Raw genomic sequence first — 72,089 nt, forward strand, 5'->3', positions numbered from 1 at the left:
CCCGCCTATCGCCCCGCCCACTTTTACTTTTCGGCCCACTATAGCCCTCATGTAAGGTACTTTCGGCCCTCTGTCAAAATCAGTTGTGCACCCCTGATCTAGGGTTTCCCCTCTATCCAGGTGTAGTAAATTCTAGTTGCTGGCCCTGGCCTCCCCTCCTGATGGAGATACCACATCAACAAAGACCACCTCTCCGACCCTTCCTCCTTCCTGAGCTTTGTGCACAATGCCCACCCTCCCATAACTGACCCCTTCCGGTGCATAACCTCCACTCTAGCAGCTAACTTCATGAACCCCTTCCTATAACCCACATCGGGTCACCACATACAACCCTTTCCCCGTTCATCGATATTCTGACCCCACCCCACCCCCCCTTCCCCACTCCTAAACCCCCAACCATCGTTCCACCTCTAACTCCAAGATCTGAGGAGCACTCTGGCATGCCAAACACCCCTCGCCTCAATCGTTCATCCCTCACACTTCAACCCACCTGAACATATCAACATCCATTTTCCCCAAGATTCTATTGAGAACAATCCCACACTCCCTGTACATGCACCCCACGCAAACATGCAAGCCAGAGGAACTCTCTGGCACGCCAAACATCACAAGTCCCCCACCACTACCGAGCCATCCCTGCGCCCACACAGACTAATCCCCCACCCCCCTCAACCCTCTCTCCCATTGCCAATTCCCCCTCTGACACCCGCACTACCACACATCCACCCATGTAGAGCTGAGTCTCTACAACTTCACCCCTCTGCCAACATGCCTCCCATCCACGCTCCCACTTCAGTCCCGCACACCTACCTCAAACCCAGCGTCCCCCTGACATACTCTGCACAGCCTGCCCCTCCATTTTCACCCACGATACCCTCACCCTTCCTCCCATGCTGCCCTCTACCCCCATGCTGCCCTCTTCCCCTTTCAGCACCTACTCGACCCCTGCCCACAGACCGCTGCTTCATACCCTTTTCCCCTCGCTGAAAGTAGCACATCTTCCCCCTTTCTGGAACAGTTGTTTCATCCCCTTATCTGACCTTCCTACCCTCTCACATTCCTCTGGCACCCAAACCCGCAAAACACTGAAAGAGTGACCGTCCTCCCTCGACGCTCCATACCTCACAACTTCTCGATCAGTCCAACTTCCCATCCTTTCCCACCCCTACCGCTAGACACTCCCCTACCCACCTCCCCGTCTACACCCCCTTCCTCTCGACTTCTCACCCAGTACACCTAAAGCCCCAGCGCCCCCAGACTCTAACCACAAACAACTCGCCTAACCCCTCACACCTCAAGTGCACTACTCACCACCCTCCCACAGCCCCCTGATCCTCCCCACTGCGTTTCACACACACCTACCATCGCCAGCCTACTCTTCCCGATCCCCATCGACCCAATCAACTCACCCAACCCTCAAAGTGCACATGCATCCAGACCCCCTACTACATCCTCCTCCCACCCCTTGGTCAGACTCAACCACCCAGACTAATCCTTCCACACCCCCATCTCACCGGACACCCATGTCCACCGAGCACTCCCAACGATGAGCATCATGAAAATCACCTCCCCTCATGAAGTCTCATGCATCCTTTTCAATGCCCGCTCCGTAGCAAGAAACGGGCACAGCATCTTTGACCTCCTATCCTCTGACAATCCTGACCTCATTTTTATCACCGAAACCTGGTTCTTCAATGTTGCACCAGTCGTGCACAAGGCCTTCCCACTGGCTACTCTCTTGTCGCCCACAAAGAGACCTTCCAGAGGTGGCGGAGTGGCAATCCTCTACAAACCTAATTTCTGTCTCACTTGTCGAAACCCAGACCTGCAATGCTGCATGTGAATCCATTCTAGTAAAACTCTTGCTACCTTCAACAATCGCCCACAGCGTCCTACTAATTTAGACACCATACCATTTACCTGAATGGTAGTAACTACCATTCAGGTAAATCACCCTACCGTCATGTTATTGGGAGATTTCAATATCTGGATCCATATGCCCAACAATCCCATGACCCAACCTCTGGTCGACAGTCTCGATGCACCCTTGATGCGATCTTCAGCTCATATGACCTTGTCTCTATATCCAGTCCCAAACTGCTTTTCTGGACAGACCACTCTGCCATCCCTTTCTCTATCCACGCCAGCCCCTCCTCCCACAGCTACTCGTGCCCCCACTTTTGATCACAAATGTTGGAACAAAGTCAAGGTACTTCCTGACCAAACGAAAGCTCTGCTACCCTGTGCCCCATGGACACTAACCTGTCGTAGACCCTTAACCATTGAATCCTTTGACTCCTGGCTTAAATAATCACAAATTCCTCACCCCCCTCATGCCTCACAGCCTCACACAAAGGACTGTCTCCCAAATGGTTCACACTCCACCTGAAGACTTTAAAAAATCAAAATAACTCTTGCGCGCAAATGCTGAGCATCTAAAACGGATCCAGCAGATTTATGTCCGCCCTCCACCACCGGAATTAAAAATCTGAGATCCAAAAGGCCTATTACAATAAACTAGTTCTAAACTGTGATGGCAGCAGCAAAGCACTCCACAAGATCATCTCCGAATTTGTGAAACCTACTTGCACGTCTGCCCGAACCACATCCACGCAAATGCTCTGCGACTCCCTCTCGCTACATTTCTACAACACCGCACTTGGCAGGATGGTAACCCTTCACACCAAACTTTCCACCCTCATCCCCTGGCCAACACCTACCCCTCCTGATCCCGTTGCCCCAACGACCACTATGCCAACCTTCAACTCTTTCCAACCCATCTCAAGAGACGATTTCCTAGATCTATCAGGCAGCAGCCCTTTCTGACTCCCCTCCCCACCCCTGCCCCGCCTCTCTTCTGAAAGAGGTATTCTCCTCTACTTACGAAGGAGAACATGCACAATCCATACTAAACGACTCCCTCACCTGTGGCACCTCTCCAGACCCCTTTAAAATGGCGCATGTCAAACCGCTTCTAAAAAAGGTATCCGTGGACCCCGTTAACCCGAAGAATTACAGGCCGATCTCCAACACCAGATTTCTCGTGAAACTCATTGACCGGACTGCTTACTCCCAACTCTTTAGTACAATCCAAAAAACTACTTGACCCCGCACAATTGAGCTTCAGACACTGCGCCATGGAACAGAAACCGCTCTGATCTGGGATGATCTCCAGGTTGCGGCAGACTGAGGCTTGCACAGCGCTGATTCTCCTTGACCTGTCGGCAGCCTTTTACACAGTTGACCGTTCAATCCTCCTTGACAGCCTCCACTCTCTAGGAATCGTGGCTTGGCAATCGATTTTAAATTGCTTGAGGCCTTCCTCAGCAACAGGAAACAAATCGCCTTCCTCTCCCCTTTTGTCTCAACGGCTCGTGCTGTGAACACTGGAGTACCACCTAGGCACCTGCCTCTTTGCTCTCCTCTTCAACCTCTATCTGACCTCTCTACCAGGAATCACCTGCACGCGCAACCTCTCCTGTTAAAACTATGTCAACGATGTCCAGATTATTTTAATAATTCCCAAAACCAGCACCAATCCACGTCCTGACCTTGAAGCATGTCTCAATGATATTGACCAATGGATGACAAGAAACCACCACCTTCTGAACCCAGATAAAACTGAAATCATGGTGTGCGGCAATACTACCCTTCTCCCGCAACCTGTCCCATGACCCCCCCCCCCTCCTGTGGTCCCTCTGCCCCCCATCCAAAATGGTCAAAAACCTTGGCTGCACTATGGACGCCTAACTCTCTCCTGTCAGATCAATAATCTATCAAAATCCTCTCACTACCACCTCAAACTCATTAGATGAATTTTCCCTCCCCTATCCCAACAGACTAGCCGCTGTTGTCTATTGTTATGAAGAGAATGGACTATGCCAACTCCTTATACCTGGGAGCACCAGCATACCAATTTAACAAATCCAAAGAGCCCAAAACACAGCTGCCAAATTCCTTCTCACCCTGGGACACAGACCACATCTCCCCCCGCTCTCCGAACCCTCCACTGGCTCCCTGTTGTATTTCCCACTGAGCAGTGCACAAGACCGGCCCAATGTACCTACAAGAGAAGATAAAACCCTACCTCCCATCATGCACCCTAAGATCAAGCACTGCCCTCTTACTAGTGATTCCAAACTCCAATTCAGTCTGGATTTGAGAATCTGCCTTCTCAACCTTGGCTCCGACTCTGAGGAACTCGCTCTCCTCACACATTCGACACACCCAAGACTACATGGCCTTCTGCAAAGCTCCAAAAACCTGGCTCTTTCCATGATCCCGATTATGACCATCCAGGACCACTTGCACCTTGCAACCTGCGGACAAATGTTCAAGGAGGCTCCAATGAATGACACCACTGAAAGTGACTAATAAGTCACACTGAACACCGCTATCATGAAATGCGTAAATGAAATCCGGAACAGTGGGCTCGTAAGAATAAATCCTCTACTCAAGACAGTGACTCTCGGATCACTATGCTCACTCTCTACTCTACACCAACACACAATAGAGTGCCGCTACACCCCACGATCAACTTCGGCCTAGCTGCTCACATACGAACAATACTCCATGAACACTTCACCCTCCTGCTAGAACGCAGCTATACGCCACAAAAAATCTGCCTAGCTGCACACGTGTCCTACACATGCCTAACGCCGCCAGAATCCAATCTGAGACCAACCTCCAGACTGCACACATTCGACCACCACACCTAATATTAGGATGCAGCTACCATCAGGCAATCGTACCAGCTGCTCATATACTGAGTGCACCCATGCACCCTATGATACCCTACTCTCTCGACTGACCTGGACTACGGTCCCCGAGGGCAATCAACCCACAAGCGCTTTGAGGTCATACCATTGATGTATAGAGCGCTATATAAATGCCAAATAACATAACCTGTGCCTAAGCTAGTGCATTCCCATGTTACCTGGCTGGGTCCTTTTTGACCCCCTCTGTTCATAAAAATTAAGGTTTTAGTTAGTTTGTTTCCAATGCTAGATGGGTCACATGACTACCCCTGGTCCATCTGTAGATTTGAGACGGTACCCGTCTTTGACTACTGGGTGTGTTAACCACAGCTGTTGGCTGTAGTCAGAGTTCTTACAGCCCATGACCTCAGCACCGCCATCATCCCTCCACCTTTTCCCCTCCTTCTCACCACTCTACCACCAAGAATTCCTCAAGCTACTTTCACTCAGCAGGGCCTCATGCTCCCCTGTACAACCCTGCTACCCCGCGCCCCTGCCAAAGAATCTTGACGGGCACCTGTGCCCGCAACCTCGCAAGAGCCTTCAACTACTCATTTACTTCTGGTACCTTCCCAGTGGAATTTAAGACTTCTTATATCAAACCTCTCCTAAAAAAGACCTGCCTTGACCCTCTTGGCCTAACCAAGTACAGACCCATCTCGAACAATAGCTATATAGCTAAATTAGCTGACCGAGCAGCATACTCTCTACTATGCCTCTTCACGGAATCAAACAAGACCCTTGACTCCGCTCAATCTGGCTTCAGACCATTACGAAGAATTGAATTCTGCCTAGTCTCCATCTGGGACCATCTTAAATGACAGACTCGGATGGCTGCGCCACCCTAATCCTACTCTACCTCTCAGCAGCATTTGACACCATTGATTAATCCATCCTTCAAGACTGCATACCATCAGCATCGGATACAGCTCTGAACTGGATATCCTCATTCCTCTCTAACAGCTCTCAAGTAGTATGCATGCCACTGTCCGCGGCCCTCATCGCATTTGCCCGTGGAATACTGCAAGGTACCATTCATTACCATCTTTCTGAGCCAGATGGCAGCACTCATTCGATCCTATGGTTTTTCATGCTGCAAGCAGATGGCACGCACCTCTTCAAAATCCCTAATAGCCCCTCCTCTGGCTCCACCGACCTTGCAACCTGTCTGAGATTGAATGCTGGATTACGGCCAATCACCTCCTACTCAGTCCAGGCAAGTCAAAGGTCCTGCTATGTGGGAAAACCTCCCTCAACCCTGCCCCTGGCTGCTCTCCCTATGCCCACCTCCCACTTCCTCCACCACAGTAAAGTCTTGGGTGCATTATGGACGCTGTCACATTGCCTCTGTGGTAAAATGCTGTTACTTACACCTCCATCGCCACCTTTTTCCTTTCCTTGCCACAGTCACTGCAATTTTTGCCGTCATCCTTTCCTGTCAAAACTGTTAACTCCTTATATCTAGAAGGCCCCTGCATCACTGCTAAGAAAACTCGTACAAAACACGGCTGCAAGGCTCCTCCTAGCCCTAGGCCCCAGAGAACACATCTCTCTCGCCATGTGTCCTTCACTGGCTTCCCATCGGGCAGCGATCCTTCAAGTTGTTGTGCATCACCAATCGAGCCTTTTACAGCAAAGCACCAATATACCTACAGCATAAATTCACCCGCTACAGGCCGAACCGAAACATCGGATCAGGCTCAGCACTTCTACCCCTCATTCCAGTTACAAAATTGACCTGTATCTCAGTATAAGCACCCACAATCTGCAACTCCCCAGTAGCCACCCCACCCACAACTCCCTCCCAGAAGCCACCCACTGCATAGACCACCTTGCCTTCAGGAAGGGACTCAAAACTTGGCTCTTCCCCTTAGCAGCTTTGCACACTTAGTCCAGATCTCATGCCAAACTCTACTTCTACCCCTCCCCAGCCTCCTTGGCAGGGAATCTGAGGTACAAGGGGCCTCAGTTAGGTGGAACTTAGCACTCTCACTCATGCCTCTGTGATACATGCCACGTGACTAAAACATAGGATTCAGTCCCACTTCACACAACCTTTGTGTGCTTCGGTCCATAGAATACAGCAGAGTCCCATGAAAAACTTGGTCCAGCAATATCACATAGCTGCCCACCCCTTGCTTTTGAGATATGCGCCTTAGACTAATACCTTGCTCCTATACCTACAGGACTCTGGCGTGTTGCAAACCATAGACTACAGCTGAGTCTCCTGAGAAATGTGGCTGGTCGCATAGTTTTTGACACATTGCCACTGACATGACACACATCCTCTCGCCTTTGCAATATGGGGTGCTTTTAGAGACAGCTACTCGATTTGGCAATAATGCATGCATGCATGCATGCCACTTTTTTTTTATAGTTCAATAGACTGTGGTCTTTCATCTGCCATAGTGCTTTGAGGCCATACCAGTAGGTGCTATACAAATATCACATAACAGAACATGCATATGGCAGTCTGGGACGGTTCTATGTGATAATCCTGCATATTGAAGGCAGTACATAAAAAGATTAATTTAAGCCAGATTTTGTGCAGCCTTCAAATGCGTGATTTTGGCATTTCAAGGGTAGGTGGAGAAATTGTCCCTCCCTGAAATCCCAGCCCACCTATACCCCTGCCTACCCCAACCTTCCCATGGATGCTAGATGTCTTTTTTCATATCATTAAATGAGACCCTTCAAACTCCCCTCCATTGCCTGCCAAAATCATTCTTCCTGTACCCCCAGACACAGACTGAAGTGCGGAGCTTGCATTGCCTTATCTAATGCAAGCCATGGAATGTTAGTTGGTGATGGAACCCTGGGCTCCTTCAGAGTTCAACAGACAGCAGTGTGGGGATTCGGGATGGAAGCTAAAACTAGCAGGTTGCCTCTACCTATGCTCTCCCTTTACATCTAGCTTGTTACCTGAAATTACAATAAAGCTTACTTACCTTTTGTATCTGCTGGCTCCGGTTTGCTCCGTACGTCTACGATTCCAGGGTCCAGACACTACAAATTGACGAGGTTCTGAAGAATCCACTGTAGAGCACTTGGAAAGCTGAAAATCTACTTGACAGATTGGCAGGGAGTGAGCTGATGCATTGAAGGGCCACTGGATGAGAGCTGAAATGTAGTGCTGCTGGAGGTTCTTGTGCTAAGGGACAGAACCAATGCAAGTTTGACTCTACTGCTGGCCAGTAAAGATGTTGCAGCAGTTCCCAGTTGCCGGATGAAAAGCACAGAGTGAGTATGGAGCCAGTACTTGGGATGAGATTGAGACAGCAGTGGCACATGAGCAAGGGTGATGGTTGGTGCCCTCATCGTGAAGAGGATGAGATGTGGGCCGGATGTACCAGGGCTCTGGAGCATATGACCGTACCGCCTGGCAGGTATGCAGCGCTTAATGAAGGACTACAACGCACGGATGTGTTGTTTTATTGTTATATTATCCACATAAAGATGCTTGCATTCTGAAGTGTGAACGTTCTGTGCTACGTATCCTGACATTCCAGTCTGAGCTCGAGTGTTGGAGATCAGACGGTTGATGAGTTTTATCCCTGCAGCTGTGTCTGCTGCCTGCTCCCGTTAACTTTAAATAAATCCCTCTACATCTATATCTCAGCGTACCCTTTATTTAACTCTGGCGACGAGGCTCATACGCAGAGAGGGAAGCAATCCGGACTCACCCGCGGTTGCCCTACTTTGCTCCACGGGATGGTGCCGCCACCTGCATTGCTGCATTCCCGGCCCTGGAAGTGAGCGCGGAGCAACTGGAGTGCTCGGAGCGCTCACATAAGGCTCCGTGAGGCAGCAGACCCTGCAGCCCCCCCACCCGGTGACAGGATAGGAGGGGGTGCTGCACGGCTGGGAGGAGCCAGCTTTTAGACGTTTGGGCTCGCACGCCCCATCAATTGAAAGGAAACTGACACACGCGCACGTCTGGGGCTCGTGCATGCAGCCAGTCAGAGCGAGCCCCTGCACATCAGCACGCAACATGTGGGCTGGCCCAGCAGGGACAACGCTATGAAGCGCAACCCAACGCTTTCCTTTCTCTCCAGTGTGGTTACTAAGCAACCACATAAACATAGTCCAACGCTGCATCTGAGTGAGCTCACTCTCGGAATCTTCATTGTGAAGTCACAAAGCGTTCAGCGGCCAGAACGTTCTTTCATTATTCTACAGGCTAAAAGTGCTACACTGAGTCATAAAGCGACCTGCAGCTTTTACATTCCACTAAATTGCTCAGATTATGTACTGAATGGATTATTGTAATGTTCTTCTGAGAGAATATAGAAGTCCCACTACTGCAAATTGGACCCATTGTTTCAAACAGTGAAATAATATAAACATGGTTGTAGCAATTCCCCCACCTGCACCTTTTCTCAACGATCCATGCCGCCCCCCCAGTGAGATGGGACAGATGGATACACATGTTAGAAAACTACATTAGTAGCCATAGGGGGAGACAGCTATAGTGCAGCCAGAAGAAAGGCACTGCTTCTCCACATTTTGGGTCCCGAAGGCAGCATCGTATTTGATGGACTCACACCAGGAGCTGAAGAAGGGGCAGGTGATGTTGATGAATACCTTGTAGCCATCAAAGATTGAAGAGCACTTTGAACCCAAAAAAAGTGACGTTCGAGAGACAGATTTCTTTCAATGCGTCCAAGACAGCTCTGAATCCGTAGAATCATATGTAGCATCTTTAAGGACCTTAAGCCACACATGTGACTTTGGTGATTTGATAGATTCCCTCATAAGAGACCAGCTGGTAAGATGTACCAATAGTCTCAGGGTCCAGGAAAAGTTACTAGCAAAAGATGTGACTTTGGAACAAGCTATAGAACTTACCCGCAGTATCGAACAAACCTCTAATACATGAGGGAAATGAAAATAGACAAGCAAGTTGCACAAGGTGTTACACAAGGTGTGTGTGCAAAGAGTGTGAGAGAGCAGATAAAGGAAGGTGGTCAGGGAAATTCCACTTAGTCCTGTTCAGGTTCGCAGAGAACCATGGAAAAAACTTGCTGTAGACATAATGGGTCCCATACAAGGACTAGGTGATGAGTTCAAAGTTTTGGTGTTGTTGGTAGACTATCACTCCAATTGGCTGGAATGGAGAGCTTTAAGGGAGGCCACGACTAATGAAATGATTGCATTCTTTGAAGATATTTTTTACAGAGAAGGATTTCCCACTGAGATAGTCACTGACAATGGGGTGCAGTTCTGCTCAGACAAGATGAAGGGGTTCCTAGGGCGATTCGGTATTCAGCATTTACGTACTGCATTATATTACCCAAGGGCAAATTGTTTAGTAGAGAGAGCGAACAGGTTTATTACAGGGGGAATACAGTTGGCGCTTTGTTCTGGTCTAGAGTGGACTGAGGTGTTAAAGTTTTGGAGCTACCGCACAACACCTCATTCCTTCACTAAGATTTCACCTTTTGTGTCCTTGAAGGGCCGCCAACCAGCCACAAAATTGTGTTCAGGATGGTTGTAGGTTGCTGGGTGTGTTGAAGTAAATAGAGAGGAAGTGATGAAATTAATTTCTGACGCCCAAGAGGAATATATACAAAGATTCGATTTCACCTTCAAAGTTAAAAATGTGGAGTATGAAGTGGGGGATTTGCTATTAATAAAAAATCCCTGTTTTGGATTTAAATGTTTGGAAAGTAGATTTCTAGGCCCCAAAAGAATTGTGGCAATGCGTAGAAGTGTGGTGATACTTGAGGGTGGTGAGTGCTGGTCTAAAGCGAAATTGGTTAAGAGCTCGACAACCCTTGGTAATGAAGAGTTTGGGTTGAATAAAGAGGATGCTGAAGTGAATGAAGATTTGAGTCTGGAGTTACCGCAACCAAGTAAAGGTGTTCAGTCAAGACCCCAGTGTAGTCATCCAAAGGGAGGATAAGGAGGACACCTAACCGCTTTAAAGATTTCTGGCTTGAATAATCTCGTTCATGATTCATTGTATATAAGGAGGGAGATGTTATGTTTATGCACATAAAGATGGTTGCATTCTGAAGTGTTAACATTCTGTGCTACATATCTTGTTGACATTCCAGTCTGAGCTCTAGAGTGTTGGAGCTCAGACGGTTGATAAGTTTTATCCCTGCAGCTGTGTCTGCTGCCTGCTTCCCTCAACTTTAAATAAATCCCTCTACATCTATATCTCAGCGTACAAACATCACAAGTCCCCCACCACTACCGAGCCATCCCTGCGCCCACACAGACTAATCCCCCACCCCCCTCAACCCTCTCTCCCATTGCCAATTCCCCCTCTGACACCCACACTACCACACATCCACCCATGTAGAGCTGAGTCTCTCCAACTTCACCCCTCTGCCAACATGCCTCCCATCCACGCCCCCACTTCAGTCCCGCACACCTACCTCAAACCCAGCGTCCCCCTGACATACTCTGCACAGGGTTGCTGTCCTACTCCATGGCAACTGGCCACGCCTTTTCGAGGTTGTGTGGTCTTGTTATAGTGAATATCACCTACTCTAAGGTGACAAAAGGCCCTTATTTTGCAGATCCAGTCATGCGTCAAGGGCATGTGCTCAGTCTGCCATCGTTGAGCAACGAGTAGCACCCCCACTGAGCATGACAGATGGTGTCTGGCAGTGTCGCTTTTGTACGTGCCCTTGCGTTTGTCTGAAGTGTCCGGCAGTATTGAAATGACAGACTACGGAGTAAGTTAACGCGTTATTTATTTAATATAACATCTACATATAAACATTAGGGAGGAGGGAGGTCGCACGTCCTTCAATCCAGCTGGTAGCCGTTACTCTTCCAACAGCCCGCCGCATTCCATCTCGCCCCGTCATCTCGATGACACGCTCCCAGCTTCTCATGCTGCTTCTCGTGCCTCTCATTCTACTCGTGCTCTATGCCGTAGAATGGATATTACACATCTCCCTTCCTTTATATACAACAATAAAAAAACACTGAAATTGTTGACAATAGCTTATATGCAACGTATGTACAACTTCACACAAAGTCCTCCATTCTTCTGGGTTTCCGAATTGTTCTCCCACTTCTGGATCTGCATGACAGCTCACTGATGCGACTGGGCAAGGAAATTACATCAGCTTTGTTGGATCTCACCACACACACCTTCTTAATACCACATACAACATCCTGATTTTTTTCATTTCTTATTTCTCTTTGATCCACATTCTTTCTTTCCTTTTGCTTCATCATTGTACTACTGTTACCACCATTGGAATCTTTATTGTCACCACATATCCATACTCTCTCCACATTCCAGATCCTGCCATCCTCAGTTCTGACAGAATGTTTACTTGCTTCCAACACTCTGATGGGTTTGGACCATTTACAGGGACCTTCTCTGAGTACTGGGGGTAAATTAATTCTTACCATTTTTCCTACCACAGTACTTTTATCATACTTGCCCCTAGGTCTTTTCTCATCATAAACTCCTTTGTTTCTCAATTGTGTATTTCTTATATTTTCACAAACCACCCCAAAATCTTTGTTGACTCTATTGTTCTCACTGCTTAACCACATAGGTGCTAATTTGGTGTGCGCCTTTCTACCCCTACTTAACTCAAACGGGGAAATACCTGTAGTCGAATGGGGAGTGAATCGATGTGCAACGATTCTCTCCTTAACTGCTCTTTCCCAATCCATGCCATTAGACCATGCCAATCTAATGGTCTGTTTTAACACTTTGTTAAAGCGCTCCACAGTACCATTTGCCTGGGGATGATAAATGGCACTCCTTTTATGTACTATAGAATATTTTTCGCAAAATTCTTTCATTTCTTTAGACCTAAATTGAGTACCATTATCTGTCAAAATGCTACTCGGGTAACCTTCCCTTTCACATATTTCTGATAAGAATTTGATCACTATATTACTTGTGATTTTTGTTGCAATAAGTACCTCAACCCACCTAGTGAGAAGATCAATTATTACTAAACAATATTTTTGTACACCAGCACTGCATACTGGGCCTAACACATCCATTCCCACATCCTTCCATGCCTTATCCGGTATTTCAGTTACCACCATAGTTTGTTTTACTCCCACACAACCTTTATCATTATTGTTGCAAAGGATACAATCCCTAATGTGTCTCTCAATTTGCAGGTCACATCCTGGCCACCAGTAGTCATTTCTTATTCGTCGTTTGGTTTTCACCATCCCTTGATGTCCCTCATGACCTAATTCCATGACTCTTCTTCTCAGGCCGATAGGCGGGATTATCTTGTCTCCTCTCATAACTATGTCTCCGTGTATATGTAATTCCTCAGCAATAGGCCAGTATTCTGAAAGATTAGCTTTCTCAAACAACGCCTTGTTCCATGAAGTTTGGCTGCATATCAAACCTTTAAGATTGTTCATATCACTGTCACTTTTTATGGCATCACCCCATTCCATCTTTGAAATAGAAGTGGACTCAATATTGAGAACATTTTCATTATCATCATCCTCATCTGTAATTTCTGATGTACTAGTCAAACGTGACAAACAATCAGCTGTAATGTTTTTTGCACCTGGTACATATTTTACCACACAATTATATTCCTGAAGTAGTATCACCCATCTTCTTATCCTGTTGGATACTTTGTCCAATCCTTTGGACATAATAACCTGAACCAACGGTTTGTGATCAGTCCGAAATTCCACTTCACGTCCCCAAATAAAGCTTCTGAACTTTTCTGCCGACCACTTAATTGCCAAAGCTTCTTTCTCTATTGCTGCATACGATTTTTCAGCACCCCTAAGAATTCTTGAAGCAAATGCAATTACCATCTCACGTCCTTCATGTTCCTGAGTAACTACAGCTCCTAATCCAACATTGCTGGCATCTGTGGTGATTATGACTTTCTTATCACTAATGAAATTTTTTAACGCTGGAGCCTTATCAATTGCATTTTTGATAAATTCAAATTCTTCCTCACATTCATTGTCCCAAACAAAATTCTTCTTCTTATTGGCTTCACGCAAAGGAACCGTATGTACAGCAAAATCGCGAACAAACTTGGAATAGTATTCCGCCATACCTAAAAATGTGCGTACTTCATCTTTGTTACTTGGTCTGGGCATTTTCTTGATTGCATTGACCAGTTGTTCTTTTGGAGATATTCCTTCGGCTGATATCTTATGCCCTAGATATTCAATTTCAGCACGATCAATTTTGCATTTTTCTTTACTTAATGTCATTCCTGCTGCAAACAGTTTATCATACACAAAATTCAACCTTTCATCATGAAGTTTTTTATTATTAGCATAAATCAAAATATCATCTTGGAAACATACTACTCCAGGCACTCCTTCAAATAGCTTATGCATAATCTTCTGAAAGACAGATGCTGCCGACACGAGACCAAACGGCATCCTCCTAAATTGGTATAATCCATCTGGTGTAATAAATGCTGTAAGATGCTTCGATTTCTCATGTAACTTGACTTGATGATATGCCGACGTAAGATCAAGAGTGGAGAAATGACTTGAAGGTCCAATGGTAGATATAAGTTCTTGAATATTAGGCAGGGGATGCCTATCTGGTATGATACATTTATTGAGTTCTCTCAGATCAATACAGATTCGTAACTTTCCCGATTTCTTCCTGAGAACTACCAATGGTGACACCCATTCGCTAGCGTTTATGCTTTCAATTATGCCTTGACTTTCCATGAGCTTAATCTCTCTCCTGACTTCATCTCTCATGGAAATAGGAATGTTCCTTAACTTCTGTACAACCGGCGTATGATTGGATTTAATTTTTATCTCATGCACATATCCCTGAAGACATCCGATTCCTTCACGAAACACTTTTGTCATGACATCTTTCGAAGTATGTTTATTCATTACAGTATTATTTGTTCGCTTGTTGAATTCATCCTGAACCACATACACAGGTTCTTCAGCAATAGAATCAATTTTCACCTTTAATTTGCTTTGATGTGTCCAGCTTAATAAGGAAGTTTGACCTGAGTCAGTGATGTAGATCTTCCCATTGGCTCTTCTTCCTTTAAATTTCAAATTTCCCCAAAACCATCCTATGGTATCAATTTTTACACCTCCATATGCCCTGGGTTTAATATCTGTCTCATGTAGATATTCATGTTTTTTTTTATCCCATAGCTGTTTTGGTACTAATGTATACTTCGCTCCTGTATCAATCATCATGTCAATATCAACGCCATCAATATTAACCTTGGCCTTCGGGCTGTCTAATACTTTTTCATCTTCATCATCCATGACCACCAAGACACATTCTTCCTCTTCATCTTGATCACTACGGTCACTACTTGAATTTCCACCAATCCAGTTGGTAGACACACTACGAAATCTGCAACACTTGGAATAATGTCCCTTTCCTTTACAACTACTGCATATGATCTTCAATGCGGGGCATTCAGGATCATCTGCCCAATGATTTGCACTGTCGCATCTGTAACATCTGCCATGACTTTTTTTTCTTGAGTTCATTTTGAAATTTTCTTTCCTACTAAAGTTGCTTGGATTGTTTTTCTGGTTACCTTTGTTTTTCCCTTTGTCTTGTGATGATTGATGCGACCTATTGTACTCTTTCTTTTTTATCCTGGAGTTGGTCACCATAGCTATGGATTCCTTTTCATCAACATTCTCATATGTTAATTTTGCATGTTTAAGACTGCCTGCTTCTATTTTGACGGATTTCATCTTGTTCTCAAGTTCTTTCACACATTCCTCAGTGTGCTCCACTTCTTTCGCTACCCTAAGTACCACATCTAATGAAGGATCATTTTCTGACCATAATTTCTCTCTTACTTTAGTACTTCTGCATTCCAACATAAATTGGTCTCTTAGCCTTTCATCTAATTGTTCATTGAAGTTACAAGTTTTGGCAAGTTTACGCAAATCAGTCACATATTTTTCAACACTTTCTCCCTCCTCCTGTGTTCTTTTACCAAACTTGTACCTCTCTAGAATAATACTCACTTTTTTTTCATAGTGTTTATTTATTTTTTTTACTGTGCGTTCATACTCATTAATATTCACATCTTCCTCAGCAGTAAGTTCTGGTAACGATTCATATTTTTCTTGACCAGCAGGTCCTAAACAATGCAACAATAATGATTTTCTCTTGTCAACACTGCAATTTGGTCCACACACTACACTTGCATAGTGTTCAAAAGATCGTATCCATCTTTTCCACGGAATGATGGGTTCATCTGTATCAGGCATAAACAATGCTGGAGGAGGCACACTGCTAAATGCCATAACAGTCTACTGTTTATGATGTTTAATCTCTTATAAATGGTGTGGATTGATATATTGTTATTATTCTTTAAAAAATTGTGACATAAGTATTACTTTGAAATTCGTGTTGTTTCCTTACATTAATACGTGTATTGAGTAAGATTAACACTCCACTCATGACAAGTTCAACCAGCCTGCATCATTTTCCTTTCATAATGCCGTTTGGTTTATGCAGGCACAATGATGCGTATGTCCCTTTAAGACTTTAGTCATTCACACGCATGCGTGTGGAAATCCAGGAAGTAATTGGACGTAACGAACTGTACTTAACGGAGAGAACCTGAAGTCACGGCAGCCCACGCCCATGAATATATACTGTATATATCTTATCTATCGACGTTACCGTTTGACAATTCGGGCCGCTGCGACGCTCGGGCAAGAGCGGAGCGGCCTATGATGTCAGCTGTATAGTGAAGCACAGCATCCTCGTCGCCATCTGAAGTGTCCGGCAGTATTGAAATGACAGACTACGGAGTAAGTTAACGCGTTATTTATTTAATATAACATCTACATATAAACATTAGGGAGGAGGGAGGTCGCACGTCCTTCAATCCAGCTGGTAGCCGTTACTCTTCCAACAGCCCGCCGCATTCCATCTCGCCCCGTCATCTCGATGACACGCTCCCAGCTTCTCATGCTGCTTCTCGTGCCTCTCATTCTACTCGTGCTCTATGCCGTAGAATGGATATTACACGTTTGTAGTTCAGATGTCTCTGGCAGCTGGTGGGGGTTGTGGCTGCTCCTGCTTTCGACAGGCACTTACAGGCCCTGACTTTTGACCAGGGCCGTTCCTGAACCTTGCCGGCCTCGCCAAGCTCTAAAGTTTATACTGTGATGGTCTCAAATAGCAGGTAACTAATTGACACCGTTTTTATATGGTGCAATGCGCCACCTATAAGCCGTATTGCATTAGAGAACAGCTAGTGGGGAAATGGCATATGAGGGGGGGACAAAACGCTTGTAGGTGCATTTGTTTATTTACCCACCGATTGACAGCCCCTGGCCATGCTAATTTCTATGGCCATTCCTTGCTGCCCCTCTCCACCCCAAAAACATCCTCCTGGGATGTCTTTGAGCTAGCTTTGTCAAGACTTTGTGCTCAGTGACAGCCAGTGTTTTTTTTTTTTTTTTTTTTTAAGCAGTCTTCTGAGAAGAGGGAGTTAATTGGAGCCGTGAACTTGCTACTGGTGTAATAATGTCTTAACCAGGTCTGCCTTCGGCCACTCGATTAAGCACCAAGTGTCCTTCACTTAACTGGTGGCAAAGTCAACAGTTTTGATTTCCATATAGGTATTAGGCATTTCTGCTATTATATGCTCAGTTACTCGCACCATTTTGCAGCTGCTACCATCAATGTCCAGTCAATACCACTACCTCAGTGACTGGCAAAAGCTTTTTCCATGCCCACACAAAATCCAAAACTGTATGCTTGTTTACAGGAGGTTTCTGCCTATGAGGTTACAGGCTTGCTCAGAATTAAAGTTTTCTATGTAAATGATAGTTTGATGCATGAGGCTACAGAACTGTCTCAATACTAGTTGCTTCCCAAGTCCATGGGAAAGAGCACTTAAGTATATGAACTGTTATTTGGAATTTAGTTTAATTTGTGTTCTTGACCTACGTGCTTTTTTTAAATTGGATTTACTTTAGTAGAATAACCCACATTGTTTGAGAAATCCTCTCAGTAATTTACATTAAAAATATACCCGATTTTGTTTCCTAATTACATTTTATTTCGCTTTCAGACAAAAGAGAAAAATTTAATGAGCACACTTCATATGCTGCACGATAAATTGGCCAAAATTGCAGGTAAAAGCATGTTCTGCCTTTGCAAAATCAAACTGTATCACTGGCCCGACTTAGACTAGACTTTCTTTCTGTACCATTGAATAAAATGTTAAATTGGAGGAGCAATTTGAAATTGTGGAAATGTTTTGCTTATGCTAAAAAATGGCATGTAAGAGCACCCTGCCTTTGAACTAAGGATGACTTTATTGCTGGAGTGTGGTGCAGCTATCCGGTTTAGCAGTCGCTACACAGGTTTGGGGTGGAGGGAGAAAATGTTAGTTCCCCCTGTCAAGGCAGTTTAGATGGAAGATTTTCTTCAGTTTACTTTTAAGTTGTGTGGCATCTGCAGGTCTTGGATAGTGTTAGTTGCTAGTAGGGTTGGTGCCCATTGTTCCCTACTTTGATCCGTCCTTGTGAAAGCAGGGAGCGGGATCCTTTGCGGCTTGCTATGCTGCTGGTTCCACTGGGCCACGTGGAGAGTACAGTTAGTACCAAGTACCAAGACAGAGCTTTGCCAGCAGAAGGGCCCTTGTCATGTGCAGGATCTGTCCTACAGTTGGTACCTTTCTTCCTTGTGCAAAGCAGTGATGACCCGGACTGAATTGGTGGGAACATCGCTTCATACTTCACATGCTTTCTCTCATATGTAGAATTAACTGTAGCCCTCACTCTTGGGCATGCAGGCATTTCCATGCACCAACTGTTGGACTTGCTTCTGGGTTTACACTTTGGTATCCGCTAAGTAAGGCCACCCATGCGTACAGCAAGATTCCTCACATTAGAGTTGTATGAAAAGTCTGCCACTAATCTGTGGAGCCACACAATCTGCTTGCACAGTGAATCTGAAGGATTTGCAGCTCACCTTTCAGATAAGCACAGGTGGGTGGCATTTCTCAGCTTTGTCTCCTGGTTCTATTCAGATAAATCTTAGGGTTTCGTTCCTGTTACTAGTTCCTGCCTTGTGTAGTCTGATAAGTGCAAACTAATGGACCGCTTGAGCAACGTAGTTTCCTCCTTTTGTTGTCTTATGGTCGGGCTGGATTGATTATGATTGGTTATTTATAACGCGCTTAATACCTGGTGGTTTCAAGCGTGGACCCGAGGATTGAACCTGTGTTGCTCCTCGTCTTGCTTCCAAGATGAGCGCGTTGCCCCTGAGCTAGCCTCCTGAGATGGCAAGGGTCTTCTTTTATAGACCTGCAGGAACGCTTCCTCTTGCTCAAGGGGTTCCTTTGTGGTCACCTAGCAAAACCTTGCTTCCATTTATTCTCTGACAAAGCCCAAGGCTCCTTCACAGGTCTATGCCCCATTCTTAGTTTGTTGAAGGCCTCATGGTGATGTAGGGCTGGGCGATATGGATCCCAAGTCCTATCTCGATATTTTTGGGCTGAATGGCGATATACAATATGTATCTCGATATTGTTAGTGGGTTAAAGGCTCTGTTGTAAGCCACCAACTACATGTATGATGTCGTAAACTACTTACTCCTGCGTCCCGTTCCCTTTTCTCTATACTTATGGGATATCCCTCCGTCCTGTGGGACGGGACCGGAGCACTTTGTAAAAGCATCCAAAAATTTCAAAAAATGTTTAGTCCTTCCCCTTTCTACACGGGGTCCGGCACGCAGCCGTAACCCCGCCCATCGGCTCCGCCCCACACATCGCCCATCAGTCCTTTTCTCTGCTCGTTCGGGACTGAACGCGCTTGCATCCTCAGAAGATCTTCTGCCCTTTTTTCCTCCTCTCTGGCTCTCGCTAGCGATCATGTACTAGTCTGTCGTTCAAACTAGACTTTCCAGATTGTTTGTGTCACCGATGCTTCGCAAGGGCAGATCCCCATCCTCTTTGTCTAGTGTTTGGGTCCGGTCCGGATCACCGTTGGGACTCCTGTTTTTATTGCGACTCCCTTTCGGTCTGGGCACTTGAACGTCAGTTGGAGCGGTGGGAGGAGGTGTTTCGACATACTCCTTCGCATTTTCAGGCGTTTATTGCCGAAAAGAAGAAACGCCCGGTAAGTTCTTTACTTTTCAGAGCACCCCGGCCGGGAGATACCTTTCCGGTCTCTTCCCCAGCCTGGAGGAGCGTTGATCGCTCTGTCACTGGGGATTGCCCCAAGGTGCCTTCTGGGCCTAATAATTGTACCAGAGTTTTCTCCGAGGGTCTCCGTAAGGGGCCTGTGGATACCGGAGCATGCTCAGAGGCCCCTCCTGTGGGGGCTGCCTGTAGACCCTGTTCTGCTGAGTCGTGGGGTACCGGAGCTCGCTCTGAGGCCTTATCAGCTTCCCTCAAAAGTACTGGGGTGTGCCGTGAGGCCTCGGCTGGGCTTTGTATTATCGAACGGATGTTCGAGGCCCACGCTAGTAATGCTGTTACCGGACCTGGGTCCGAGGTCCCTCGTGCAGAGGCTAAAGCGACCAACATTTCTGAGAGGCCTGCCAAGGCCTTATCGGTGAAAGTTGTTTCTCACCATTTCCGCTCTTGTGGCGACGCCAGAACTGTTGAGGGGGTAAGGGGTGAAAGTTCTTCCTTTACTGGCAGTGCTGAGGTCCTTCCTGTGGAGGCTAGTTTGGCCACGGGTATGTCGCAGAAACATTCCAGGCCACATAGTACCGGCTCAGCCAAGGTTCCTTATGTAAAGGCTAAATTTAAGACCCCTGACCCACCGATGGGGACCCCTGCCTCACTTCCAAACGTGTCGCAGTTCCCCTTGGGTGATGGCAAAATGGCAGCCGTTCCCACCACGGCCACGGCAGCCATTTTGGGCGCTCAACCTACAACTACGCCATCGGCCTCGGGTGTAGGAGTTGGTTCTGCGAGTAAACATGAAATTCCTTGTACGCATCCGTTTCATCCAGTTTACGATTGGAACGCCCGGATGCCCCTTCGGCACAATGTCTCGTTGCCTGTGGGTTCGGCACCTTTGATTTTTGTGGACACTTCGGGGATGGGCTTGTGTGGCAACCCTCCCCTCTGCGTCCCTGGAATTATCCTCCTCATGAGAGGCCTTCTCTGGCAGTTCCAAAACCGTCTCCAGAGGACGCCTTATTCGGAAAATTTCAGACTCGTGCGTACCGACCCCATGAGTGAGTATTTCAAGGGTCTTTTTAAGGAGATATGCTCGCCTGCGCCTCAGGCTCCACCCCTTCAACCAGTGGTTCCGCCCTTGCCCCCATTGTCCCCCGTGGACAAGACAATGCCTGACACGGTTCAGCAGGATCCTGACCTGTCGGATGATGGGCAGGACAGCGAAGACCAGCCCCGCTCTATTAGAGCTTTTCACGACCAGGTACTGGACATGATGTGCCTATTGGATGTTCGAGTGCCTGAAGCACCCACTCCGCAGGAGGGTGTGCTTTCGGGGGCGTTCACCTTGTCTCCTTCGGAGCATACCGGCCTGTTCTTGCAGAAGGACGTTTTGGCCGAGGTCCGCAGGGTCTAGGAAAAGCCACACTCTGGACGTTTCGTCAGTAAGAAAATTGATGCATGTTACAGGCTGCATTCTTCGGAAGAGGTGGCCCTGTCATCTTGTCTGCCCCCCCCTCCTCCACAGTGGTGGCCGCAGCCACTTTGCAGTCCAGGCCTGCAGCTTCCTCTTCTATGACGGCGACTCAGGTTCTGGGGAGAAAGGACAAACTCCTGGACTCCCTTGGTAGGAGGAGTTTCGCTAGCTCAGCCTTGCAGCTCCGGCAGGCCAATGCGGAACTGGTGGTAGCGGGGCTGAACATGAAGATGTGGAAAGGTCTGTCAGAGTTCGAGGAGTTCATTCCGGTCGAGAAGCTGGAACACTTTAAGGCGGGTTTATCTGATGCCAGAGTCTTGGCTCAGGATCTGCTTGAGGCTGCGGCTCATCACGTCGACACGGGGCCTTATGCTGGGTGTTGACACCTCTCGACAGGCGTGGTTGCATGCCACCAAGTTCTCGAAGGAGGTACAGGACAAGGCGTTGGATCTGCCGTTTTACGGCAATGAGCTTTTTCATTCCACAACAGATGTGGAGCTCACCAAAACGAAGGACAGCACCCAGACAGCTAAGTCCTTGTCACTCCTGGTTAAAACCCCTTTCAGGACCCAGAGACCGCTGTCGCAGAGCCGGCCCTCCTCTGGTTTCAAGGGCTTACTAGACCGGAAATCCCACACAGTGGATACTCCTTCGGGTAATAACTGCCGGAGGCTGCAACGGACTCAGTTTTCTCCTGCTCCTCAGCCGCCTCCAGGTTCAGGTGGTAACACCACTGAAAAGCCTGCCAAATGAAGGTTTTCCTCGCACGAGACCCCGGCGGGAGGACACATTGCGTCTCATTGGGAGGCGTGGCAGACCATCACCGAGGATAGGTGGTTCTTGTCAGTCGCTCGGGCGGGCTTCCGCTTACCCCTAACCTCTACCCCACCCTTCAACCCCTCTTTCCAGCAGTCGGGATCGCCCTCCCTAAAAGCCGAGGTACAGAAACTGCAGGACCTCAGAGCTGTGGAACCCGTTCCTTGGGGAGCGAGGGGAGGGCTTCTACTCCCGGCTGTTTACGGTGCCCAAACCCAACCAGGCTGGCCTGTGCACCATCCTAGACCTTTCCCAGTTCAATTGTTTCCTAACCCAAGAGAAATTCAAGATGATCACGCCTGGCCAGATACGGTCTTCCCTGCAGATGGCTCAGCATGGTGGATCTTCAGGATGCCTACATGCATATCCTGATCTGTTGTCCACACAGGCGATATCTCAGTTTCTCTGTGGGAGAGGAGCATTTCCAGTTTCGAGTGCTTCCTTTTGCCCTAAACTCGGCACTGCATGTCTTTACGAAGATGTTGGTGATCGCGGCCTATCTTCGTCTGCAGGGTATCCATGTATATCCGTATTTGGACGACTGGCTCTTGCGCAGCCCTTGTCCGCTGAAAGCTGCCTGCAATCTTCGGTCTCTTCTCCAGCTCCTGTTCCACCTCTGGCTGTCAGTGAACTGGCGGAAATGTTCCATGACGGTCTCTCAGGACTTGATCTTCCTGGGTTTTCACTGGAACACGATCGACTGCAGTATGTACCTGACCGGGGACAGCATGGCGGATCTGTTGGCCACGGTTCAGATGTTTGCACAGTATGAGATCATGTCGGCCTGGTGGTTGCAGAGGCTTCTGGGCCTCATGGCCTTGTGCGTTTTGGCGCTTCCTCTTGCTCGCCTCAAGATGAGATGGACTCAGATGGCTCTTGGAGTTCCTGGCTTCAGGCTGTGGATCCAGACTCCAAGTTGATAACGATTCCAGCTTCCATGAGAGCGGACCTGGAGTGGTGGTCGTCTCTCAGCAACCTGTCGGTGGGGGTGGGGTTTCAGGTCCCAGCTCCTACGGTAACGGTCACAACGGACTCCTCCCTTCTGGGGTGGGACGTTGGATCTTCGTCAGGTCTCGATTTTTGGTCGCCTCAGGACAAGCTCCTCCACATAAATCATATGGAGCTCCTGGAGATCTTCCTAGCGCTCAAGGCGTTCAGACCGATCATAGCCAACAAGGTAGTCTGGGTTCGCACGGACAATGCGGTGTCGATGTTTTACATCAACAAGCAAGGGGGCGCCAAGTCTCCCCCGCTCGTGGAACTGTCCATCCAGATTTGGGAGTGGGCGGTTCAGCATGGTGCTTGGCTACTTGCAGTACACATTCTGGGCCAGCTGAATTTCACAGCAGATGCCCTCAGTCAGCGGACGATAGTCAGCTACGAGTGGGAACTGAAGGCGGAGGTCCTGTTACGCTCACCTGGTATCCACAGGGACGCCACCCAGCTGCGGGGACTCTGGTGCCCTTCTCAGCCGCTCCCTGGTATAATCAGCGGGGAAGTTCTGCCTGGAAAACAGGTGGGCAATGTTCAAGACTGGGCAACTGGGTTAAGAGCCTCCCAACACCCTGTATGCCCGCATCCCCTCCCCGGACCTTTCCTCACCTTGTTATGGATTTTGGCGTGCTCTCCGTCCTGCCTTCTTGGCAGGGGCGCGTTGTCCATTGTGGGCGAGTGCGATCTAGTTAATTCACTGATGCTGCCCTTTAGTCTTTCAGGTAGGTCTTATTACTGTTATATTGTAAGCCTTTCTTGGATTCAATAATGTCTTTTCTCTCTGCGCGGAAGTTCGCCGTGGAACGTTGGCTGAATTTGGACTCACCGGCAGGTGATGGTGTTTCGAGTGAACTTTGATGCGGTAAGTAGGCGCTATGCACAGCGCTATGATGCCTTGCCTTTGCTAACCTGTTGTCTTTTTTTGTTCCGGTAGGTTGTGGTGCTCACCCTGACCAAGAAGTCCCAAGGCGGTGCTGGTCGATGGGCGACGTGAGGTAAACTGCCGGCACAATTGTAAATGTCTAATGTCCTGTTTCTCTCGTTTCGCAGATCCGACGGTCCGGGAGGCTCGCTGTTCCTTGGATGCTGTTTGCAGGAGCAGAGGGCAGCTAGCGGCGGAATCACAGGTAAGCTGCTGCTAATGTCCCTTTTTGTTTCTTCAGGTGCTGTTCTTCCGAGGTTCGCAGATGCTGCTGAACACGATGAGCGTCGCGTTGCAGGATTGCAAAGTAACGCGAAGCGTGCTCCAAGTCGGGTGTGGTTTTAAATAGCATCAAGAAAGTAGTCCAGGTAAAATAGTCCCTAGGCTACCACACCCAAAACACTATACCGCATAGCTAGGTTTCAAGGAGCTAAGCCATGTGGATGCCTCCATGTTGACTGGCATTGAAATAAAAAAGTTCCCAAGCACAAGTCTTCATTAAGTATGAGCCTGGCGCCAAGAGGGCCTAGGCAAAGGATGCCTAAGCTTGTTGGGGGCCCGAGCCGAGACCCCTCCTGGCCCAGAGGCCTGCCGGGGGGGGTTTCAGGAAGTGGGTCGTGACAGGTCCTCTCATGGATTTTCCTGCGCTGGGGCACTCCAGAAGTGGACCTCTTCGCTATGGCGGCAAACAAGAAGCTTCCTCTGTATGCCTCCAGAAACGGACTGGGAGCCTCCTCTCTGGGGGATGCTCTCGAAATTCCATGGCACAACATGAGGACTTATGCCTTTCCGCCTCTGCCTCTAGTTCATCGGACGATTTGCAAATTGAAGAACTCTGTGAACTGTTCTCTGCTGCTCATTGCCCCGTGGTGGCCGGCCAGGTTTTGGTTCTCAGAACTTCAACACCTGTCAGTGTATCTGCCGATCAAGTTATCGGTAACCCCCGATCTTCACCAGGGGGGATCAACTGTGGCACCCCTCCCCACAATCGCTCAGCTTGGCGGTGTGGTGCCTGAGTTCAGGTCTTTATAACATCTTGGCCTGTCCGCGGATAACATGCGCATTATCCAGGCAGCCAGAAAACCTTCGACTAGGTCCCAGTACAAAAGCAAATGGCTTAGGTTCTGTCATTGGTGTTTAGACAAGCAGATGGACCCAAGGCGGGCTACAGTTGACAAGGTACTGTCCTTTGTATCCCACCTAGCAGTCGGTAGTTCATGTTCTGTCATGTAGAACTTATCTTTCGACGGTTTCCGCCTACCTATCTACGGACCAATGTTCTTAATCTCTGTCTAATCCAGTGATTAAGAGACATTTTGCAGTCTTGATGTGCCTTTATCCTCAGATTCGCAGTCCGCACCCGGCGTGGGATCTAAATGTGGTCCTGACGGCGTTGTGCCATAAGCCTTTCGAAGCAATGGCCACGGTGGACCTCAAGCACCTATCGTGGAAGGTGTCCATTTTGGTGGCGGTCACTTCAGCAAGGCGCGTGACTGAACTCCAAGCTTTGTTGGTGGAACATCCCTTCTTGGCTTTTCACAAGGATAAAGTGGTCCTACGGACAAACCTCGCTTTGTTGCCGAAGGTGGTTTCTGAGTTCCATCTAAACCAGTCTATTTCCTTGCCGGTCTTTTACCCGAACCCCGCTTCAGAGGCGGAAAGGGTTCTACACTGTCTGGATGTTAAAAGGGCTCTTAAATTCTATCTTGACAGAACTTCCGAACTTAGGAGCTCTTCTCAACTATTCGTCACCTTTTGGTAATATAATCCATAAGGTAAGCAGGCCTCTAAGGCGACAATCTCCCGATGGATTGCAGCCTGCATTACGGAGTATTACACCCTTCAAGTGTTGAAGCCTCCTAAAGGTATTCATGCACACCTGGTGCGGGGGAAGGCAGCCGCAGTTGCCTTTCAGAAATGTCCCCTGGGAGACCATCGCAAAGGCAGCTACTTGGGCCTCCCCATTGGCTTTTTGTAAACATTGTCTAGACCTGAGTTCAAGAGCTGATGCCCAGTTTGGTCAGGCTGTGCTGAAGAACCTGTTTCAGTAAGGGTTTTTTTCCATCCACCCATAGTTCCTGTAAGGAGTGTTTGTGAATCTCCCATAAGTATGGAGGAAAGGGGACGGGACGTAGGAGTATAACCAGGTTACTCACCGTAGTGACCACCTTACTCCTAGTCCATAGTCACCTTTCCTCCATACGCCCGCCTGCCGTCCTCTCTAATAAGGTTCCTGTGTTATTGATAATAGGTCTCTGATCTGGCGATAGAAAAGGACTGATGGGTGATGCACAGGGCGAAGCCGAGATGGGCGGGGTTACGGCCGCATGCCAGGTTCTGCGTAGAAAGAGGAAGGACTAAAACATTTTTTGATTTGATGCTTTTACAAAGCGCTCTGGTCCCGTCCCACAGGACGGAGGGATGTCCTATAAGTATGGAGGAACGGGGACTATGGACTACGAGTAAGGTGGTCACTACGGTGAGTAACCTGGTTATTATAAGACATTGATGAAAATAAAGTGCAAATACAGAGTTCCTCTTCCTATCTGAGAATACACAGCTGTGTAAACATCAAAATGTGAACACAAAAATTGTGTTTCTGAGGCTTGTGCATCTGCTTGGAATCACATGCTATGCATAGGCCGACATCTAGTGGTAGTCGGAGTATTGCATTTTCTAAAGAAGGTCGTCTGAGCGTGTTTGTAATACTATCCCTTCTGTGTTTTGTACTGTACCCATGGTCCTTCATGCGTAGATATCCCTCGGGCCGTTTCTTTCCGTCCTACAAGTCTGTCGCTATTTGCAGTGTTTCCTGGCTTAATCCATTACCTAAAGTTATAAATGTAAGCTATTGGTTTGCATCTTTTCATGATCGTTTCGACCTACCTTTAGCGGCTTTCAACCTGGCTTCTCGACTGTTGTCTGCATCCTACAACAGGGCTACAGGTGGTGGTCATATATACTTTTACTTAGAAAATGTATTTTCCTTTCCCTCTCCTTTACATTTCTCATGCTGCCTTGTACGTCAATAATGGAAAATACACCCTTTAAATGTTGCCCGTCCTGCAATCGTATATACCCTTGGAAGGAAGGACACACACTGTGTGCAATCATTGACGCTCAAGAGATCATTCTGAAAAACACTGTAAGGCCTGAAAATGTTTTAAATTAAACATTAAGACTGGCGTACAAAATGTTGGGCAGCCCGCGCCATGCAGGCCGAAGTGTCAATTGATGCCCCAACAGGTACCAAAAAGTTTGAGGAAGAACAAGGCAGCTACAGCGCACGTAGTGACGCTGAAACCGACATGGGTTCTGCCAAATCCAAGTGCTAGTCATTGTCTCTGATAAGCTGGCCAGCAATCTTGTGATGGAGACCAGACTCAGCGATAAAGGCACATGCTCGCATCGCACTAAGCACACAGCCCTTAGCAGTACGTCGACTAAATCGTCTGACAAACACAGACAGTTTTTTAAAAAAGCAGTAATTCCCTTTCTAGCTCTGTCCTTTGTCACCTGGGCTCTCGCCTGCGCGATCACTGAATGACAAACTTTCAAAAATAAGGCTGAGCAAAGTAGCTACAGTGCACCCCGCCTAAAAAAAAAAATATTCCTTTTGCGTGCCATGAAACTAGCGCTGAAGCTTAAACTCTCGTTGCATGTCCACGGTACATTGAAACTTGAATACGCTTTAAAACAAGTTTCAAAAACAATTTTAAAGCCTATTTCCACACCCTTTGATACCACGTTGAAAGATTCCCATTATACACTTTCAACGTCCTCTTTATCAAGCTTTACATCGGCGAAAAGATCCAACAGATCCTTTTCAATTTCAGAATGTTCTTAACTCGCAAGTGGATAGGGAAAAATTAGAGCAAACATGAAAAAAAGTTTGTTTTGTAAATATTGATGGGCTTCCTGGCCAATTTTCAAATCCAGGGTGAAAACCTTCTGCTAAAACCGAGGTTACTCACTACACCCCAATGAGATGTGATCTATTCAATCTACCCCTCCTGATTTAGAAGGGGGTTCAGATGATCTCTACATCATTGGTGACCATCAACAGGGTGACCATCATAAGATGAATTTACTCAGGATCAATGTTATGACCTGGGCATTTACAGCTTACCTTCACCCGAAGACCAAGATCAGCCCAAAGTCAGTGTCAAAATTTATACTGTTACTACAATCGTTACAAAGACTCATTCAGCCCACTTTACTAACCCCCTCTCCAAATAGGGCAGTAAACGTGAGAATAGAGAAAACATTTAAACGTGCGCCTACAGATCCACTCTGTTAGAGGACACCTTAAACCAGATTCCTTCATGGTTAAAACCATGAGGAAAAGAGCAGGTACCCCGCTAGCATCTGCAGAGGCACCTCCCGGAATAGAAAGCAAGAAACAATATACCCTAGTTAGGAAGGTGCTACATCAGCAGCATATCGAACACGCATTGCAAACAATACCACCTTTATAAGCTTATAACTGCCACCTATGGGGCACTGTCCTCCCAACAGCTCGATACAGTGCCGGAGAATTTAAAACCCAGATCCAAAAATCTGTCTCTGGGTAAGCAAGTTGCCAACTGCATCCTTAAGAACAATTTAGATGCAGCAGATAATGCTGATTGCATTATTGCGCAAGGAACTCTTTTAAAACGCCATTCTTGGCTACACCATGCGGGGGTTCAAACTAGAAACACAGGTTACTTTTTATTGAACATGCCAATTGAGCCAAATGTTCTCTTCAGCAAGGCAGTAGACAATGCACTTAATAGTGCAAAGGAAGAGCATGTGACCCTGAAGAGTCTAGGTCAAATATCAACTAAAACCTACATACAACAGAGGTTATTTAATGCACGCTGCTCTTTTAGCGGGCAGGCGTTCTCACGCTCACCTCAAACCGGATACAGTCAGGGACAGTCCTAGTCTTGGTTTACATCTTAAGGCCAATCCACCCCTAATCAGTCCAACTTTCCAAGGCCCTATAAAAACTTGAGGCAGGGTTATTTCTGCCACTGCTAGATGCTGCTCCGCGTCTAAGCAATGACATTCCCTTCAAGGGTCCCTCCCATGTCTCACCAGTAGGAGGTTGTATTTCTCAATTTTCCCACTAATGGGAGGGAATTACATTGGATCAGTGGGTGTTGTCCACAGTGGCAAAGGGTTACTCAATTGAGTTTCTAGAGAAACCTCATCCACCAAGACGAAGCAGAATGACTCCACAACTCAGCAAATTCTGCAAGAAGAAATCAAAGCTCTCCTTCAAAAAGACGCAATAGAGCTGGTTCTAGCTCACGAAGTAAACTAGGGTAGCTATTCAGTGTATTTCCTAGTACCAAAGATTTAACTATGCGGCCTGTGTTAGACCTGACTCCAGTCAACACATGTGAAACCGCAAATGTTTCATATGACAACACTCCCAAGAAGTAATACACCTATTAAAATGGGGGATTACATGGCAACATTAGACTGATTGGCATGCACACATTTCAAGCGCATTGAAATACTTGCGCTTCCAACTAGGGAATATTCACTATCATTTCAAGTTGCTCCCGTTCGCCATTTTTCGCCGAGCTGGGACCTTTATTGATTACTTTGTGACCAATTCAACTCTGGGCGTGTCCTGGAATACACCATGGGCCGTTCTCAAAGTGGTCCATGGGGACCAAATTCATATCTAGGGCGTCATCATTTGTAAGGCGAGGTCATGAACCTTGTTGAAATCCACAAATCATCCAAATCCCTGAAAGCCCTTAGAATACCTATGGCACCAAGAGCAAGGTTGGAGGCGAGGCACAACTGGCTTACTGCACTGCCCATCAATTCTGGCGACAAAATCGAGATACTATGTGCAGGGCAATAAAGCCAACCGGCTGTTGACCTCTAAGTTGAAAGGCCTCAAAACTAGAACAAGTATTTCCCGCCTTCTCGACGCATCCAAGTTGTGACCATTCAGTGAAGTGGAGAAATACCAGATTGCCTCTTGACTGGAGCCCTGCTGAAAAGTTAGGTGCAGAAACATTACATTAGGAGGGCCCACATCAACCGAAGCAGATGAGGACTCTTTGGACCAACCATTCCCTAAAGAGGAGGTTGATATGACTGTCTTCACCCCGCCAACAATACTCCCGACATTGATGGCTTCACTGCTTTATTCTACAGGCAATTCTAAAGCTAGCTAATCACCCCCCTTGACTAATCTATTCAATACATTTCTAGCTCACAAGGCAATATCCTAATCTGGCAGAGTCTTGACTGTCTTGCTCCTGAAACCTAGGAAGCCAGATTCAGACTGATTCCCAGCAACCTTCTGAACGCTCACAGTAAAATATATGGGCCCATTTTTGGCTTACTGGCTCTCAAGTCCTCCCCTCCCTTGTTAATCCTGACCAGTCCGACTTTACAGATCAACCCAGGACAATATTAGAAGATTGCTTGATCCCATCGACACAGGTAAACACAGTAAGCAAAATGTCTCCCTAGTTGCGCTGGATACCGGTAAAGCATTCGACGGAATGCATTTGTTGCTTCCTTTTAGGAGACCCTCCCAACCCTTGGTCCCAACTTCAGGATCTGGATCTGTTGCATCCCCATTCACAAAAATTTGTGTTCTGATAAAAAAAAAACACACTGCCAGACGGGCACGAGCCGGGATGCTCCTTTATCTCCCTCATGGCCCTAGCCTCCTCCTACCCACATTCTGTTACTGCTCATAGTGGAACCATTGGCATGCACTTTTGGGGCGAACATGCATGAAATGTGACAAATCTGATCGAGTCTTCACCGGTTCCCTGGGAAGAACCTCCCCGCATGTGGCCAGGAAAGGGCAAAAGCTACTTGATTAAGACCTTGCGGGTGGCTATCTGCAGGAGGACCACAGAGTGGAGAGCACTCTCGAGGAAATGGGAGCGACGTAACAGAAGAGACCTTGTATACCTCCCTATCTCTCATGGATAATGACATCCATTTACTTCCATCTAATCTGTGTATGACATACTGTGATATGGAACATCCTAGTGAACGTAACCAAATCCCCCATACATCACCTTATGAGAAGACTGGGACGAGGAGGGATAGAGTAATGAAGATTACTATGACCGCAAAGAACAGTATGGGTACTTTGTTGGGAACATGTGACCACTTCCGTGAGATTCAAAACCAGCAGTGGAAAACCAAGATGGAGAGAAGTAATTCCTGACGCCGGTCGGATGTGAGAACGAAGCAGGTGGTCTTGCCGAGTCGCAGTGATCCTGGAGATGCCATCTGCAGCAAGCCCAATGGAGGTGCCTTCCCACTGCAGCGCAGTGGCCGGAGAAGACTGCTGGAAGGAGGCGGATGCAGACGGGAGGCCTGGGAGCAGACGCCATGGCAGTCCGATCGGACAGCAGCCAGAACCGGTGGATGCAAAAGAAGACCATCGTCAAAGAAAGCCGATGAGCCCGCACAGAACGGTTGGGAAGCCGGGGCACTTTGTCCAGTCTACTGCATACTTGATGGAAGCTGGGGAAGCTCGAACTGGCATATTGGAACCCTAGGGATTGTTTGTAAAGGTCCAAGACCTGTATGGAAAAGACTGAGAACCATTGTATGATTGGAAAGCAAGTTGTAGCTGAAGCCAGTATATTTGGGAATGTGGATAGAAGTACATATTATAATTTGGAAAGGCCTGGCAAGGAAGTGTACCGGGCACGGAAAATACGGGTCTGGGACTCGCACCCATTTGTGAACTGTGCAAGAAGAAGATATTGAAACTGCAATTCAGAGGAAGGGAAAGTCCCTGAAAATACTGAACTGTGAAGAGTCCTGGAAGGAAATTATCAACTGTGTATGAAGGAAAATAAAGGGGAGACATACCCCTTTAAAAGTAGAGCATATTGTGCACATTGGAAGTGTAATCCAGGGGGAAGGGTAAAACCCCTGAAGATCTTAACGTTCTTTTGTATGGAATTGGTGGAACGTTCTTGCAGGAGAGTATACCAAGTGAAGAGTGGAAACTAATGGTGAACAGCATAAATTCAATGGAACTGAGAAAGTGATGGGAATCAGGAGGACAAAGCTTCTCCTGAAGTGGATGGAACTTCTGAAGAATGTATTTACACCTTTTGGAACATTACTTTGAACTGCTGGCGAAAAGCTGCATGTGGCAGCTAAAGACACTGCCCTTTTCACATTACGTTTAGCATGTGAGGGTCAGGTAAGTGTTTTGGACACAGGACAGAATACTCCTTTTACTTTGGACATTCTGACAGTAACCTTAGTTTTGTTGAGGCAGGGAAACCCTTCATAGAGCCAAGGAAAGAGGTCTTCATCCAACCCCCCCTTTTTGTTTAAAAATAAATATATAGCAACCAAATGAATGCCTTTTTGTGTCTGACTCTTATTGACGCCTCACACCAAGGAGTCTTACTGGGGGAAAATTCAACTTGGCTAATCTGAACTACCCACACACCCTCCATACAGAATACAATAATTGGCTTCATTTGGGGGCAAATGCACAAGCCTCATGCAAGTTTTAAATTGTGATCTGCAGGATTCGGCGGCCTAGGGGGGTCCCAAATGTCTGGAGAGTTCTCCTGGCATCCCAATTAGTGCTAATATACAGATGGAGCAAGGAATTCACCATCTGAATGGCAACACCTACAGCAAGCCTGCATCCATTCTACCTTATTTTCACTCCTTTTGATGGGCAGGCAGAAAAAGTTGCTGGAGGCCATCTACTTAAATAGAGAATGTCATCCCTGTCCGACTGGGATATGGCGCACAAGCTCTGTGGCATCAAACCAGACCTGATCTCAACAGCAATCTGGACTTCACAGCAGGGTAAGACTGAGGCCTTACACTATTGATTCAGGGGTGACCTATGGCAACTTAGATTTTTACGCCAGTGGTCGCCCATACTCGTTTGAGGATTTCAAAGCAACGTTTTCCTTACCAGAAGGGTAGAGGCTATACTATTGCTAGATAAGGCCTGGATTTCAGACCCCAAAAGCTGTTTGGCTGGTGCTAGGCAACCCACTGCATTAGTTGCTGCTCTGTGACCCAACAGGTAAAAGTAATCTCTCCTAGAGCTCAACTTTTGGATAGGACCAACCTAGATAAAACAATTGTCATACATGATAGCTTGTGGGGAAAAGGGACTCCAACACGAATCCACCTGGACTCCTGCTCTTGAATTTCGGTGAGGGCACAAAAAAGCTCTTAAAGGAAAATTCCTACAATGTGGTGATGCCTTGGTATTATCACCCTAACTGCTCTATAAAATCTCTCCTGGGTGCTGCCCGATTTATTTGCATTTATAGAGCGCACAACTTCCCTCGGGCATCGCAGCGCTATTCAAGAAGGCTTACTTGGTTACATAAGTACTTGTGAAGACATCCATCCATACATGTTACATATCCCCATGTAGCAGGGTGCGGCTTATTTAGTTACATAATGCTTGTAAAAACATACGGTTTGCGTATTCTCTTGCAGTTCAGCAGCAGCATACAAATGCAAGGTCTAGATAGGTGGCACAGACATGTTGCCATCCCCTTCTTGTAGGGTGGCAGCAGTATGCAAATGCAGTGGTCAGGTGGCACAGACATGTTGCCCAGCCCCCATGTTGCAGGACAGTAGCAGTGTGTTGATGCGTTGAGACATTTTTAGACGGCTGTGGCTGGAGAGGGATGGGAAGGTGAACTGGTGCAGCATACGGGTGACTAAGGGGGTGGGGGAATACAACCTAGGCATATTTATTTATTTGTATAGCGCACTAACATCCCATGGGCATCAAGGCGCTTTTAAATAAGATTCTTAGTTCCAAGAGATTGTCATACATAGTTGCATAAGATTGTCTTAGTTACAGTAATTATCATAGTTGCATCATGATACTTGGCTTTTGGTTACAGTGAGCATGAAGCAGTTCAAGTGAGGGTACAGAGAGTCAGACTACAGTGCCATATTAAACATGATCTTTAGATGAACAACATGGTTGGATTTAGCTTACTAAAGGATAAATGAGATTCAACATTTCTAACTTGGGAGGGTAAGGCGTTCCAGTGAGTCGCTGCCAAAATTGGGGAAACTAGAGCCTCCTGCACGCACTGTGTGTTTTGGGAATGCAGATGCTATTGGTATAGGCCATTCTTGTCGCTCTAGAAGGAACCGGCTTAACAATTCTGTCGAGTACATCAGTGCCCGGCGGTGGTTGATACATCTATAAGAGAAAGAGCCTTGAAAACGATTTCCTCTTTAATGGGGATTTCATATGGGCGACCAAGGTGGTCAGGGGGGACGGCAGCAAGCATACGGGCGACAGAGGGGAGAAAGGGGGGCACACACTGCTACGTCATGGAACAGGGACTGGCTGTAGCTAAATATTACAGTGCATTTCTATCAGTACAGTAAATTGAGATTATTGTATTTTTTTTTTGTGCAAAGAGAATAAATTGAAGTACTGGGCATTTATGGGGCGTCAGTAATTTTATTATTGAAGGCAGTTTGTGAGTAACCATGGTTACGATCAGCTGGCTACTCATGTTGAAAGTTTAGAGAGGCTAGTCTTACATTATGGAGTACCTGTGGCATGGTAGCAGACTCTGGAGAATGGTCGAAGGTATGGCATCACAGGCACCGGCATCCCGGTAAAACAGGACCCTTCCTCACGGCCCTTCTAACACCCGGCGTCGCCTCCCGGCTACGTTGGTTTTGGGGATTCGTTACACCATGCAGCCAATCGGCAGGCTGCATGGTGTGGAGCCTCTCCAGGCAGGTCCGTAGGGCCAGGCAAGATGGAAAAGCTGGCAGCCATATTCGGCAAGATTGTTGAGCCACTGGGAGCATTGGAGAAGTTGTGGCCTGGTAAGCACACTGGAACACAAGTGGTGGTCATGCCCCGCATTCTCAATTCTTTTGAAAGCAGAGCCTTTCAATGTTGAGGGGAATCACTGGGCAGAGGCTCCAAATGAACCCACTCTGTCCTATTAGGAGGCCTAACAAGGGGCATATATTGTTCCTCATCACACTTCTCTGCGCAGCCTGTATGACCCCTGCCTAATCATGAAAATCGACTGACGGGCCCATTATCGACCTGTGGTGGCCAAAGATATGGGGAACCTGGGCATCAGAAATTTATGTCCAACCTCAACAATTCCCTCCTGAAACTTTGTGGGTGGTGTATTGTTTGGATACATTAGATTACAGTCCCCCTCAACCCGCCCTCTGCTTTGGATCACCTTTTGCTTGAACTTCTCAGCTAAAGCAAAATGTGGGATATGGGTGGTAGGGTGGTGGGGTATTCGGGGGGGGTGGGACATGAAGGAAGGAGGAAAATAAGCTTATACCTGCCCTCAAGTGTAGTTGTCTTACCCGACTTCCTGCTCCTCATGTTCTGAGATTGCAGTGTAACAAGTGTAGCTGTACCTGTTTTTAAATGAAACCGTGCTCAAATGTCCATACTTTCGGAAGTGTACCCTTTTTCTCTTGCCCTTTTCCATTTTACCGATGCCTCTCCTTTTAAGCCATGTGAAAAATAAAGTGCAGTTAAAGGTGGTCTTTTAAGTCGGTTCTATAATGTCTTGAAGCTTAAACCATTGCTTTACATAATTTTTTTTCTGCTCCCATCTTTCCTAATAATTAGTGGCTGGTCTTCTGTTTGGGCAGCCTCTTGGTGCTAGATTCTGTACGAGAGGTCAGTTGAATTATGTGAAGAAAAGAGAAATGTGTGAAATCTCTTTATTGGGTGCAGATCCGAAGAACCTGCTCTGTACTGGTAAGGTGAGGTGGGGCATTCATGGTACCAGATGAGATCCACTGGTGATTGTTTTCTTACTTTGTTACTCAGTAACAATTCAGCCCTGCGAGTTAAGCCTGGGGGTTGGCAGCATTGCCTATATTGGGGTGTTAAAAGGTTGTATATAGAATTGAATTGTTACATTTTTACGGGGTGGGAGTGAGTATGTGTTTAAATAAGAGCAGGATAGTGAGTGGGTGTTTAAGTGAATGGTAACTCTAGTCTTTGGTTACATGGGAGACCCTACCTGCCTTTGGGTTGGTATCTTCTGTTGCTGAGCTTATGCTTGGCATCAAGCCCTGGTATCATATTTCCCCAGCCCTGATCTCTCCACTGGCTCCCGGTAGCTGCAAGGATCAAGTTCATTTTCCAGAAGGCTTTCTGGGGCTGGTGACCACACTACAGCCAACTCTTCCTAAGCACTTTCCTTCTCGAGCCCTCCAGCTATCCATCTCTAACTGAAGGTCAGCTGCTTCTCCAGGCAGAGAGTGGGGAGTAGATCTCTCCTCGACTGGTGCCTCCCTCTGGAACAGCCTCCATGCCTCTCTCAAACTTGAGCAGGACCACCTCCGGTTCCGGAAGAAACTTAAGACCTTCCTTTTCGCTTCTGCTTTCTCTCTCCCCCTTGCTGCTGATCTTGTCTGCTGCACTAACTGGTTACCTGGCCTTCCTCTGAACCTTATGGGGACCAGGCTCCTTAATAACCAGTAGCCCCATGCACTGTCTCCTGGCCTACCGCGCACTAGGGACTGTATCTGCAACCCTGCCTCCTTGCACTTAATTGGAGCCAGCCACCCTGGTGGCACTTACTTGAGCTTTGTTTATTGCACTTTTCCTCTCCCTTCCTATTTCACCTACACAATCGGAATGACCCAAGGCCTTTTACGATTGTTTTGTTTACCTTTGTCTTCCCCTTTCTTGTCGCGACTAGAAACACTTGTATACAGGCGTGTTATAAATGACTTGGCATGTCATGTAGCTTATCATTGAATAGATCTAGGTTTTGTATTGGGTTCCTGACTACTACTTGTTACTCTTCTGTATCTCGTTGCTGTCACTGTTGGTCCACTAGAGTTTTGGTGATGTATGGAGTGAGGGTGTCGTTTTACCTCTAACTCCTTCAGGATATTTCTTTTCCTGTGTGGTCTTGGTAGCTTGCTGGATTGTTTAGCACTGTTGGTGGTCGTAAATTGCTCTGGTGGGTGGTCCGTCGCGAGGTATGGTGTTGGGTATAATGATTTTTATCTTGTTTTAAAGTTTGTTCTAATTTCTGTCATGCTCATGGGTGTGTTCCGTTGCTGTCCCCGTTTGGTTTATTCTTTTCCCCAGTTTTCTCTTGCATCTTCCCGTTCTGCCGTGGCATATCCTGGTGTTGGGATGGTTCCCGGGTATGCCCGAGTTCTGCGGGGGCGGGTGGGGTGTCAGTCCGACTCCCTAGGGCCCAACACCCTTCCCCAGAATAAATGGACGACTCTGCCAATGGCAATTTATAACGGTGGTTTATTACAAAAAAATGGATCATACAAGAACATCTGGATTCTCCAGTAGTTCTCACCTTTACAATGCATGCTCCCAAGTTTTGTTGCAATATTGCGTCATCACCTGGGCCCTTGCCCGAAAACTTTTCCCAGGGCTGATTGAGTACTGAGAGTGGTAACCCCTATAGTAAACCCCTTTTAGCGGTTATTCTACTGGTCCTTGTATGTCAGGTGACGGACCTTCCCCGTCCCCAAGAAACTATCTATTACATTGTTCCAGAGTAGTGGGCTACCATTGGCTCTTGTACCTTGCTGTCCACCCCTGGGTTTCTGTCTCATGATTGGCTGGAGTTGGTCTCCCCAGGCCTGGGACCCGACTTGGTTCTCAGCTCTCTGTGCACTTCTTCAAGGTGATATGAATACCAGCTTTGCCTATGAGAGGGTGTCTCCACATTGTAACACTTGTTTCACCTTCCGTCTGGGCATCTTGGATCGGCTTGCTTTCCCACCACGTGTGAATGCCCATTGTCTAGTTTGGCTGCATCACATGCTTGTGGACCACAAAATCGAACTCTTGGGTCTGCAATTATGAGGATTGCTTCCCTTTTTCTGAAGCTGGTCCCTTTGTCGTCTAGAGTTTGGAATATGACTCGTTTATCTCTGACCTTGGCTGGGAACTCGATCTGCGCTTGCAGCTTGAGCCTGCTGCTTCTGCCTTTGGGCTGTGGCTTGAGGCCTTCTGTAATTTTCCTTAGTCTTATAATGCGATTTCTACATGTTCACGTTATGCTAGGTTTCCTTTAAATTAGTCTCACATAGTCCTATCGTGCTCTATATCTATATCTATATATATATATATATATATATATATATATATATATATATATATATATATATATATATATATATATATATATATTCCTGTAGTCCCTTAGGGTTTATTGCTATAAGCATCTGCATGCTTGCTCAGGATCCCTTGTTGCCTTGCGTTTCTGTGTTACTGCATTTTGGTTAATGAAAAATAAAATATTCAACAGTATGTATCCATCCTCTATAGAACTGTATAAGCATGTTCTTTGTGTATGTGAATTTGTGTACTGCGGTGCAGTTCTACGAGTGTGCTTCAAGACTAACGTTGCTATGTTGTGGTGTCACTAATTACATCCGCACAATGTTTGCTTGCTGCTTGATCGAGACTGTCCATTCGAGTATTCCCATCCACAATTTTCGTTGCGTCCCCTATACCCGTAAAGATATGTACTGGATTCGGTCTGAATGGCTGGCTGAGGGGATACCTTTTTTTGTACATGTCTGCCATCGGTGCATTTGGGGTTTGTCAGAAATAAGATGGGTGACTTTGGGTGCTCCTGGCACTTCGCTCCATTATGTACCTTGTGGTGAGGAGGGGCATTCCTGGGACCCTCTCTTCAGTCACCCCTCTGGTTGACCTGTTGACCACATCTTCATACAGCACAACCTTCATTCTTAATAGCCAAATTTTAGTTAGCCCTCCAAGGTGTCATAGTAATTTGCATGGTCTTCAGAATCCCATGACGCTCCTTCTGGGTTGCACCATACCCATTTTCCTGCATAATTCTTACTGTCAAATGGATTATCTAACTTTGTCTCATGTGGGAATAGTGGACATGGTCGTCTTTTTTTTCAGTCTGTCTTCCACTACCATGTCCTTTTCACCTCCTACATTCACATCCATCATCACCTTCATTCTTATCGACTTCTCGGTCTTGCAGCATTGATTGATGCAGATCTTCATCACACAGGCCCACTATTACCAGTAGTGGCACCCATAGCGCCCATTTCAATCCATCTGCAAGCCATGAAGGCATCCATGACCAGAGGTATGCTATCCAGCTTGGATCTTTTCCAGTCCATTTGGCTTCTGCCTCTATTTTTGGCTGCATCTTCAACAGTTGGGTCACTGCTTCCGTCAGTGCCATTCTCGCTGTCATTGGCAGGTATGAATGTGCAACAGGTACCCCCAATTTTTCCGTAAACTCCTCCTTCCATTGCTGTGCAAAGGTCCAGAACATATCTATTCTGGAGCTCCATCAACCGTAATGCTCGGAGCTCTTCTTTTATTGCATTGAAGCCATTTACTGTAGTGTCAAAATTCGATCGTACCTGGTAATTTGCAGCCATTTCACGTTTGGATATGTCTGTAATGCTGGAACCATTGACACAAACATTACAGTTCTGCTGAATAACCTATGTTCTGGTGGTACATCGTCTAGGATGTTTGACTGCTGAGAAATAGTTGCTGCTTTTCGCTCTATTCACTTCCTCTGGCTGTTTCTTCCCTTCCCTTCTGATCTCACTGACATTTTCTTTCTTGTGTTAGTGTCCATCTTTGGGAAGCCATTAAGCTTTATAGCCTTCTTGGGCACCACCAGTGATGGCATGTTGATGTGCACCAACAAGCAAACTCCTCCCCAGTCGGGTGGCAGCTTCTCGTATCCCTTGGATACGTACACCCAATAATGATCCATCAGTACTGCAGTGCCAATCGTCATTGCTGGATGCTTTTCTGTCTATCTGCATTCTGTGTTCTCTCCACCTCTTACTGCTCCTTCATTCTTGTAGCACAATGCTGGTTTCTTCAGGGGTATTCTAGGCATTGGTCCAGCTTCATTGTCTACCCATGTGAGCAGTTTAGCACTTACATCCCATTCCTTCAAGCTCTTGTCGTTTTCTCCTTGTACTATATTCACTGGTGATTGTACTAGGTTGTGTGCGTCCTTTGCTTCCCACTATTCATCTTTCCATCCTTCCTCTGTGTATACTTGGCCGTAAATGAGCATTGGTGGTCTTTCCCAGAATCCTGGTTCTCCCATTTCTTTCACCTCTTCAGGCAGGACCGCTATTTCAGTGTTATAGTTTTTGTGTCTCCTTTCTGTGGCCCATCAGTTCTATATTGTATTGCTTGATCTAGCAGACAGTAATTGTTCATGTCCCGCAAGGCTCGTGTGTCACCCACTTTATACAACATCTTTGCGAAGCTCCTCTTCGACTGACTTGACAACCTGGGTGTCGTCTATACCAACTACGCTGACGACACCCAAGTCCTCATCCACATCACTGGCTGTTACGACCATGACTCTAATTTACTCAACAGCATCTATCTCAAAATCCAAGCCTGGATGGCTGACAACGGTCTTTGTCTCAATGACGACAAGACAGAGCTGATGATCGTAGGCTCTCAGGCACGCCTGAACTAACTCGACCGCAGCTACTCGTCCTTCGTCATTGACAACACAATTAGCGTCTCCAAAGAGATAAAAACCCTGGGGGTCTAACTCGATTCAACCCTCTCCCTCAGAAAACAGGTCAACAGCAGTGCATCCTCCACAGCCTACACAAATAAACTTATATATAGTTGCAAACCCTTCCTATCTACAAGTAGCTGCTTAACACTAGCCAGAGCACTCGCTCTCTCCAAAATTGATTATTGTAACACACTATTCCTCGGCACCTCGGAACATAACCTCAACAAACTTCAGGTGCTCCAGAATAACTCATTAAGAGCAGCTCTCAGCCTCCCGAGATCCTGCCACATCACCACACAGACAAAACGCCAACTGGTTGCCCATCCGCGACATAATTACCCTTCGCACCCTGGCCATCACGCACAAATGCCTCACCAATTCCGCACCGGAATATCTCGCAGATAAACACTGCCCCCACCAACCCACCCGCATCACTAAATCCTCCAACTCCTCAAATCTAATGATCCCAAGATATAACCTCAAATCAGCAGGCGGCGCCAGCTTCCCAGTTCAAGCAGCCATCCCCATCACCCTCAAACAGGAACCCTCCTTCCTCACCTTCAAAGCCAGCATAAAAACGTGGCTAAACAACCCGTCTCAGTAAGGGACCAGCCACCTCAGTTACAGATCAGTTACAGATCCCAATGTAACCAGCGTACACCGATGCCTTACTATCTGTGTATCTTGTAAATCGACCCAACTGTAACCAGGGTCACTCCTTCTGTTATTTACTGGTATAACCTGCATACCTATTGCAACCTGTAACCTATATTCTCAAGCGCCCAGTTACCCCTGGGTTCGGCGCATGATACAAATAATAAACCAATACAAATGTCAAGACTTTATGTAACTGTCCTCATAGAGGAATGTTGCTTGGGACATCCATCTCAGTGTTGCTGTTTTCCCTTGGAATATTCCTCATCTTGTAACCATGGATAGGAACTTGAGGCATTGGGCTCTTGCTGCTGGTATTTCAGTTGCTATAAATGTTCTGGAGACACTCGTGGCACAGGAGATTAGTGAGCAGACATAACCTCTCTCGCCAGTGGTTTCCTTGCCTACTTTGGTCATGTGTTTATACCACATGTCTTTAGACACTCTAGCAGTTTCATTGAGATAGAAACACCCAACTCATGTCTTTGTCAGCACTGTGCTTACCTCTCCTTACTGTGCTCTCCTGTCCAACTGTCATGGTCGTTCCACCTGCTTGGGTTTGGTACTATTAGTAGAGTATACAGTAGTTTCACTTAGACGCAAGCGATATTCGACAGAATATGAATGCAAAGACGCAAGCATATTTTTTATAATTTCCCGCATTACCTGTGCTGCTGGATCCTTGTGCAGCTTGAAGATATTAGTTGCCTGCCTGAAAAGTGCAAAAAACTGAGCGTTACTTTAGTGTCAGATTAGTTTTATGACCTATAGATCATGTAATTGCTTTTTCCAAATACAAATGTCTGTTCCCCCACAGTTCTACTCCTAGGGTCTCTTAATACTACGAGAACTGATGGGTTTCCTTGTTCATGTTGTGGGTAAGCTTGGGCCAAATGTGCTATGAAAACGTAACATATTCTAGGAGAGGCGTGCTCGAAATCTGTTGGCCCTTCTAATGAAATGGACAAATTGGCCTGAAGAGACATCTGGTTATAGATCATTGGGCATCATGAACAATTATACAAATTCAGTCGCTCTTTCTCGAAGAATGTATGTACAGAATACAATAACAGTGTATCCTCACTCTGGATATGTAGGAAGTCCTTGCCCTAACTCTGCTGTCCTTGATCGAGTAACCAGTGTGTGTCCTCCATTCGGCAGTGCAAGTTCAGAATTATCTCGTTGCTCTTCTTGCTGATGATAGTTTGCCCTGTTGAATTCATTGCCAGGTGAGGCCACAGCTTTGTAGGGCTTGACGTCTAACGCGATTCCACACGTTGGTTCCCTCCAGTCTGACTGCTCATTCGGTCACCGTCTCAACTGTATACGGGCCAGTGAATCTGGGTGCGTCCCAATGACTGACAAATTTGCGTAGGAGGACACGGTCCCCAGGAAAAACAGGTGGTGGCTTTAATGTCCTGTGGTGTTGGTTCTGTTGCTTTCTCCGTTGGATTCAGGGCCTCCCTGGTGGTGGTGTATTTGGCGAGAGAGGAGAGGCACTAGCAATCAAGGAAGTAATGTTAACAAACATTTCTTGTCCTAACAGTTGCACTACTCTCTGCGTCCTTGAGCGCTCTTGTGGGAGTAGCCATGGGAAGTTGCATGCATAAATGATGGTCGGACCCGGGCTTGTTGCGTAATGCAAATGGTGCGAAGGGTAAACCGTGGAGCCATCTCTTGTTGGTGCTCTTTTTAGTCTTAGCAATGCTCTCCTTTGGAAGGCCTTTGAGACACACACACGTACACACACACACACGTACACACACACACGTACACACACACACACGTACACACACACACACGTACACACACACACGTAGACACACGTGTGCTTGTATGTGATGAGCACAGGAGAATTTGTGTTGAATGCCCAGCAACATGGTAATGTGCTTGAACATTTTGTTCGCGAAGTGAGGGCCCTTGTCGGACCACGGACCAGAAATGTCACCGCTCTTAGGGCGTCTGGGTGAGAACAGGGGCCTGCCTTAATCAGAGAATGGGCATATAACCACTATCATGTAGCAGTATCCTTGGCAGATTCGGAGCATATTGACAGTCGACGTGGAGGTGCTGAAATGGACCAGCTGGGCGCGGTATGGCTCCTCACAAACCTCAATGCATGTCCTGCAGTAAACTGCTTGCATGTCAAACAGTTACTCATAAATTTGTCCATTTTTTCTGTCAAGTTGGGACAGAAGCATGTTTCTCCAAAGTGGGCAGCAATCGCCTCCTTCCCTGTATGTGTTGGATAATGTAATTGTCAGTGCTGTGTGCAACAATGCAAGCTGCATAGCCACTTTCCCTATGATATGCTGCAACCATAGGGCATCTGTGGGAGAAACTGTACATCCTCGCCTAGTCCTCAGATCCTTCTCCCTGGGTGCAGCTCCATTATTTGTGTTGCTGGCAATACATTGTACCCCTCATTGATTTGTCTTTGCATAGTCACGGGCATGTGAGACGGCCTCCATTTCCAGAAGCTCTCCAAAATAAGCGGCACATTTTGCTTCTGCGTCTGCTGCCTCATTTCCCCTTGAGATGGGGTCCTCCCCTTGTGTGTGTGTGTGTGTGTGTGTGTGTGTGTGTGTGTGCTCTTGGCATTTAACTATTGCTAGTTCCTCAGGATAATGTATGACTTCCACTAGTCTGACCAATAGTAGTGCATGCTGTACTGGTGAAAGTCAGCCTGCCTGAAGTCCCTCATCCATCGTGACAGTCCTGAGTTGTACTGTTGACGTCGCATACACAGAATCTGGGTAAATGGTTACCTCCTTTCTGCTGTGCTCAAATGCCAATATCGGAGCCACTAATTCGGCTGCCTGTGCTGAGTAATGTGCAATCGTGCACGAACTACCACCTCACTGGTTCCATCCTCCCTTAACCTCACCACTGCAGTTCCAGTATGTCTGACCCCATCTGTCTGGTCAATTGTCCATGAACCCTGTGCACCAGAACCAAACTACAACTGTGCATCCAACCTTTTGTAACTGGGTCAGAGTACAACCCTTAAATATGCGACTTACCGGATTGCAGTGTGCCGCCAACCACTTGGCATTGTCGGGTTTTTATGGCCAACTAGTCTATCATCCAGTATTGGTCGGCCCATTGACGCCAGCACTTTGGCTGACTCTGGAGCTTCTCTGCCAAATGACTCCGGACAACAATCACTTTGCAAGCCCACTACAGTGCAATAGATAAAACTACTGAAGGGCAACCAACTGAGGGCTTACGTGTTCCTTTGCAGTGTGTATTAGCTGCAGTATTGGTGCAATTCAGCACACTCCATGCAATCTCACACCAGGATCCTTGCATGCTTTACCTTCTATGCCGCTGTCGTCCATGGTATCTTCCATCACCCCTTCAAAATGCATGCAACACACCCTTTATCATGCACAATACGGTTTTTATTATATTTTGCTTTGCAAATCAAACCTTTCATAGCTTATGCAAGAAAACAGACGCACCTCGTAAGAGATTTTTAAAAAAGGTTTCAAGGTGGTTTCTGGGGGTTATATTGTAGGTGACATGCTTAAATGGAAGTAGAAAACAGCATTTCAGCAATCTTGTTCGTGCATAGAGGTCCTGAGGGTTTCATTTAAAACATGGGGGTCATAGCCTTCTAAAAAAAAAATGGAATATTGCTTTACAAAAGTTTTATTTGGAGTTATCCTTTTGTGATTTGGTTAGCTAGATTAGAAGAGTAACATTGGAAGTCTTTGGTGGCTGGACTAAGGGTGTCCCAATTCTGTACATTATAATCCAATTAGGCCTTTTGTTCCCTGGCAGTATTAACCAAGAAAGCATGATCATTGTACTACCTCAAGTTATTCTATGTGCATTTGGTCTACTCAGAATATTGCACCAATTACAGATAATACCGAGCAGTTCTGTAATAAATTGGTTTATCAAACCTTGTAGGAGTGTAAAGAAGATGGAGAATTTCGATTTTGAAAACTGCTGTTCTGGTTGTGGAAACATGAAATTAATGGTAGCATTGTACAAATTGATTGGCTGGAGAACTGTTTTCATGGTAAAATCATGGTGCGTAAGCACATAAAACATTTCGAGGGGATTGGGTCCTCCGACGTATTCCATATCTGACAGTAATCACCACAGCTGTGCTGCTTTGGAAAATCTTCAGCTCCTGCGTCGATGACGTTGATACGCTGCCGTCGAGGACCTCCGCCGACGTCACTGGATGTTATAAGTAGGGCGCACGACGCCCGTGGCCTCAGTCCTGTTTTTTCTGCGAACATGTTCGCTTCGGAGATCTCGGCGCGCCGCGACTCTTTGAGTTTCTGTTCTTTCTCGGTTCTTCGAACTTGTTTCGTATTGTGAAGTCTTTCTTCGTGAAGATGTCTACCTCGCCTTCCACACCGCGTCCGGGCTTTAAGAAGTGCGGGGACTGTGGGTCCAAGATGTCGGTTACAGACGCGCACAACACATGCCTCTGGTGCCTTGGGGAGGCCCATGACAGAGATGACAACTGCCAGTCGCTCACGTCCAGCCTTGCGGGAGCACAAGAAGTTATCGGGAAGTAAGGTGTCTAAGCAACGGAAGTCGAGGTCTGCGGGGCTTTCGACGGACGATTCGAGAGGCGACTCTGTGTCGTCGTCGGAAGTCCAGTGGGTCTCGGTCTTGGAGTCAGTCCCGCCTCTCCTCTGCCTCTTCGAGGCACTCGCGGAAGCGCCATCATCGGTCTCCTTCCCCGGCCTCTTCCGAGGACTCCGCCTGTCGGCGGGTCGCTTACCCCACCATGCATGTGACGCCGGAGGAATGGGCTTCCTTCGAGAAGAAAATGTTGGCGATTCTCGAATCGCATGGCACTGGTCAGTCCGGGCCTCCGAGTGGGGTTGGTTGTGATCGGTCGAGAGACACCGCTCGCACGCCTTCGTGCTCGGGTGGTCGTCACGATTTGCGGGAGAGGTCCCGCACGGACAAGGGGAATCGTTCTCGGCATGCCCGTTCCAGGTCCCGGTCCTCGACGCGCTTGAGACCGTGTGTTCCTGTGGTGTCTTGAAGGAAGACGTCGACGCCGAGGTCGTCGACAGACTCTTTTGAGGCCCTGCCTTCGAAGAGGTCATTGACGCCATCAGCGCCCCGGCTGTCGAGGGACATGCTCGGGGCCCCGGCCTCGAGGACTGTCGGCGCCATCGATGCTGTCGGCGCTGCGTTTGACGCAGATTCACTCGATGCCTTTTCGAGGCTGTCGACTGGGTTTCCCCAGGGCTCGGTGGAACCGCTTAGGCTCTGGCAAAGGCCAAGCATGGCTTTGTTCCGCATTCTGTGCCTTCTTTCCGCCAGCTTGAGTTTATTTTGGAGGTGGATGAGGGCTCTGATGATGGCATGGTTCCGGATACGGTACCGGATGAGATTTTCTCGGGCCATAGCCAAATTGAAGACCTGCAGCAATCCCTGCATGATGCCAGTGGGCTGGATACCTCTCCAGAGGTGGAGTTTTGTAGGCCTGAGCCTGGCACTCAGGCCGATTCCTCGTACCGGCGCCTTATGTCCAGGGTCACCAAGTACTTGGGATTGTCTGCTCCCCCAGGACATTTTCTTCATGACCTTACGGATATCCTCGACAAAGGTCCGCCAACTGACCCGGTACTGCCGTTCCATATGGCTCTACAGAGGAGGGTGGCGGCGGCTAGGACTGCTCCGGAGAGTCTCTCGGCAGTGGGCAAGTCTTTGCCGCGAAAATAGCGCCCAGCCTGTAGCAACCCCTGCTACTTGACAAAGCACCCCACTCCAGAGAGTTTGGTGGTGCAGGCGGCTACAGCCCCGGCAAAGCAGGCGTTGTATCCTACCATCCCTCCTGATAGGGATGACAAGCGTTTGGACGGCTGGGCGAAGAAAGTGTTTTCTTCAGGGTGTATGGCGCTTCAGGCGGCCAACTCCGTATGTGCCTTGTCACGTTTCACGCACTCTGTGGAACTGTTTCCTTAGCGGCTGAACATATTCCCGAAGGGGATGAACGGGATGGTTTCCTTGCCATGGTTCAGGATGGTAAAGACGCCATGTGTGAGGCCGTTCAGTCGGGTTTGGACATGGCAGATTGCGTCAGCCGGTCCATGGCGGCGAGCACTGTGATACGCAGGTTTGCGTGGTTGCGTAAGTCGGGGTTTGCTCCTGATGTGCAGGCCCGGCTTCTCAACCTGCCCTTTGAGGTGGAACATCTTTTTGGCAGCAAGGCTGATGAGAGCCTTGAGAGGGTGCAGACCTCCAAAGCTGCAGCGAAGTAGTTGGGCGCTGCAGTTCGCCAACCTCCGCCTTTTCGTCCTAGGGGACAGCAATGGAGGGGAGGTTCCTTTCGTTATTACTACTCCTTTGGTAAAGCGATAGGAGCTGCCAGTCAAAGGGGCCACCATAGAAGTGCCAGAGGTGGAAAACAAGGTACTCGAGGTGCCAAGGCCACTCGGGCTGTTGCCTCTTTGCCCTCAGGCAATGCCGCAGCCGTTCCAGCTCAGTCATGAGGCCATGTCCCATGGTTCGCCGGTTGGGGGTGGGCTGGCGCAGCATCTTGCAGAGTAGCGTGCCATTACTTCAGATGTGTGGGTTCTGAAGATCATAACCCACGGCTACTGTCTTCCTTTCCGGCAGAGGCCTCAAGACAATCCACCCGGGAATCTCTTTGAAGAGTCCGGATCCGTTCCTTGCGCAGGAAATTCAATCCCTGCTGGAGAAAGGCACCATAGAACTGGTGCCTGTAGTGGAGAGGAACAAGGGATGGTATTCCCCTTATTTTTTTATTTCCAAGTAAGACGGGGTATTGAGACCCATCATGGACTTGCGCAATTTGAACAAACTCCTCCGGAAGGACAAGTTCAAGATGGTTACTCCAGGCCCTTCAACTTCAGGACTGGTTGGAGTCTCTCGACCTCAAGGACGCTTATTTTCATGTGCCGATGCATCCAAAGCACAAGAAGTACCTGAGGTTTGCGGTTGGCGACTTGCACTTTCAGTTTCGGGTCCTGCTGTTCGGATTGACCTCCGCCCCAAGGGTCTTTACCAAGCTCATGGTGGTGGTGGCAGCGCACCTCAGGAAAGCGGGGATTCACGTCTACCCCTACCTGGATGATTGGATGATCAGGGCGCGCTCTCCTGGGCAAGTCCTGAATCATCTGTCAGTCACCTGCCCACTCCCTCCACAAGCTGGGCTTCTCCCTCAACTTAAACAAGTCCCATCTGACACCAACTCGGAGGCTCCAGTACATCGGAGCAGTGCTCGACACGTCCCTGGGGCAGCGTTTTCTAGGTGAAGGCTCATCACATTCAGCAGATGGTGCACAAGTTTCAGCTTGCCCAGCGGTCGAGTTCTTGAGATTGCTCAGCCTCATGGCATCCTGCATTCTTCTGATGCCAGAGGCCAGGTTGTGGATGAGATCTTTGCAATGGGCACTCAAGCTCCAGTGGTCTCAGTCCTCCGGCAGGATGTCGGACCTTGTTCAGGTGCCGTCCTCGGTCGCCCAGGAACCTCTGTGGTGGGCCGTCGAAGACAATCTGATGGAGGGGGCTCCATTTTGGCTACCCTGGCCGGAGGTGACGATCATGATGGACACATCCCTCACGGGATGGGGAGCTCATGCCAACGAGTTGACAGTCGGCGGTCGTTGGTCTCCATCGGAGTCCAGACTCCACATCAATCTGTTGGAGCTGAGGGCCGTCAGGCTCGCCCTGAAGGCTTTTCTGCCGACTGAGCGAGGGAAGAATGTCCTGATCCTGATAGACAACACGGTGGCCATGCTCTACCTCAACAAAAAGGGGGGAGGGGGGCAGGGTCACATCCTCTGTGCAGTGAGGCGATGCAGCTCTGGTTCTGGGCAATCCAGCAGGAAGTTTTGATCTCAGCAGCTCATCTGGCCGGAGACTAAAACAAGACGGATGTTCTGAGCAGGCAGAACGCGATCTCTCACGAGTGGGAGTTGGCTCAGGAGATTCTCCTGGAGATATTCGCTATGTGGGGGACCCCTTAAGTGGATCTCTTCGCTTCCAGTGTCAACCGGAAGTGCGAGAGGTTCTGCTCGCGGGAATTTCCTCCAAAAGGAGCCTTAGGAGACGCGTTCGTGGTGGAGTGGTCATTCCCACTGCTGTACGTGTTTCTTCCAGTCCCTGTCATCCCGCATACTGTGGAGGTTCGGTTCCTGGATGATCCTCATTGCTCCGGCGTGGGCCCGGAGGACGTGGTACCCGGACCTTCTCAACTTGTCCATCTGCCCTCCATGTCGTCTTCCCTACCGAGACGATCTGCTCTCATGGGAGGGGGGGGTGGGTCAGGTTCTCCATCCAGAGGTCATATCCCTCAACCTTCACGCTTGGTTTCTGAAAGGTTGAGGTATATGGATTGGGACCTCCCTGAAGACGTGATGGAGGTGTTGCTCTCGGCCAGATGGCCTGCAACAAAGTCTCTGTACCGTTGCCGTTGGCGTAAGTTTTGCGACTGGTGCTGGGTTAAGAATGTGGATCCTTTTGTATGTGACATTCCCATGGTTCTGTCTTTTTTGCTTTCTTTGGCCCACAGGGGCCTGCAAGTGGGTACCGTTAAAGGTTACCTGGCGGCGCTGTCCATATTTAAGTGCTCGTCTGAAGAGTGTTCCTATTTTAAAATTCCTTTAATTTCTCAATTTCTGAAAGGGCTCACTAATGTGTTCCCTCCGTACCCTTTACTGGTGCTAGGTTGGGATTTGAACTTTGTTCTCAGGTTTTTGATGGGTGCCCCGTTTGAGCCTCTGCATTCATGCCCTTTGACTGTTAACTCTTAAAACTGTATTTTTGGTTGCGGTCACTTCCGCTCGCAGAGTGAGTTACAGGCACTTTCAGTTAAACCACCCTTCACTGTGTTTCATAAGGACAGGATGTCCTTAGAGTTCGTCCTTCCTTTCTTCCGAAGGTGGTGTCGGAATTTCATTTAAGCCCGAAGGTTGTTCTTCCTGCATTTTATTCTCCACATCCTGGTAAGGAAGGGGAGAGGCTCCATAGGCTTGATCCTAGGAGAGCGTTAAGCTTTTATATTTCACACATGTCCCGGGTCAGAGTGGACGATCAACTCGTCATAGGCTTAAGCTGGAAAGCGTTTGGGACAAGCTGTGACGAAACAGACTTTGTCTCGCTGGATTATTTTGGCTGAGTGTTACCGCTTGGCGGGTAAGGACCCACCGGTCGGCTTACGGGCCCATTCAACCAGGGGTATGGCTGCCGCTACTGCCCTACAGAAGGGGGGAGGGGGTCCTATTTGTAACATCTGTGATGCAGCCACCTGGGCTTCGGTACAAACTTTTGTACGTCACTACTCCCTTGATTCCATCCGTGGGCAGGATTTGGCCTTTGGCAAGGCGGTCCTTTACTCCGCAATTTGATTGGGCATTCTATATTTCTGTTTTCTAAATTCTTTTCCCGCCTCCTTGCATTGGTACTGCTTTGTGAGTGTCATAGATATGGAATACGTCGGAGGACAAAATCCCCTCAAACAAGTTACTCTCTTACCTGTTAACATTCTTTCGATGGGATAGCCCGACGACGTATTCCATAATCGCTCCCTCCCTTCTCCGCTACAGAATTTCCTATACGATTGCAGCTTACGTTTCCGCAAGGCTTTGTGTCAGACTGGTGCCACACGTTCTGGGGGAAAAAACTACAACTGAGGTTAAGGGCGTCGTGCGTCCTACTTATAACATCCAGTGATGTCGGCCGTCAGAGGTCCTCGAGGGCGGCGTATCGACGCAGACGCCGAAGATTTTCCGAAGCAGCACAGCTGTGGTGATTACTGTCATAGATATGGAATACGTCGTCGGACCATCCCATCGAAAGAACATTACCAGGTAAGAGAGTAACTTGTTCTTCTGGTAGAGCTGAGATTCGAATTGTATTTGCAGTATTTTAGGTAGAGGAAAACATTACTTCCTAAAGTTTAGACTTGCCCACTCTATTCTACATGTACTAGTAATTCTGCATCATGGTGCGGTTCCCCAAGCAGCTCTACGGTCTACTTGCTGGGGCACCATTGTAATATTACAAAATATACACTTCCACTTTCTTGCACTGCTGCTAAAGGCACAGTGACCATGCTGGTAGTGGTTCTTCATACGTCACCAAGTTTATTCAATTGATAGAATGTCTGTCAATTTCATGGGTCGCGTGCACTGGTCTTAGGTCGAGTAGAGAAACTAAGGTACTCTACCAGCAGGGCTAGCAAGATTTTTGATTTTTCTAGGCCTGTCGTAACGTAACACAATGTGGCATACCAAACCTAATTCAGTGTAGCACTTCAAAACAGCAGGCCTGGGCATGGATAATAAAGCTTAGTACGGGCACATAGGAAAACCACATACACACTCTCCAGACGCGCTGCCGCTCTTGGAGTGACTGCTTTTAGAATCCAATTGCTGCTATATTGTAGACAGAGGCCCTGGGTCTTCATAGGCAAGGGGCCCCACCCCTCATACCTTCCTTCACTCTGTGCTTGGGCATATTGTGGTTTCCTTTCATTGAGGTGCCATTCCTTCCTTAAGAGTTGTTCTCTCTTGGCCGGAGGAAGGAACATTGGGATACGTTTTTATTAGTGATGGCTCAGCCTTTGAAACGACTTGACGAATTCCATAAATGGAGTTTCTTTATTTATTTTTACTTGACCAAACCCTAGGCATGTGCTTCTGGGCAGACTGCACATGTCATTGGCTGTGTGTTGGTCAGACTATTGAGTCTTTCAGTGCCATGCAGAGCATGAACATGTTGAACCCCACTAAGAAAACACTGATGGCAAAGCCGTTTTGCTCACTTAAATTGGGGCCCCCAACAATGCTTGGGGGAGGGGTTGTAAGTCAGAAGTCCTAATTTGCCTTTTTTTTTGTTTTTTGCAATTGCTCTGTAAAAAAGCAAGCTAAAGCAACTTTGATTTCTTTGGCTATTTACTGAATATCAAGGTTGTTTTCCGTAGATGTTGAGGGTGCTTCTGATAGGCTTGGCACCTGTGGATCACAAGTAGTCCTTATCAAGTTTAACCTCTCGAATACTGGTCCTAATTTTACTTTGGTGGAAATTTCAGCCAACCAGTTGCATTTTTACCAAATCAGTTTGGTGACAATAGGTTCTTCTTATGAACTGGTTATTATAGATGAAGGGTGTTAATTGACGTTTCTATGATGCTATTAGCCTATTGGTAGATTCTTGATGGCTTTTTGTTTTCCTTTTCAGTTATACTAGCAAACCAAATTTGGATTTCTTGAACCATGCATTCAAATTAATGTACTGATGCTGTGCCAGTACATAAAACCGTAAGGGGGGGGGTCTTGCAAACGTCTTTGCACCTGGCTTCACCAAACCATGTAACAGGCTTGGGAATGCTAAGAGGTGGAGGATCTGCAGGAATTTCGAACACTGAACTTGTACGTGAGGGTCCCAGGCTGTTAATGGAGTACCTGTGGTCATGGTGATGGGTGGGGGAGCAGGACATGAGCGGTGGGATTGGCACAATCCTCACCTGGTTACTTGGCTCACAGTGAGTGTTGTGGTACCGCAGTTAAGGCCATCTCTTAAGGGGGTAGCAGGGTAGGCCATAAAACATGGTAATATTATATTCCTTAGAATAAAGGAATATGCACACAAATATTGAAGATAATATATTTTTATCTTGTCAAGGGTGAGTAAAGATTGTGGTGCAGTGTATTGGGGATGTAATGAAGGTTCAGAAAGTGTCTTGGGGGTGGGGGGGGGAGGGGTAAGCGGGTTCTGTAGACCATAAGTTCAACCTGTATCTGAATAGGCTCAACTGCCATTCTCCCATAGTAATCCATGGATAAGCCACATTTCCATAGCTATTCGGCATTCTCTGCATTACCCACTAGTATGTGTAAGATGGTCTTGAAGCTAGAACTCTACTTCAGGGTCATCCTTTATTTTCAAAAGCATTCCTAGTATTTGGAATCTGTTTGGGCATCTAGGGCTTGTTTTTGTCCACTGACTAACATTATCTCGATTCTCGCAACCTGGGAGATCACCAGCAGGGGTTTCAGTGAAGATGCTAATCTCTGGTTTGAGTATCTTTAGGACTGCTTTTGGCGTTGATGCTGTGCAGAAAAGAACTCTGTCCTCAAAGTCATATTCTCTCAATGCGTACCTTGGTTTCTTTTTGGGTTATAGCTTGTCCAGTGCTGCGTAGCAACCCCAGGGTTTGGTTCAGTCAGTTTCCAGTGCTTCTGGTTGGTCCATGCAGGGATTGCAGCATTTATTTCCTGCAACCTGGTGGATGCATGAGAGCTTGAGACATTCTGTTCCTGCCTACTCAAGGAGTGGGATCTGTTCCTTTATGTCGCTGGATGTCCGGTGTCTCGTTAAGGGCAGACTATATATTGGAACTAGTAGGAATAAGAGCATTCTTATGGTTATCTTCATGTAGGCACTGTCCTTTCTGCTTTGTGACTCAATCCCTGTTTCCAGCCATTCAGCCAGTAAGTACAAAGACCTCAACTTTGCTACATCAGTACTCCTAGCGTCCCTGCCACCTCCTTTCATTGCATCACCATTACTGATATTCACCTTGCATGGATCTCATTTTGAAGCTACTGCCCTACATTTCCCAACTGTGAGGTCTGAACAAAAAACACACGAGCAAACCTGAAGCAAGGCCCTATTTATAACATGGGACCCTATATTTAGGCAGACAGCTACTCCATGCTCTCCGAATTATTTGTCCAGTGGCAAAAGCTTGAAACGGAGATTGTGTTGATCATGGGTTGCAAGATTGCGGGGCACGGAAGGTGGCACAGGTGGAAATTATTGGCGATTTAAAGACACTTTGTTTAGCTAACTTCATAAGGTGCCATATACGCTAAAAGATACTGTTTGCACCAGCCTTACTGTGCTTAATCAGCGTTTGAAGATTTAGTATTGGAAAATGTGCAATGTAACCATTCCAGTTACGCCACATGTATTGGCATGTTGCCTCGGTATGTAATTGCATCTTTTCTTATTATTTTGGTTATTGCGTGCATCTGTGACACTTTAAAAATGTAAGTGTTTTGTTTTTAAAATAGTTTTCTCTTGTGTTCCATTTAACTGACACAGTGCAAAATAATTAAGAGTTTAATTCTACCAGGAGATCATGATTGTGGCGACTCTGTCAACAGAAGTCTTTCCGTCCAGGAGGCAGCGGAATATTTCATAGTAAGTGAATAAATGCTGCATAGGGCGGGGCTGTTAATAGAAATTGGGAATGCAATATTGCCGTGCAATTAGACTTTGTTTCTAGTATTTTGACGTATAGCATTTTTATATAGCCTACTGTTAACAGGTGATATTTATTTTTTCTTCCCTTGCTTATTGCTTAGCATTTCAAAATGTGAAATGGCTGTGGTGTTCTTTCTTGAAATTGGACTGATGTTGAGGAAGTGTGTGTGTGTGTGTGTGTTTGTGTCTCTGCGGTTCAACACCACATCAGCTACTTACCAATTTTAGTTTGTATGTAAAATTTCAGTTTGATTTGCCTGTGACTAGGGTTGTGACCAACCCACATGTAACATTTTGCTCCACCTAAAGGGCATACTGAACATTTTGAGATTTCCGAGCTCTTCTGTTGCTGTTAGATTTGATCTGCTTAGGAGTTGCTCAAACTTATTTTTGCTCAACAATATATTACTTTTATGTCCTGTCCCCTTTCTCCAATACTATAGGGGGTACTCTCGTATGCAGTCATTTTCCCAGAGCAATGGGACCCATCTATTATGGCAATCCTGAGTCTGTTATCTGAAGGGGCACTTTTTATTTGTGGCTGGTCATGGTCCTTGTCCCGTCCTAATTTAGAGAGATACTCGGTGGAGGCACAGAACGTCTTAGCATTGCGCTTCTCTTCCAGTTAGAAGGCAGATGTGAGATGCAGGACATTCACTTTTTTGTAAAACCTGCCCGCTCCCTCATAACTCTATTGTTGTTGTGGCCATTGTCTGGAATGAGTGAGTGGGTGATGGTGAGCGGTTGTTGCCATGCCTCCACACCATATAATCAAACTTGCCAGGTTGTTGTCCTAACTTATGCTTGCTTTGACTAGAGACGATATTGACCATCAAGCTCCCCTTCTAAGATATTCTTTGTCTGCTTATCCCTATGATCATTAAAGAGCTGAAGGGAAGTTGTGGAAGGTGAAGCATGCAGGAATGTGGCTGTGCGTTCAGTTCCTCAGTGCTACAAAATGGGGAATTGCTGTGATATTTTGTGTGGTTTGGTCCTCGGAAGCCTGCGAGTCATTGATTCTGCTTGACCTCAACAGTTGGGCATGGAGATTGTCAAAGACAGGCCAGCATTTACTGTGTTTATTGGGCTATGCAACAAATGTCGCAACAATTCTTAACACCCTCCTAGATCTCAACAAAAACATTCTTGAATCCTTGATTGCGATTGTGGATTTTTAAGATGACGGAGGAGAAATGTAATTGATGCTTATTACTAGCTATACACCTTAAGATTAGTAAATTGTGTTAAAAAACATGGTCAATTAAGTAAACTGGCTATAGTTTCCTACTTGAACCAAAGCTCCTAAAACAGTGCGGTTTGAAACTTATTTGGTAATAAGAAAGGTGAGACTGCAGCAGTAATTCCATTACCGCTGCATTAGTGCACTGCCGTACTAGGAGTTTGGTGGTAGGGTGGAAAGTGAACTCCAGCAACAATTAACCTTTTCCAATAGATGATGGATAAGAAACTTTCCTGCAGCCCATCCTCATCGCTCCACTTTAACTTTCATTTTTAGTTTTAATTTAACAGTTGATGTCCAAAATCATTTTAGATGCATTACCACAAGTTACCAAATTACTTTAGTTTGCGCCCTTTCTTCCCAGCTGGTTGGGTATGCTTGCACTGCACCCTTAATCTAGGAAAAATGCTTCAAATAAAAGCACTCTCTGAATGGGTGCCAGTCGCGTCCCAAACCTTGCATCACCATCCCCTCCAAGTTCCTGATTTTCGTCACGTTTTTAGCAGCAGGAACATTTCTGTGAGCACTTTATTACTTTTTGTATATTTTTTTGTTGGCGCAGTTTTATTTTTTTGCGGTTTCCCCTCCATGATGCGCATATTTTCTAGTTTAATTTGCTGTTGATTCAACTTCCCACGCCGTGTATATGCTGTTGATGACCAGGTTCTTGTGGCACATATAATGTGCAAAGCCGTTTTTGGCTGCTGACCCAGTGAGAATGCCTTGTAAGCTTTGCCCACAGCACAACAAAAGGTTAAACCTTGCAGGGTAATTAACTGTTGCCTGCTTCGTGACTGGGTGTCCTGCTTGATCTCCCAAAGCTAAAGGTGAAAGCTTTAAAATCAAGATGCATTCAGCACTTGCTAGTTTGCGCCATGCAGTTGGATCAGCCTGAACAGCAATGTGATGTGATGTGGTAGAATTGGTGAGGGCAGGGGAGTCGTAAATATTCTGGAGAGTTGCACTACTTTCAAGAAGAGGGCCCTCATCTCCCAAGAGCCTGATACCATGCATGCTCAGGAGAATGCCCATGGAATCTGTATGGCTGAAGGGAGCAAAACATTCATGGTGGTTGATCTGGCATTGAGCTGTTCTACTCACCATTTGAAATTACGGATGCAGACCTGATGGCGGCATCACATGTTGCATCCGTCCCTAACGATCCCGAACAAACAATATCGACAAGCCCGAAGAGCCCAACTGGTATACAGCAAATTATGCATGTGCATCCAGAGCAGGACCAACCTCCAGCTAGTAGTCAAGCCGATAGTCCTTCAGTGGAGTTAGAAATCATACAGAAAATAGGTGGGCTGAGCGCTCCCCTAAGAAACTCTGAGGAGACAACTAATCGGATGCAAAGTACACAAGAACCTTCAAGTGCTCTCATGAAAAATTCTCATCGGATTCAATTTCACGCTACTCATGAGGGTCTGGCACCTCATGGGGAAAAGGTCATACGCTACCATGCTACGGCCAGTAGAATCTGTCTCGACAAACCTGTAAGACACATTTTTTATTTGTCAGAACTGCCACCAGATGAAACAATTATGCGTAGCAAACCTGCTGACATGCTGCACGGAAAAAACAGCTGTGGTTGTATGAGGCCAGTCATCGGTAAATCCCATCTTGTATGAGTGATGGTAATCTCCAAACCCGAGACTCCACACACAAACCCCGGACCACACCAGTCGATGAACAATATCGAAATTCTCCACTTCAACACTCGGCCCCTTAATCACAGGGCTCATTCGCCGCACCATGTTTAGAAAAAGCAAACTCTAAACACATGTACGCGGCAACAATGAACTCTTCAAAAGGTTCTTTGCCGCCTCAATTCCTTGAGCTCGCCAAGTTAAACACAAGCACGCTGATGGCGCCCACGAGGAAAAGCAATAGTGCCGAAGGACTCGAGTCGGCACAAAAAACTGGCTATACAGTCGAAGCCAACGCACAAATCGGACTCCTCGAGTCTCTCGCTAAGTGGTGCAGAAAATACTGGACATACACCAGCAAAGGCCAGTCTCTCCTCGGCTGCGGCCATGCAAATCCACAACGCTCTAGCGGCTTCTTCCTTGGCTTTGATACCTTTTGTGAAACTCTATGAAGCCCTAAGCGAACGGATCCAGGACCAAGGCGCAATGCTATTTAACTTGAGCCAGAAAATGGAACAAACTGAAAGGTCCAACATGTTCCTAAAAGATAAAATACTTGCAGAGGCCGAGCGCACAGCAGCTTGGCAACAAAGGCAATGCGACTTGGCCACTCGAAACAGTTGCCAACATAAGAAATTGGTTGACGGCTTGTTAGAAGCTTTCAAGCTGATGAGAAAGTACCAATGCTCTGTCTCCCGTGACTGCAATGGCATCTGCACCGTGCAAACCGACATGAAAGTTCCTAACATGCAGCCTGCTCAGACCACACCAGATTAGATTCTATCCTCGATGGATTCTGTCAGTGGGACACATGTGGATGTTGTGGACTCTCGACACAACCAAAAAAACCACTACGGTAGTAGCAGCAAATCCATCGCAAAACTCTCTGGACTTGGAACACAATACTGAAAAGGCAAAATGTATGGGTGTTCCAAAAAGCCAAACTAACGATGATGGAATCAATGTTGTCGGTATTGAAACCTTGCAGGATGATATTCAACCACAAACGGCTTTGCCCGGAATCCAGTTCTCATCCTTTGGTATCTTTACTGGCACAGCTAAAACAACTTTAATTACCTCACACACGGATGCAATCAAAATATCTGGAAAAAATGCAAGTGGTAAACCAACAAAGAAACCCAAACTGGCTGGTCCTTCAAAGACCAAGACTTTTATTAGAAATCTATCCACTCCGCCAATACTAAGTTAATTTAAACGCAATGATGGCCATAAAAAGAAAGTCAGAATCTGCATCAAATAAGGCCACCTTTGTTCACTCAATTCAAGAGAAACAAAAACTGACCTTTTTGTTTCTCTTGAATTGAGTGAACAAAGGTTCAAAAAAGAAGAAAAAAGAAGAATTTCTGACTCTGAAACAAGTATCACCACAATTGCATCCACTTCAACAAACCTATGCGACTTATCCACATACTTGATCCACGACGATCAAGATGCCTCTAGTGCTTCAAATTGTAATTTCTTGGCTCCAACTCAGTCACACGCTCAGAACTTAAACAATGGGTTAGCAAAAGCAACAAAACCCTCGGCTGAGTACCAGCAAACCATCAGTGCAGGCATTACAAAGGCAAACCTAGTGTCTGCGGTTGTACCGCAGTTGAACCCGAAATTTACCTCAAATCAACGAAATCAGCGTGTTCACTTCAAAACGAGGGTACATGAGAAACCCATTAAAGGAGCACTTAGTTGCCGCAAACTACGCTTACAAAATATCCAAAGTGATGACGCTGAAGTAAACCTTGACCGAGCAAACATGAAATTATTTAAATGTGTGCCATCGCTACGAACATTTGAATCCGACTACATACGGATTGTTGAATACGCTACAGAAAACTCTTCGGATCAGGTGCTCCTGCATATCAATTCAGCAAGCGTACGAAGCACACTTTTAAGGGCCAGCGATGAGCTATTCTTCGGTTTTGAAATTTTTTCTGAACCTGAGCAGGATGAACCTTCTCAAACAAAGATCAAAAGAAGGAAACAAGCGACATATGAAACCTGTTGATTCTGCCACGCTAAGGCAGTCTGAGTGTCACCAAGAACTGAAGTCATGATCAATCTGCAAAAAAGTGTACCGTTCAAAAAATCTAATCAAATTCAGCTCAGGAATCCACATTAGCCATGACTGACCAACATTGAATATCCACTTCTATTTCTATCATGGAACACACGCGGTTACAAACACTTATTCATTGACTTTGAAATACCCTTGAAAAATGTTTTTATCATGTTTACAGGAAACATGGCTCTGCAAACCGCCTACGTGTGATGGATTCACCATCCTACTAAATCCTGCGGAATAAAATGCCAACGGTCGTCCAAGCTCAGGCCTTATAACAATGGTGAGAATAACACACATGGTCAGTTCCTGTGTCAGCAAATCCAAACCCATACGTGCAATGTACCATCATGCACACAATGGAAAGAAAGTCTCCTAGCCAGGAAGCATTTATTGATTATAAACGGTTCCTGGAACCCAGCAAAGATAAGTACAGATGTCTTTATCTGCAATCTCACAGCTAATCGACAAAGCTATGCTAGCTCATAACAACTTCAGTTATTTGCTGTGGAGACCTGAACTGCACCTGGTTCCAGTTTGACCATTCTTTGCAGATGTATCAGCGACTGCCGAATGATGTGATTGAAGAAAGAGGGCAAAGATGGCAGATTGCCATGGGCTTGCGTGACTTATCCATGCTAAGTGGTATAACAAAAGGAGATGTTCCCGCCAAGCCAACATGGAATTTTGATCCAACACATAGAATCCTCGATTACATATGGCTATCTAGCAACCTTGAAACGATGATAGTTGACCTACAAATAAGAAAAATGAAATATAGGGACCACAGTCTCTTGCAACTTTGTTTCATGATGGACATGAATCCACCCAGTAGTCCTACAAAGGTCGCTCTGGAAACAAACTCAAGAGGTAACTGTCTTTGACTAAATGGAAACCATATCCAAGGCCTTGGGATGAAGCTAATGAATACTCTAGCCACTCAAGGTACTGATTACATTCCACTGCTGACAGACTTCACCATTGCTGGAAAATCCTCAAAGCACCTGGGACGGTCCCATAGACATATATACAGTAAGGTGTTATATGAAGCTAAAAAGGTCTTGCGGAAAGACTTGAGAGAAATAAGAAGCCTACCAAGATTGGACGTTCAAAATGTGGTAAAAGCAAGACGCGCGACCTAACGAAACTGGGCGAGGTCTCATGCTATTATCGATCAAGATCGTGCTGAGCATATGTTACGCCTTCTCATGACGAGTTATACATGCGATATTTGGAAGATTTTGAATATGGATCTCTCAAACTGTACTCCAAATATAATAAACACCATACCAGGAGACGTATGGGACATGCACTTTTCCTTGATTTTTCAGAAATCTAAAACGGCGGCTTTGTTAACGACCAGTGCCGTTGACACAGTGGGATGTTCAGATGGCACACAATGAAATCGTCCGAGCTATTAATGCCTTAAAGATTTTGCGCGCAGCCGGACCAGATCTGATCTCAAACGTGGATCTAAAAAAACATCCAAGTGAGTGGGCGGACTTCATTAAAAATGTGCTCACGATAATTAGCTTGTCTAAAAAAATTGCCTGAATCATGGATGACCGCAATAGTGGTGCCAATTCACAAGAGGGGCAGTTGGGATGATCCGAATAATTACCGCCCAATTGCCCTCTTGGACACAATTGGAAAAATCTTTGAGTCTAATTTGCGTGTCAAACTCGCAAAGTGGGCTGAAGCTTCGCAGATCACTGACATATGGCAAACTGGCTTCACGAAGGGTGTTGGAGTCGATGTAAACCTGCTAATGTTGACGATCCTAAAACTGGAAACACTAAAAATGGAAAAATCCACTTCACATTCATAGACATGAAACAGGCTTTTGACGGTGTGAACCGCAGCCTATTATGGGCTAAACTGTCAAAATGGTGTTGTCAGGCATCCATCCTTGAACCAATCATTGCCCTTCACGACATACATCAAAGTTCGACTAAACAGGTGCCTGCTATCCAATACCATCTTGACCCATAAAGGTGTCAAACAAGGATGCCCGCTTGCTGCGGAGTTATTCAAATCATTTTTGGCCGATCTGCTGAACTATCTCGAGCAGGTTTTCTGCTTCTCACCCATGATAAATTAAACTCTGATTAAATGTATCATCTACGCGGATGATTTGGTGTTGATGGACAGAACCCAAATTGGGCTGCAGCGCCTTCTAGTGGGTCTACAAAAGTACATGGTTGTAAACGAATTGACACTTTAAAAACTAAAATTGTCTCAATTGGAAATGTAAAAAGCAAGAAAGACAAAGCGTTTAGGTGGAAAATCGCCGATACCAACATCTCTTCTGTTGATTCCATAACATACCTACGGATCCAATTCAATAATTCCATCCTTGAACAGCAATGGGCTGATGAATTAACATCAAAAGTGATGAAGCTCGCTCTGCAAGGTGCAAAAATCAACAGGAACTATGGAAAGTTTTCTCTGGAACCTGTCCTCAAATTCAACCTACAAAAAGTGGTCCCAATTATAACCTTTGGGGCTGAGGCTGGTTGGAATATAAGTGAGCAAACGTGGCACGTATTGGAAGGTCACTTCTGGCGGAAAGTTTTGAAGTTGCCACAATCAACATCGATGACTATACTGAGACATGAACTAGCGATAAACTCACTGCACATCAGAATGGTTTGGAATTCAATTGCCACAATGCGTGAAATGGCCTTAAAATCACCGGCACCTGCATATAAAATCTTTGCCAACGAACCTGCGCCAAACAACCAAAACTTACTTAATAATGGCAATAACTTGCGGAATCATGTATTAACGGCTGCAGATATAAATAATCAAGATCTTCTAAACCGCCCGCAGCATGCTAAAAAGACATTTGAAAATTATGCTTGGATTGTTAACCATGAATCGCGACAAAAGCTGAAATCAACAAAATTGGTGGGAGACGATCACAGGAAATTAAATGAACCGGCACGCTATTTACTGCATTGTCCGTCTCGTCGTCATCGAGAGCAATTTCTTAGGTTTCGGGCGAACATTCTAAAAACCAAAGAGATCCTTTGGCAAAGAAATTATAAATCTATAAAAGATGATCTCTGCCGCTTTTGTGGACTGTCTATTGAAACATCTAAACATCTGCTAATTGAATGCAAACAGACAGTTAATCAACGCTCATTACACCTTGGAAAGTTTGCCCCCTTAGATGATGTGGATGGGTTGTGGGCCAGGATCATCTCCGGAAACAACATAAAACTTGTGTGTGCAATTGTGAACTATCTTGACATAACTCAGAAAGCAGATGTTTAACATTTTTGATTCGTTTTTTGTGCTGGTCTTCTGGAGGGATTGCAGAAATTTCTTTTCTGTTGTCTTTTTCCTCTGAAACAAAAGTTAGAATTTTGTGTTCAAACTGTAGATTCTTTCAAATAAAATTAAAAAAAAATCTAACAACTCTCTGATTATGTACGGTCAGCAGACTTCAAGTTGACAACCCTTGTAGACCCCTTCTTCCACTCTAAAAGCTTCAATTTTAGGTCCTAGAGTAGTAAATACATCCAGCAAAAGAGACCATTAAGTATACAACAAGAACAGTGGGCTGAGGAAGAAGCCTTTTGTGCGGGAACACATAGAAGAGGATCTCTGCAAGTTAAACATTTGACATAAGATGCCCAATAATGAAATGAGCTGGCTTTGACACGAACAGTAAGCAATGTTAACTTTTAAACACAAGAAATAGGACAAAAAGAATAAAACATGTCAAATAAGATGGGAGAAAATGAAGGACTTTACCCCAGATATTAAAAGCACTCCTCATGGCCTTTCACCTGATTTACTTGAGTATCCCACATGGGCTGCTGCATGCTTTAATATCAACATGCAGATTTGGCGAAATGTTTTTTGCAGCGTTATCTCCCCTGCCCCCCATTGGATTAAAATGGGACCCCCAACATATCTATTTGGGAATCCTGGCTGACTTTTGAGTTTAGTTAACGCCTTTTAGCTTCACACCTGCTCAACTCACTTACTTTGCTGCACTGGCCAGTCTCTAAGGCTGCCAATGGAGGGAGAATGTTTGTGCCATTTTACTTTTGCGTCCAGTCCCCTTTCCTCCATACTCCATGGGCGTCCCTTCCTAGGGACTGGAGACAGAACCTTTTTCACCATAAAAAACCTTCTTCCCTTTTAAATTTAGAGGCGCGCAGGAGTGTGACCCTGGGAGCATGTGCTGCCCTGACTCCACCCTCCGGCACCACACCTATCCCCTTTTCTGCGTTAACGGGAACGGCTGAATTCACCAGCCCTCTGGGTTTGGCTTCTGCCATGTAATTCCATGCACGGATCCTTCTTTTGTCTGTCTTTTTTTCATTCAGGTACTCGGTCCTCAGGTGCCACGCTCCTCCTCGGCGCATGTTGACTTCAACAGGGTTCAGCAGAAGTCCATCCTGCGAAGGACTATCTCCGACTTAGACCCCCACACCCTCTGCCTCGACCACAGCTGGCAAGCCTGTATCGCATGCAATGCTCATTCTTCGAGGTCTCTGAAGAACAGTCTAGCCAGGTGGAAGGAGCTCTTCCAGAGGTCACGTCAGAGGACCTGAAGGACTTCATCAAACATCGATCCAGGCCCCAAGTTGGGCCACTCTTTTCCAGCGCACCCTGCAAGGGGCACCCCTTGCCAAGGACTCGCCAGCGCGTGAGGAACCTCTCAGGTTCTCCTACCGGCACAAATGCTGAGGCTAATCCAGCTACCGGCCGACAGGCTGAGCGGTCAGTTGATCCTCCAGGTGACAGTGCTGAGGGACCGGAAGGTTCTTTTACCGGGTCTACATCGGAGGGGCCACGCCCTAGTACCGGTAGCATGTCCAAGGGGGCTCCTATAGGCGGCACTACCGGCATCTCCGCCAAGGGCAAAACGCCTACCAGGTCTCGATCTGAAGTGCAGTGTAGGCCTTGTGATCCACACTCAAGAGTCCTGGACTAGGCTGGGCCAAGTGAGCCAAGCAACACGACGCAGGCACGTGGAAGGCCGCTCGACAAGATGGCTGCTCTGCCAAACATTATGGGCACCCATCCAATACCGCACCAAGGAAGCGAGCAAGTGGATGAACAAGTGTCAAGGTGGTACTGTTGGCCTATCCTTCATTCGCGCAACTCGGGTTCCTGCTGCGTCCGTATGGGCAGGGAATGCAACGGCTCCAGCAGCCACCCCTCTGACCTGCGAGGACAGGTTCTTTGAAAGGTTCCTTGGGCTCATGAAATCTCCTTGGATGGGGTTTCATCCTCAGGGATGCCATCAGGGGCGTGCTCCCGCCAATGGCACTGGCGCCGCAGGCCTCAGTGCAGCCCCTGCTACCCGCTCCGGCCCCCCATCCGATAGTGCAGGCGGTTCCATACCAGCCTGCACACCGGTCACCACACCCCAGCTTTCGGCTCCCAGCACCCCTCTACCAGGGTTGGACCCTCTGGACGCCCAGGTGAACACTGATGAGGAAGAGGACCCCAACACACCGTTGTCAGTCAAGGCCTTCCACAAACCTCTTGCAGGGCTGGCAGAGTACTTGGGCCTTCCTCAACCTGAAGTTGAGCAACCAGCGGAAGGGGTGCTTGCCGAGGTTCTCATGCTACGCCCTGCGGCTAGAACAGGGATCCCGTTGCAGAAGTACATTGTTTCCCTGGCCAAAAAGGGGTGGCTCAAGCACCACGCTGTCCAGCCGGTCATTTGACACTTTGCCCCCAAGTACAGGCAAATGGAGGGGGATACCCTCTTGCTATCAGCCCATACTCAGCCACACTTCGGTAATGCTGCAGCATCTTCTGCTCCAGCCTCAGTCGTCATCTGCCTCCTCGTCAGCGGCACTGCTAGTCAAGGAAAAGATCCTTAAGGCGTACGGGAAGAAGCTTTATTCCAATTCTTTTTAAAAAAAAAATTTTTTTATTTTTGACGGCAGAGGTGCACAAGGCAACGCACAGAGCAACAAATGTATACAGCAATTACATTGCGGAACACATCAAATAAGACACAGCAATCACAGCATGTACATCATAGCGGTGCCTGAGAAGGAGCAACAACAGGGGCACATAAAATAGAGTCAGAGCCCGATGGGGCAGGGGACAGGCCAGACACTAACAGATAAGTGTTAAATTCAATCCAAATATTCTTGGGGCGAGATTGGGCCGGGAGCATGGTCAAGTATTCCTCCTCACAATTCCTTGACCAAGTGAGTAAACCGAGCCACTTGTGGAAGGTCGGGGGAGAGGGGAATTTCCAACTCTGGAGTGTACACTTTTTGGCGATCATACAGCTTATGTTCAAAAAGGAGGCTAGGCATCTGGAGCCATCAGTTTTCCAGACCCCGAACAGGACCGCCAGGGGGTCAGGGTCAACAACAGAGTCAGTTATTGCAGAAAGTGTTTCCAGAATGCTTCCCCAAAACCCGGACAGCACCCTGCAAGCCCAAAACATATGCAAATGGTCAGCTTCCTCAGCACCACACCGAGGGCACAGGGCAGCCTCGGTGCGGATGAACCTTTTGGTCCTGCGTGGGGTGTAGTAGAGCCTATTAAGAAGTTTGTACTGCATGGCGCGGTGGCGGAAGTTGAGGGACACTTTTTGTGTGTAGGCACATGTCAGCCCAGGCGCCATCGGATATTTCCAGGCCCAGTTCGTTTGCCCAGTCGCCCCGTGCCCTGAGAGCTGGGGCAGCGAAGCACTCCTGTAGGATCTTATATAGTGAGGAGACCACGCCGCAGGCGCCACCCGAGTTGGCAATGTAAGCAATAGCTGGATTATCCGGGGGCTCATCTGGGAATGAGGGCCATGTAGTACGGAACGCAGCCCGTAATCTATAGTATTGGAGGGTCTCTAAGGCGGATCTAGTGTGCCCACGTTTCCAAGTTTGAGGATCGATGAACCTGCCTTCTGGGTAGAAGTCGGACAGTGCTTGATATCCCAAAGCGCCCCCGTGTTGAGCTAAAGCAGCGTCATGTGTGGGTTCCAGACCAGGGAAGTCCCACATCGGGAGCCATTTATAGTAGGGGGAGGATTCGGGTGTCGGATACAGCAGGCGTTTCCAGGCATGAATGGTCGCACCGACGGGGTCAATGGGAGTATCAGGTTTGTAATAACGATGTAGAATGAGGGACATAATGTTGGTGTCAGCGGTCGCAAGTCGCTCCAACTTGACATGCGGCCGCATTGGGGAGCCGGGATACCAGTGGGTGGCATATTGAGCCTGGGACACGGTCCAGTAGAGTATCAAATCTGGAGCAGTGAGACCCCCTTGTTTATATGGGAGTGCCATGTCCGACCACTTCTTGCGCACCGGAGTGCCATAGGAACTCCGCGTATAGTGTGTGTAGCTTAGTGAAGTAGCCCTTCCCAGGCCATATAGGAACATTGCCAAAAGTGTAAAGGAGCTTGGGGAGCAAAACCATTTTAATGAGTCGACCCGCCATGGACAATGGAAGAGAGCGCCATCTTGACAACTTGGCCTCAACCGTTTGTGCCACAGCCGAGTAATTGTCGACGAGTAGAGTGGATTTAGTTAAGGAAGTCTGCACACCCAGGTATCTGATGCCGTTCGGGGACCAGCGAAGGGGGTACTCGGTAGTGGGTTGGTGGGTAGATTTAGTAAGCGGGAAGATCTCTGACTTTGAGTAATTAATCGTGAAGCCAGAGTAAGTGCCGATGCGCGTGATGTCCCTCAGTATGGGGTCAATGTGCGTTGCGGGCTCTCTAATATACAATAGCACATCATCTGCATATAGGGAGATGATTTCGGGGTCATCTTTCAGCCTTATTCCCTTGCGGGCGTGACGTGCACGCACAAAATCCGCCATTGGCTCTATAGCGAGTGCGAAAAAGATCGGGGAGAAGGGGCAAACCTGCCGGGTACCCCTAAAAAGTGTGAAAGGGTCAGATGTCAAAGAATTAATCCTGACTCGCGCCATGGGGGAGGCATAAAGTAATTTGATAAACCCGATCATGTTGGGGCCGATGCCCATTGTCTCAAGCACCAGCCACATATAGTTCCACGAGACCATGTCAAAGGCCTTCTGAGCGCCTAAGGTGACCGCCACGGCCTGGGCGTCTTGATCTATACGGGACATAACATTAAACAATCTCCTAATATTATGGGAGGTGGACCTGCCGGGGACGAAGCCAGCCTGATCTTCATGGACTAAGTATGGCATGATGGGCAAAAAGCGGTTCGCTATAATCTTTGCAAAGATTTTGGTGTCAAGATTCATAAGGGAAAGAGGTCTGTAGGACCCACACTCGTCGGCTGGTTTACCAGGCTTGACCAAGACCGTGATGACAGCCTCACGCATGGAGGGAGGAAGGATAGAGACGCGGAGTGCTTCGTCCCAGACCTCGAGTAATCTGGGGGCTAGTATGGCCACGTGAGCTTGGTAGAACTCGGCAGTAAGGCCGTCGGGCCCGGGGGCCTTGCCTTTGGGCAGGTTTGAGATGGCCGACGCTATTTCGTCAAGTGTGATCGGGGAGTCCAGCTGGTCGCGGGTGGCAGGGGAAATTTCAGTAGTGGGGATCTGGGCGAGCAACTCTCGCATGCGATGTTCGGTGTGTTCGACAGGTTGGGAGTATAGGGACCCTATAGAACTCGGTGAATACACCCAAAATCTGTTGGTCCGCCCACTGTACATTGTCGAATTGATCCTTGACGGAGGTGATCTGGGCACGCCCCATCTCCCCTCTCAACAAGTTAGCTAGTGTTTTCCCCGGTCTGTCCCCCTTGCCGTATTTCCTAGCGGCCTGTGGGCGACTAAAGTATTGGGTTTCGCTGGTGGCGAGAGCATTATACGCCTGCAGTTCCTCGCTAATTTGGGCAAATGTGGCGGGATCGGCACCGGAGGTGCATTGCAGCTCTAGTTGCCTCAATTTGGCTTCGGAACGACCGAGAGCGGCTCGAATTGTTTTTAGAACACCAGCCTCCCGAGAGATGGACATTCCCCTAATATACACTTTGAAGGCATCCCATCTAACGGCCGCTGAAGTGCCCTGAGGAGAGTTGTGCTCAAAGAAGGATGTGATGTCAGCTAGGATATCGGCCCTAAACACAATATCCCTGAGGGCCTCAGATTTGAAACGCCAGGAACTGAGTGTCGGGACAGGCATACATAGTCCCACCACCAGAGTAACAGGAGCGTGGTCTGATAATGTGCGAGGGAGGATCTGGGACCCCTCCACCCTGCCCATGGTTTCGCTGGACACGAAGAACAGGTCTATTCTGGACGAGCTGTCGTGCACAGACGAATAATAAGTGTACTCCCGGCCCTGGGGGTGTAGTGTCCGCCAGACATCGTGAACATTAAGTGTCCGTATATGGCCATGGAGTCTACGTGCGGCGCTGGATATGGGACGAGGGGCCGTGCCAGTCCTGTCCAGGACAGTGTCCAGAAGAAGGTTCAAATCCCCCCCCCATATAATTTGGACACCCACATAGCCCAGCAGTATAGTGGTCACCGCATCAAAGAATTCAGGAGAGTCGACGTTAGGGCAATATGTGTTAACAAGTAAGTATTCTCTGTTCACCAGGGTGCAGTGCAGTATAACGTAGCGACCCTCGGGGTCTATATAGCTCTTATGCAATATGAATTTGATCGATTTATGAATCATAGTGAGGACGCCCCTGGATTGGGAGGAATAGGAAGTGAAGAATCTGACTGGGCCATGGTGCCCGGAATATGGGCGTTGGAGTGTCTCCTGTAGGAGTAGCACCTTGCAGCTATGCCTATTAGCGAAGGCCATGATCTTACGGGCCTTAGTGTAATTGCTTAATCCGCGGATATTCCAAGACATTATGACGGCGGACATTTCAGTAGTAGATACACAGCTTCACAATGAACACGTCAGTGAACATCCCAGGTCCAGCAGTAGTGTGTGTGCCCGAAGTTAATTACGGAAGTGCGGTCGCGGTGTATCTCTGTGCGCGCCAAGAGACCTTGAATGCCTTCTTTTTCTTTTACCCCATACCCACCCACCACTCTCACCACCAACCCAAAGTCAGCAGTGTGAACCACACCCACCCTCAGCAGTGCAGAACTGGGCCGATCCCAACTTGGCCCAGCCCGCCCAACGGCCCAACACGGGCTAGCCCACAACAAGGGCGTATCCAAGAACAGTGCAATCGCAGTGGGGTGCGCTATTGCCGTGTAGAAGCACGCTAGGAACCAGCAGGTTCCGTTACAAAACAAACAGTGATAGTGGTCATATTATGACTGTCCCTGTATTGCTCAACCGGGAACGGAGGGCAACACGAGACCTGTATTGGTTCAGGTACCCAGCAACCAGGCGTAACAGTAAGGTGAGCCAGGGGCAACAAACGTAAATGAGATCAATAGAGCAGGGCGGGAAACCATTACTCCATGGCAAGTGAGTGGAGAAAGCAAAGGTTAACCATGCGTAGAGGAGCATTATACCAGAATGAATACGGAAGTATAAGAACACATGGGTGCGACCAAAAAGTGGTATGAGTTGACCAATCTATGGTCGTGGCAGCGAGACATCACGGGGTAAGCATGGAGTTCAGTCATTGTTCGTAGAATCATCCTCAGGAGGTTGCAGGGGAACGTGCGCCTCAATGAATTTTACTGCTTCAGATGGCACCGTGAAGAAGTATAATTTGTTATTGAACGTGAACTTCAAACGTGCAGGGAAAAGGATGGCATAGGGAATGTTCCTTTCTCTAAGAAGTTTCTTCACTCCCAGGAACATTCTCCGGGACACCAACGATGCGTATATTATTTCTGCGCGACCTGGATTCGAGGTCATCACACTTGGCCCTGACCGCCTTCATGTCCGTGACCAGAGTGGACACAGTGCCCTGGAGCGTGGCAATGCTGTCTTGGTTGGTTCCAATTCGGTTTTCGGCCTCCGTGATTCTAGTCCCCTGTCATCGAGCTTTTCATGAAAGGCTGCAAAGTTTCTAGCCATGGATTCCATCATCGATGTGAGGTCTGCGGCGGGTGCCTCGGCGGGGTGCGCCTCGTCCACCTGATCGCCTGACGTGTGGGCCGAGTCGGACCTCGGGGTAGGTTTGGCGAATTTATCCATGGCCCCGGTTTTATTAGTATTCCGAGATCTGTTGGACAGCTTGGCGAATGATGTTGGGGCACGGATTGCTCAGAGTAGGGACAGGGAGAGCGTGTCGAAAGAGAAAGGCAAGTGGTGTGGCAATGCGGGAAAAGGCACACCCCAAGCCCCGCAATCGGGAAAGCAGAACACCAGTCCGCAAGCGTGTATACGGTTCGTGGGTGAAGGCAGCGGGGTCCACGGCGTCGGGGAGATGCGGAGCAGAGGCAGTGATTATGCGATCCTGCCACCACAAAGGAGAAGACCAGTATCCGATCCAACATCCAACCAGACGCAACAAGGAGGGCAGGTGGCGAGAGCAAATGGTCCACGGTGCAGTGAAGGCAATGTTCCTTAAGGTCCCAGGGCAGACCAGAGTTGTGTTTTAGAGATGGTGTGGTGCCAGGGAATAGGCGTCGGAACAGGGCCCTCTATGCCGGTGGTTCGGGCGTGGGCCAGAGCTTTCTTGAGGAAGGGCTCATACGGACCAGCGGAGGAACAACAGGGGATCAATGAGGGTAATGACGGGAAGAGAGAGGAAAAAAAAAACGGATGGGGGGCCAGAGCGGCAGATACGGGTGGAGACCAAGCCGCACGTCCCGGGAGCCACCCCGAGTACAGTTAGCAGTCAGGTGAGAGGATAGTATAGTTCGCCCAAGCAGCCCCTCACCTGCAACACAGCCAGCAAAGGAACGAAGCCGCAGGCGGCGCTCCGGCAAGGCAGATCCAGGCGTGGGGCAGGCAGGCGTCCGCGGCAGGGCAGTGTGGAGCAGTGCGGGGCCCAGGTCAGCCCAGGCCACATATGCGGGGATGGCGAGCTCCGGCTCCCCGGATGTCAAGTCCGTGCGAGGCAGTCCCAGGGGCAGGCGCAGTTCCCTCTGTGGAATGTTGAGGCACCGCCGGGCGGAGCGGGCGCGGAACCCCAGGCGCTCCAGACGGCAGGCCGGGGCGCGATGTGGCCGGCGGCGCCCAGGAACAAGCAGGAGGAGGGCAGCGGAGCGCAGCCCGACCCACGGCGCCCCCAGCGCAGGTCACAGGCTGCCCACGCCTCGCGCCACGGCCCGGGAGCCCAGCAGGCGGCCCCAGTAGGCGGGCGAAGGAGCGGCAGCCGCGAGACGGCTGAGCCAGGAGTACGAACACTGGGCCGCCACGCGCCACAGCAGCCTCGAGGGGGGCCGCACAAGCCGATCCCAGGCTCCAGGGGTCCGATTCGGGTCCAGATTACAGCGGAGCGTAGCCCCAGTCGTGGGGAGGAAAGGGGATCGAGAATCTGGTCGCAGGGAAGCAGCAGACCGCAGATGCTGTCGGATATGCAGCGGCGTTACACGGAGCTACCGAGCTAGGCGGCCATCTTGATGGCTGCTCAACAGCGCCCCCCAGCTTTATTCCAATTCTTCAGTGCATCTTCGTCAAGCCAATGCGGATGCCATGCTGGTAGCTGTTAACCAGAGGCTTTGGCGCGACTGGCAGAGGCCAAGATGGTGGCACAAGACATGGAGTCCACCATGGCCCACATTGACACCTCTGGCTGGGCCATTTGCATTGCCATGGACATGAAAAGAACGGGCTGGTTCTGTGCTGCTAAGTTCAACCCGGA

This window comes from Ambystoma mexicanum, chromosome 12 (assembly GCF_040938575.1).
Source record: "Ambystoma mexicanum isolate Mex_15411 chromosome 12, UKY_AmexF1_1, whole genome shotgun sequence".
In the NCBI taxonomy this organism is placed as follows: Eukaryota; Metazoa; Chordata; class Amphibia; order Caudata; family Ambystomatidae; genus Ambystoma; species Ambystoma mexicanum.